The sequence below is a fragment of the Gracilinanus agilis genome, chromosome 5 (assembly GCF_016433145.1).
Source record: "Gracilinanus agilis isolate LMUSP501 chromosome 5, AgileGrace, whole genome shotgun sequence".
Classification (NCBI taxonomy): Eukaryota; Metazoa; Chordata; class Mammalia; order Didelphimorphia; family Didelphidae; genus Gracilinanus; species Gracilinanus agilis.
In genome coordinates this window covers 99,087,575-99,159,663 of record NC_058134.1, presented here as the reverse complement: position 1 = coordinate 99,159,663, position 72,089 = coordinate 99,087,575, and the positions used below count along the sequence as shown (strand labels likewise).

General features: G+C 42.6%; 1 protein-coding gene across 1 annotated transcript; it reads left to right on the top strand.

The window, feature by feature from the left end:
• The first annotated feature begins 27,910 nt into the window (after positions 1-27,910).
• On the top strand, positions 27,911-61,178 carry KRBA1 (KRAB-A domain containing 1). The gene is made up of 20 exons (XM_044678457.1): positions 27,911-27,959; positions 28,970-29,086; positions 29,451-29,549; positions 30,341-30,496; positions 30,690-30,869; positions 31,878-32,018; positions 36,114-36,296; positions 37,566-37,718; positions 43,342-43,533; positions 44,592-44,765; positions 46,140-46,313; positions 50,982-51,146; positions 52,182-52,361; positions 53,730-53,972; positions 54,066-54,209; positions 54,381-54,485; positions 55,380-55,502; positions 56,036-56,095; positions 56,866-57,042; positions 60,306-61,178. Exons 1-20 carry the CDS (start codon positions 27,926-27,928, stop codon positions 61,121-61,123), a joined length of 3,618 nt encoding a protein of 1,205 aa, XP_044534392.1. The 5' UTR covers positions 27,911-27,925; the 3' UTR covers positions 61,124-61,178.
• The last annotated feature ends 10,911 nt before the right edge of the window (positions 61,179-72,089 follow it).

Here is a 72,089-nt window from a genome sequence, read left to right as displayed (position 1 = left end):
CCCCAGAATGTGCCCCAGGGGACCCTTCAGCCCCTGCCCCATATTCGAGCGCCTTCCACCTCCATCCTCCTCCTTCCGCAGGCGTTTGTGGCTCTCACGGCCAAAAAGGTTGCCGACCATTGCAGTCTAAGACTAGAAGTTGCAAAGAAAGAGGTGATCTACATTGGCAGAGGAAGTTCCTTATTGGGATCACTGTAAACTAAAGAAATCATAGGTCCATCTAAAAGTCTCTACATTCTCTACAACCTACCTTGAGGGCAAGATCCCCAAGATCTCCCTTTATACTCTCAATCAGTTCTGCCCAAATGGTCATTTAAGGAGCACAGAGAAGGACAGTGAGGTGGCTCAGAGAATAGAGCACCAGACCTAGAATTCTGGAGGAGCCAGATTCAGAAATAACTCCAGATACTTCCTAGCTGTACGACCTTAGGCAAGTCACCTAACCCTGTTTGCCCTTGCCCACCCCTTTGCCCTTCCATCTTAGACAGAAAGTAAGGGTTTTTAGAATAAATAAATGAAGAGAAGAAAGAGACCCAGAACATCACAACACATCAAAGCTGTTTACTCTGGGCTTCAATGGAAACGTGACAGAACATAGGATCTGGAGTTGTGATTTTACAGAGAATAGTCTGATGAAAATTAAATGATATTTCCCAAGGGTGCTTATATTTTATAGCCCTCAGAATCTTAAGGTAAAAGCTGGAGCTGGGATCCAAAGAACTTCTGGGCTCAGACTTGATGCTTTTGGCTCTCTCAACAGTTTTCTAGACATCAGTCCAGAAGTCTTTGTCAACAAGCATTTAGTAAGCACCCACTAGGTACTAGCACTGTGCTAAGCTTGGGAGATACAAAGGAAGACAAAAACAAAACCTGCCTTCGAGGAGCTCACATCGATTTTCCCAAGGAGCTCCTTTGGCTTTGGAAGCGCATAGGGGAGAGCACTTTATGCCAGTCATCAGAACAACAGTAAAAGATCAGTAATACAGTGAGCCAAATTCTAAGCAAATCCACTAAAAATCTTGAAAATCCACATCTAATTCAAAAGATACATTAGGAGGTGATCACTTGCTTTGTAAATACAAACTCTTTACACTTTACTTTTCTTAAAACCTTTTAAGTATCAGTTCTAAGGCAGAAACGTGATAAGGGCTAGGCAATTGGGATTAAGTGACTTGCTCAGGGTCACACAGCTAGAAAGTGTCAGAGTACAGATTTGACCCCCAGGCCCTTTTGGTTCTAGGACTGGAGCTTTAGCCTTTGTGCCCCAAATAAACCTTTTAGATAGTCAGTGTCTCTTATTTATCTGAAACAGGCAGATCCAATTTACAGAAATTAGGTTAATACACAAAATGCACTCAGGAACATGCCCATTCCATGGAGGAAAATCCAACCATGATCATAATTAATAAAAGCAGCAAGCTTATGATTCAGTCTCTAATTCATATTTTCCAGAGGTTTGGAAGTTTTATTAGTCAGAGCCATCAATCCATTCTTTGAGGTAGTGACTAAATGCAGTACCATCTTCTGGTTTTCAGGATTGTTTTCAGTCACATCAAACAAAAACAAGAGGTAGAATCCTGTGATTCTGAGCCTTAAGCTGTTAAGGAAAATACCTGTCTGTAGCCACCACTCCCAGCTCCTTCATATGCCTCCATGAGAGCCCCACTCCTCCTAGGTTCCTTTTCCACTCTACTCAGTCCCTTCGTGTGCCCTCTGGCACCTCCAATCTAGTGTTTATATCAACAACAACTAACTTTATTTAGCATTTACAAATGAGAAAATTAAGGCTGAGGTTAAGTGTTAAGTCCAGGGTTATATGATTAGTAAAGGCTCTAAAGCAAGATTTGAATTCCTTAACTCCAAATGCAGTGCTCATTTTGTCTTAACCCCCAAAATTACTTTTTTTGTGGGAGCAGCTGGGTGGCTCAAGCTTCCTAGCTGTGTGACCCTGAGCATGTCTCTTAACCCCCAATGTGTAGCCCTTGTGTCTGAGGTCATATTTGAACCCAAGACTTCCCATCTCTTGGCCTGGCTCTCAATGCACAGAGCCACCTAGCTGCTCCCCCAGAAATTACTTTGTAAGTATTTTGTATTTAATTTTGTATGTACAGATTTTTTTCCCTCCTGCCTAGAGGACAAGGACTTTCATTTGTCTTTGTATTCCCAAGGTCTAGCATAGTGCCTGATACATAATAGCCTCTTACTATATATTTGCAGAATTGAATTAAAAATCCAGAAATAAATATTCCTGGGGAGCAAGTCTCACCAATCTTGGCTTGACCTAATCCACACAGTCAACAAATCCTTCCTGGGCACTCACCATGTGCCCAGGCTTAGCTAGGCACTGAGGGGCATACAAATGAAGGAGAAAACAAGCATCACATTTTAACTCAGGGAAACAGCTATAAAATTCAGAGAGCAAATGAGAACCAAATTGGATGGTATCACCAAACTATAAATCCAATAAGAGCTCAGGGGAAGGAGAGGTCAGTGTAGAATAGAGTAGAGGAAGAAGGCTTCATGGAGGAGGTGATATGAGCAAGATTTGGGTGGAGAAGACAATCTAAACTGGGGGAACAAAATGAGTAAAGCACAAATGGTGGGGGGAATCTGTGGTATAACACATGATGGGGAGAGTCTGGCTGGAACAGAGAGTGTGGGAGGGAACAGCCAAGCGTGTTTCTAACTTTGTAACATCTCTCCTATATGTCACCCCCTCTTCTGTGAGTGCTACCACCTTGGTACAAGCCCTCATCACCCCACACCTAGACTAAAATAGCCTTCTGGTTGGTTTTCCAATGCCAGTCCTTCCTCATCAGCTGTCAAATCAATCTTCCTAAAGGTAAGGTCTAACTATATCCATCTCTTATTTTATACTTTTCAGGGACTCCCTATTACCCCCAAGATCTAACATAAGACCCTGTTTGGCCTTTCCTAACTTATTCCTTTCTACCTTTCCAATCTCATATCTGACTGCCCTCCATATACTCCATGATCTAATAGCACTGGTCTGCTTGCTATTGCTTATATGTGATGGTCCATCTCACATATCCCTCTGTGTTCACTGCTTGTCTTCTATGCCTGGAACTCTATCCCCTCTCATTTCCATCTCTTGGCGTCCCAGCTAAAATCCTAGGTAGGTGGCTCAATGCTTTGAGAACCAAGCCTAGAAATAGAAGGTCCTGAGTTCAAATGTGATTTCAGACATTTCCTAGTTGTATGACCCTGGGAAAGTCACTTAGCCTGCATTGCCTACTCCTTACCACTCTTCTGCCTTGAAACCAATACACAGTATTAATTCTAAGGTGGAAGGTATGGGTTTAACAATAATTAATTTTAAAAATAAATCCTATCTTCTTCGAGAAGCCTTTCCAGATTTCCCTAACGCTAATGCTTTCTCTCTATTGATTAACTCAAGAATATGTGTGTGTGCATACATACTATATATATATATATAATCCTATTTGTATGTTGTATATTGTTTGCATGTTGTCTCCTCCAATTAGACTGTGAACTCCTTAAGTGCAGGGACCATTTTTTTGGTACCTCTAGCACTTGGCATATAGCTCATTACACTTGTCTCATTGCAGTCCAAGATGACATTGGTTCTGGTGCTGAGGCGTCTGATGGTATAGGGGAAAGAGTGCTGAGTCTGTAGTCAGGAAGACTTTGAGTTCAAATCTGGCCTCAAACTTTATAAGTTGTGTGATCCTGAGCAAGTGACTTAACCCTGTTTGCTTCTGTTTCCTCATCTGTAAAATGGGGATAATAATAGCATCTATTTCCCAGGGTTATTGTGAGAATCAAATGAAATAATATCTGTAAAAAGCCCTTAGCACTTGGCACACAATAGATACTATATAAATGCTTATTTTCCTCCTTTTTCTTCCCCCATTGGCTCTCTTGCCTGTGTGTAAATTTAATATAAATTGTACTCATTTATTCAGTTTGAAAACTGATTCTTGATACCAGCCCCTCCTTTGACTGGCAGCACACATGTGTCTAGCCTGGCATTCTGGCAAAAGTCTGAGAGTAACGATATGTCCAGATGTCGGGAATCCAAGCCTGAGGACTTGGACTGAAGTTTAGCAAGTCCAATCAGAGACTCCGAGTAGGAAGGGAAAAACTGGTGAGTAAGGAGAGGTGTGTAATTAGAATTTTGAACCCCAGGATTTAATTTCCCAGAATCCCACTTTCATCCTCATGTTACCTCCTTACATTTTGGAGATAAAGTTTCTGAAACCCCACCCTTGCTCTCTTCTCTGTTGGGCAAACTTCTCTTTACTCCAGCTTTTTTTCTTTTGTCTTTTTATTTCCTCTACTTCAAGTGATTATTAATAAATCGTATAAAATATAATACTTGGAGTTTTTGGATATTAATTTAAATGTTACAGAAGCTTCAAGGGCTTTTTCTTCTTCCAGGATGGGAGCTATTGCTCTCTCCTTGGCCTTTTCTCACTGGGTGATCTTGGACTATTGAAGCTGATAGCCAAGGAAGCTTGGTGTGGCTTAGAGGCTTTTTAGTTAGGAGGGTAAGGTGATCCTCCAACTTTTACTAATAAATACTTATAAATTAAGATACAGTCTCCAGGAATTTTAATCATAACACCTGCCACATTACACTTATCACAACATCACATGCTTGTCTCCTATTTTTTAAATCCTTACTTTCTGTCCTAGTAACAATTTTAAGACAGGACAAGGGTTAGGCAATCAGGGTTGAGTGACTTGCCCAGGGTCACATAGCTAGGAAGTGTCTGAGACTACATTCAATCCAGGACCTCCTGTCTCTAGGCTTAGCTCTACATGCATTGAGCCACCTAGCTACCCTCCCTCTCTTTCTTCTTAGCCTCTTATGATCTGGCTTCCTTTGAAACTGCCCTCTCCAAATTTACTAAGGATCTCTTGGTTGCCAAATCCAATGGCCTTTTCTCATTCCTCTCATTCTCCTTGACCTCTCTGCAGCCTTTGACATTGTGGTTCACTGTCTCCTTCTTGGTACTGTTTTCTCTCAAGGTTTTTGGGACACCACTCTTGTGGTTCTCTTACCAAGCCATCTCTTCTGTGGGATCCTCTAACCCTCAGTGTTCCTCAGAGTTCTGTCCTGGGTCACCTTCTCTTTTCCCTCTATATTGTTTCAATTGGTGATCTCTTGCCTCAATCTCTGCCAATCCATAGTCTCCAAACACCAATTACTTTCCAGATGTCTTGACCTGGATGTCCACTAGACTTAAGTTCAGTATGTCCAAAAGAGAACTCATTATCTTTTCCTCTAAATTCTCCCTTCCCCTCCTATCTTATCCTTTTACCTTACTCCCCAATACTTCTTTTTTGAGCCAACGGCACTGGTGTTCTGGCTATTCCATGAATAAGACCTTCCATCTCTCAACTCCCTGCATTTTCTCTGACTGTCCTATATCCCTGGAACAGTGATTGCTTCAGCAGCACATATACCATACCTCTGGAACACTCTCCCTTTTGTGCTTACTGACCTCCATAGCTTCCTTTAAGTTGCAACTAAAATCCACCACCCCCCATCAATCTACCGGAACGTTCTCTAACCCCTCTTTATTCTAGCACTTTCCCTTTGTTAGTTATTCCCTATTATCCTGTATACAGCTTGCTTTGTATAGATTTGTTTCCATGTTGTCTCCTCTATTCCTGACTGTAAACTCCTTGAGGGTAGGAACTGCTTTTTGCAGGTTTTTTATGTCTCCAGAGCTTAGGAGGGGCTCAATAAATTATGATTTAGGCCTTTGTTGAACATAGTTCTTCCTGTTTTATGCCTAGTTTGATAGGAGTAATCAGAGGATCACCGAACATTTATTTCTATAGTTACCTTTCTTAAAAAATTATGGAAAACATCTTGTTTCCCCCTATTTTAGTTCCTGGGCCCGGTTCATTATCCATCTGAACTACCTGTCTAAGATATATGTTCTGAGGAACTAACTCAGTGGATTACCACTGGATTATAATTGCATGACCTGGTGTAAATAATGGGTATTTTCCTCTGTGGATTGTTAAACTAATCTCTTTTGAGTGGTTACAAATTTTGTATTGTATTCTGGGGCATCAAACAGTTGGCACAATGCTATCCACAGGCAGGAGCATTTGGAGGATTTTACTATCTATAAAAAATCTACAAAGTACAGGCAAAACTCTTTGGGAGTAGGTTTGATTGGCCCTTTATATACCAGTTTTTACCATAGTTATCTTTTGCCTTCTTTTCCAGTTTTGCCCATGCTCTTTCCCCTGAGAGGAGAGGGAAGGTCAGGAGCTATAGGGAATGCTCCCTCATGATGTTCAGGCACATCCTTCCTAAACTCCATGGGTGCCTAAGAAGCTATTTTTCTTTCATTTGGGCTCTGCAGTGAACATCTTCTCTGATAGTATTAAACATCCTTAACCTCTGGTTTATGCCTTGATCAGGATTGACAACCACAAGATTATTGATCAGAACTGTTGTTAGTGGGGGGCAGCTGGATGGTTCAGTGGATTGAGAGCCAGGCCTAGAGATGAGAAGTCTTGGGTTCAAACATAGCCTCAGACTCTTCCTAGCTGTGTGACCCTGGGCAAGTCACTTAACTCCCATTGCCTAGTCTTTACCAGTCTTTTGCCTTAGAACTAATACATAGTTTTGATTCTAAGATGAGAGGTAAGAGTTTTTTAAAGAACCTTTTTGTTATTGATGTGTCTGTTAAGAAATCTTGTATTTGGTTTGTGTGGAAATATGTTTTTCATGACTTTACATATGTAGTGGATAACATATTGCTTGTCTTTTTAATGGGTGGGGGGAAGAACCAGAGGAGGGAGAGAATTTAGAACTCAAAATTTAAAAAAAAGAATTAAAAAAAATAAATTTACAAAAAGAGAAAAAAATATTTTGTATGGTCTTTATATTTGCTTAGAAGACACCTTTTTAGTGGAGAGCCTTAAAGTTTCTTTTTCCAGAGTCAGGTGCTTTTTAATTATTGTCAAAGATAAAATCAGTGGAGTATAGTATTCTCTATACCAGGGGTTGGCAACGTATGGCTCTCAAGCCATATTAGGCTCTTTTGAGGGCCAGATATGGCTCTTTCTGCAGGAGCCATAAAGTCAATTTTTTTTCAGGTACTGTTACAGGAGCCGCACTGTGAGCACTGTACGGCTCTCACGAAATTACATTTTAAAAAAATGTGGCGTTTATGGCTCTCTTGGTCAAAAAGGTTGCCGACCCCTGCTCTGTACCTTTATAGTCATTTGTCTGATATATGAAGATGTGGTCAGTTAACTTCTCTGGGTAAAGACTATTTAGGTCCTTTTCAGCTAAGTCTAGAATTCTATGAACCATCTGAAGAGAGATCTAGAAAGATGTTAGTATAGTCCTTTCCACTGGGACAGTTTTTTAAAATCTTCCCTTCAAATTCCTTCTCCAATCCCTTCATAATCAGTAGCCTGCAGGCATGGCTTTGAACCCTGTGCATACACCATCATTTCTTCAGTGGAAGGTTGTCTGGGAGATAACTGGAGTGAATCCCTTGCCCAAGGTTTGTGATTTGATTGAGGTGGTCTATATTCCATTCTCTTGACTGATATTTGTCATTTCTTTTTTTTTTTTAAACCTTACCTTTCATCTTAGAATCAATATTAAGTATTGATTCCAAACTATCTACTGAATCACTTTGCTGTCCCTGATACTTGTCATTTTTACAGTACTACAAGAACAGATGTATCCTGTTGACCCAAACATTCTGGCTATTTTTTCAGAAAAAAAATTTTTTTAACCCTTACCTTATGTTTTAGAATCTAAGGGCTAGATAATAGGGTTAAATGATTTGCCCGGGGTTACATGAATAGGAAGTATCTGAAGTCAGAAAGCATTTTTTTTTTATTTATAAGGATATTGTATTTTACCAATTACATGTAATAACAAATTACCACATAAATTTTCCAAAGCTATATGATCCAAACTGTCTCCCTTTCCTCTAGATGGCAAGCAATTTGATTTGGGTCATATACAGTATATTATCATGCAAAAACATATCTCCATATTGTTCATTTTTGTAAGAGAATAATCATATAAAACCAAAACCCCAAAATAAATTGAAATGAAGAATCATATGCTTTGATCTGCATTCCGACTCCAACAGTTTTTTCTCTGGAAGTGGATAGCATTCTTTGTCCCTCAGAATTGTCCTGGATCATTGTATTGTTGAGAGTAGCCAAGTGTATCAAAGTTCATTGTTCCACAATATTGCTGTTACTGTATACAATATTCTCCTGATTTTGCTTATTTCACTCTGCCCAAGTTCATGAAGATCTTTCCAGCTCTTTCTGAAATCATTTTGCTCATCATTCCTTACAGCTCAATAGTATTCCATCTCCACCATATACCACAATTTGTTCAGCCATTCCCCAACTGATGGATATCCCCTTAATTTCCGATTCTTTGCTACCACAAATAGAACTGCTATAAATATTTTTGTACAAGTAGGTCTTTTTCCCTTTTTAAAAAATCTCTTTGGGAGATAGACCTAGTAATGGTATCACTGGATCAAAGGGTATGCATTCTTTTATAGCCCTTTGGGCATACTTCCAAATTGCCTTCCTGAATGGTTGGATCAGTTTATAACTCCACCAGTGATTCATTAGTGTCCCAATTTTGCCACATTCCCTACAATAGTTATCACTTAACTTAACTGTCATATTGGCCAGTCTGATAGGTGTGAAGGGGTACCTCAGAGTTGTTTCAATTTGCATTTCCTTAATTGATTGATTTATAACATTTTTTCTTATGATTGTTGATAGCTTTGATTTCAGAAAGTGTATTTTTCTTTAGAGAACTATGTGTCAGAAACTGTACTAAGCATTTGGGATACAAAAACAAAAAAAGGAGACAGTCCTTACCCTTAAGGAGCTTAAATTCTATGGGGAATGATAACATCAATCCAAATAAGTAAAGACAAAATAAATACAAAGTAATTAGAGACTAGGAGGAACATTAATAGCCAAGGATATTGTGAAAAGATTTTTTTAAGAGATAGCACTTGAGCTGAGACTCCATAGTTATATTTATGGCCTCTGCCAAGGAAAATTCCTCATCTATAAAATGACGGGTTTAAACTGTATGGCAAGGCAACTAAGTGGTACAGGAGATAGAGAGTTGGGCCTAGAGTCATGGAGACTCATCTTCCTGAGTTTAGATCTGGCCTTGCACACTTACTGACTGTGTGATCACTGGCAAATCACTTAACCCTGTTTGCCTTAGTTTCCTCATCTGTAAAATGAGCTGGAGAAGGAAATGGCAAACCACTCCAGCATCTTTGCCAAGAAAATTCCAAATGGGTTAAGGAAGAGTCAGATACAACTGAAAAGTGATTGAACAGCAACAATACAATAAACTAGATAGATGACCTTTGTGGTTTATTTCTGTTCTGGATTTGTGATCCTGTGTGGAAGGATTGGTTGTCACCAACATTCAAAGATGAAGCATGCTTTGCAGAGCTGTAAGTAAAGGAAGCAAGTATCTGCCTACACACAATGTCTGAAATTCCATTAGATATCTATTCCTTTGATTTTTAAGGTTTTCAATTGTCAGGCAAATGTCTTTCAGTCTTGTCTAGGATAGACATGGGGTTGCTACGCTTCCCAGAAGTATCTCCATAGAGTTCTAATGGTAGAATTTTACTCATCAATGGGGAAAATAACTATGGGCCAAGAAGACTCTCCTTATTTATATAACATCTTCAGCTTGGAGCAAAGATTCTTAATCTTAAATTTAAAAAAATAAATTTACAAAAAGAGAAAATGTGCTGGGACAACAATGACCAATATGGAAGTGTGCTTTGCATGATGATTGAAAAAACAAACAAACAAACAACTCCTGCTTAGAGGATCATAGAATAATAGATTGCTGGTTTGATGGCGGAGAGGATGGACCAGGTGGTAAGTAAATAATAATAGTCCTCATTTACATAGTGCTGCTTAAAAATTTACCTGTAAGGTAAATACTATGGGTACCCTCATTTCATAGGGGTGGAAACTGAGGCACAGAAAGGTTATGCCATTTGCCCAAAGCCACACAATTAAGTCTTTGGGGTATCTGGGAGTCCAGAACTCTTTCTACTGTGACATGCCAGACAGAGGGGGAAAAGTACGAAAAGGAGGTGGGAGAACACCGAAGATGAACTCCCCCTCGCTTTTCATTCTTGTCTAGGATAGACCGGAGTACTACGCTTCCCAGAAGTATCTCCATGGAATTCTAATGGTAGAATTTTACTAATCAATGGGGAAAATAACTATGGGCCAAGAGGACTTAACAGTACCCTAGGAGGTGTGTGGAGGAAGGTAGGAGAAAGGGCATTGAGTACAAAGCTCACATCAGGGGAAGGGAGGGGATCAGGAGACGCCTTAGGCATTTGGGGGCTACTTCTGGATTTTGTGGCCGAGAGTCAGCTCCATCAGGCAGTATTAATTCACCAGAGGCCTCCAGGCGAGGGGAGAGTAGACTACAGAGCCTGGGGATGGGATTGTGAGAGAGGGAGGGGCGGAAGGACTGAGGGACTGGGAGGGGGGGTAAACGGGGGCGGGGCAGAGGGAGCGCGGGAGCGCGTGTCTGTGTGTGTCTGTGTGTGTGTGTGTGTGTGTGTGCCTTGTCTGTCTGTCTGTGTCTGTGTCTGTGTCTGTGTCTGTGTCTGTGTGCCACTAGCTAGGGAGCTACCGAGGTACTAGTAGCAGCCGTGAGGGATTAGCATTTGGTTCTTGGGGTCTCTCCTCGGCTCCCCTCCCCCATCACAATCTAGACCCAGTCCCAGTCCAGGGGAAGGAACAGCATCCCCACATTCCCTCCTCCCTTGACACTCTCAGCCACCGCGGGAACTTCGGGATTTGTAGTTCTTTTTCCTCGGGAGGCGGGCCGCTCAGACAGGCATCCTAGAAACTAGAGGGATGGAACTACAACTCCCAGGGATGTGAGATCTGGGTGGGGAGGCGGTTCCACTTCGGTGAGGCAATCAGCTGGAGGAGAGCTCCTGGCTCTCAGACACTCACTCCCCTCCTCCCTTTAGCACCTCCAGCTCCCATCACTCCCCCCAAGCTCTGGAGCTCCCGGTGCGGTCCAGATCCTCCTCCGCCCTTCCCGGGAAGCCCTTTACCCACCTGGGTCGAACTGCCCTTCCCCCAGCCCTCAGGTCTGCTGCTCTGCCCTTCTGTCATCATCCCCTGCACTGCATAGCCCCACTCCCTGGAAGGGAAGGAACGCACAGATAAGCAGACAGATAGACAGCCCTCTCCCTCCTAGTCTTGGGGGGGAGACAAAGGCCTGGTGACTGGGGTACGGGGGATTCCTGGACGCGGCCCCCGAGGGCAAGTCCGTGGGGAGGCTGCCCCCGGCTGTGATGGCTCTCCAGGTAAGGTGGTGTGTGAATGGGTGTTGGGGGTGGGGTTGGACGTGAGCCCTCTACCCTCTATCCTCCACTTCCCTCCTGGTCTCCCTCCCTCCCAGGTCATGTACCCATTGAGGAAACCCTAGGGGATGGAGTCACCCAGCCACTGGTGGGGCATCATCCGTAATCCCCTTAGGGGATGAGGCCAGGGCTGGGACGCACCACACCTTCTACCAAACTTTCCACCGGGTTGGGACAGCCCACAAGATCGGGCAGTTTGGGTGAGCCCTGCTATCCAGTTCCCAGCTGCCTGGACCTTGGAGTGCTTTGGCAGGCTTTGGCCCTGTTTGAAGACTGAATCCCGAGTGGATTCAGGAGGAACTCCAGAGGAGACTTCAGATTTATCCTCATTTCCCTAAAACCCCTCTTCTGTGCAATTGAAATCCTACTAGTAAAAATTCATTGGTTAGGTTTAAACACTCCGTCTTTTGCATTCACTCCCTTCCTCTACTCCTTTGCCCCCCCCCCAACACACACAAAGCAAAAAATCAGAGATGGGGGTGGTGGTTAGGGGTCTGGTTACCTGGATGCTAGACTGAAAATGAGTTTATAAAAATCAAAAGCCTGGAGGATAGCAAAAGGCCATTGGAAAGCTGCTTAAAGGGGTGGGGTGTATGTGAGGGGGGCAGTCTTGAAAGATAAAGTAGAGAGCCCTGAAGTTTGAAGGAGGGACTAAGGCTGAGATTTTGCAGCTTCCCTTTGGTGGGTTAAAGAGCAGAGTCTGAATAAGGATGCTTTTGGTGAGGAATAGAAGAGAGAGAAGTAGCTTTCTGGGATCACTGTGAGAAGAGGGGTGATGTGTGACCCCATTTTTTATTTTGGGGTGAGGGTGACCCTGATCAGCCTCAACCAAATGCTACAGCTTGAAAGAGAAGGCTACCTCTAGGAAGAAATGATTGGCAGAATGCTCCTTGATTCCTCTTTTGGAAGGATGGGCCCTTAGAGTTGCTTTTCCAGTTGTAGAAATGAGTTATACAAAGCTAGATATTCTTTCATCAACATGTGACTAAGGGCAAGCATTTGTAGGATGGATTGATAAGAATTAAAGACCTGACTTGGATGAAATGCATTATTGTTCCATCCACCATTAGACATCAGTCTGTAACCAGGGTTAAAGCTAACTTAGAAGTATGGTCTGTGACCTATGCCAGTGGTTCCCAAACTTTTTTGGCCTACCACCCCCTTTCCAGAAAAAATATTACTTACCACCCTCTGGAAATTAATTTTTAAAAATTTTAATAGCAATTAATAGGAAAGATATGTATTAATGTTTCTACCTTTTTCGTAAAATGCACCTGTGGCCATCACCTCCTCCCTAGATCACTGCAGCACTCACCAGGGGGCGGTGGCGCCCACTTTGGGAATCACTGACCTATGTAATAGTCTGTTGGTGTGGGTGTGTGTGGGGGGGAGACACCAAAGTTTGTAGCAGGCTCTCACCCTAAGAATGAGAGGTTCAAAACTCCATTCAATCCAGAAGTATGAAAAAATTTTATTTAAAGAAGAAGAAATTTTTAAGATGGCATAAAAGCCTAGGCTGGTGAAATGGCCTAAGGGCTAATAGAGTAGCCCCTGACCTGAAAGAATAGCTTTGGGGCTGATAGAATAGCCTCTGGGTGGTTGACACAGCCCTGGGGATTATAGAGTAACCCAAGATGTGGATCAGGATTTGCACATTTATTGAGGGTCTGGGGATTTGTCACCTCCCATTCCAGGGAGATCTCCACATTTTCCCAGAATAGCCCACCTCTGGGCATTACAGTCTGAAAACCTCAGAAAATGGGCATAGAGAAGGAGGGTACTATCCGGCTAGAAGTGTGTTTTATGGTCTGACACATCATAGGTGAACTTATGAACACCAAAAAGGAAATAAAGAGCATACACAGGTTTTGGGGATTCCCCTGAACTGTCAGAGCCCTTAGTGTGCATGCATATCCCATGTTTCCCCCCATTGTCCCACCTGCTAGCATTTGTTATTGTAGGAGATGTCTCACTACTTTAGGAATGCTCTAATCAAAGAAGGGGAATATAAGGGAGAATGTAGTACAGTAGACAACCACTATAGGTGATTAATAAAGCCTAACAGTTTAGAACTAAGGTAAATACAGAACAATATAAGCAATTAATAATATAGAACAGCACAAAGCTGGTGCACAGAAGAGAATAGCACAAAACCATTATGAGTGATTAATAGTACAGAATGGTTAACTGATTAATAGTACAGGTTTTGTAATTTATGCTTAACTAGTACTGGAAGAAATACAAAATTTTATTTTTTTAATATTTATTTTTAAATATTTCTCCATGTTTACATGATTTATTTTTTCCCCTCCCCTCCAAGAGCCAACAAGCAATTCCACTGGGTTGAAAAATACAGAATTTTAAGAACGTGAGGATCTCCAGTTCTATCACTACCCACCTCCGGCATTGGGAAAGAACCCTTGACTTTGGCTTCTTTAGTCTTAGGGAACTTGAAGTTCAGACAAAATGAACACTTGCTGGTGACTCTGTGGAAGAGTCAAAGCAGTAAACTCTCAGGGATTGGGGAAGGAATTAAAAACAAACAAACAAACAAAAAAAAACCTTACCTTCCATCTCAGAATCAATACTCTGTTCCTTGATTCTAAGGCAGAAGAATGTTAAGGACTAAGCAATAGGATTTAGGTGACTTGCCCAGGGCTAGGAAGTGACTGAGATCAGTTTCGAACCCAGGTCCTCCTAACTCTAGGCCTGGCATTCTATCCACTGAGCCACCTACCTGCTCTGAATAAATATTTCTTAAGCACTTCACAAATATCATCTCATTTAAGCTAGGCTAATAATATCTATATTGATTAATAGGCCCAAGAGAACAAGATCAGATGAATCTTCAAAAGCTGACTAGGCTGTTCTCAGTTTTCCAAGCAAGGGATTTCTCTTGGCCTCCCCTACCTAGCTGACTCCTCTGAAGCCCAGAAGCCTTCCCTCTGAAATTGCCTTCCATTTCTGGCATATATACCTTGTATGTACATAGTTATTCTCATGTTGTCTCCCATTAGAATGAGAGCTGCTTGAGGGCAGAGACATTGACCTCATCTTTCTTCTTATGCCAGGCACAGTGCCTGGCACATAGTAAGCACTTAGCAGATGCCTGTTGGCTGACAAAACAGTATAGTTTTGAGCCTCAGGACTCTACTGCTATTTTATTCTCTCTAGGGATAGAACATGAAGTGTCCATTCTCTGATACCCTCTCATACACCAGAGTAGAGGCTTCCCCCTTTGAGAGATTTAGGTCCACAGAGAAAGGGGAAAGGGAAGGGAAAGGAGGTTATATGGTTGCAAGAACCCTGGACTAGACCTTTTAATCTGTCAGAAAAAAATTTTTTTCCATGAAGAAGTGACCATAGGCAGAGTACTTACTAAATCAGAGGCTAGAATTAACTCTGGGTTAGAGTCTTAGCTTTGTCATTTACCTCTTTTGTGGCTTTGGATCTGTCACAACCTCTGAGCTTCACTTTCTCCTGTCACAATGCAAAGTCTCTGATTGGCCTCAGTAAGGGAAAGGTCTTCGCATCTGGAAAACAGCAGGCTGCAAGCCTACTCAGGAGAATATAGGAGCTTGTTCCTTCCATCTGGCCTCAGTGGTGACAGTGTCCTGGAGGTGAGGGCAGAAGAGCCAACCCAGCTCTGGATCCCTTCAGATCATTCTGGATGACTGGACTGGGGGAATAGCTTCAGTACCCAGTGCTGCTGGTCATAAGCAAAACATTCTTAAATTCTAGCTTTCTGCAACCCCCTCCGCTTCCCCATTTAGAATTTATAGACTGACAAAATGTAGAGCTAGAAAAGACCTTAGATCATCTAGTTAGTCAGCCAATAAACATTTTATGTTTATCGCCTACTATGTGCCAGGCAGGGCAGCTAGGTGACACAGTTGTTAGAGTGCTGGTTCTGGAGTCAAGAAGATCTAACTTCAAATCCAGTTTCAGATACTTAGCAGCTGTGTGACCCTGGGCAAGTCACTTAACTGTATTTGCCTCAGTTTCCTCACCTGTAAAATGAGCTGGAGAAGGACATGGCAAACTACTAGAGTATCTTTGCCAAAAAAAAAAAAAAATCACAAAGAATTAAAACAAGTGCCAAGCACCTGGGATACAAAAAGACAAAAAATTGGGGTAGCCAGGTGGCTTGGTAGATAGAGAGCCAGGCCTGGAAACAGAAGGTCTTGGGCTCAAATCTGGCTTCAGATACTTCCTAGTGGATAGAATTCTAAGACTGAAGGTAAAGGTTAAAAAAAAAAAAAAAAAAAAGAGGCAAAAAACTATCTACCCTCAAGGAGCAACCAGTCTTAATGTGGGGTCTATGCACCCTGGTTAGATTTCAAGGGATCTGTGAACTTAAATGGGAAAAAATTTCACTTCTTTATTTCAAGAGTTAGTTTATTTTGTAACCCTATATATTTAAGTTTATGAATTAAAGAGAAGGAGGCTATAGATTTCACCAGACTGCCAATTATGGTCCAGGACACAAACAAGATGAAAGTTTCAGTACCAGAGTGAGGGAGGCAGAATAATGTAAAGGCCGAGACCTTTGATTTTTTATTTCTAGAAGCTTTATTGCCAACCTAGGCCCAGTAAATCTGAGGGAAACCAGGTTGGCTCCAGAAGGAAAGAAGAAACCCTCTCATCTACTCCCCCGTTTTACAGATGAGGAAACTGAGATCCACAGAGGAAAAATAATTTTCCTGAGGTCATTCAGGTGAGTGACAGAGCTGGGATTTGAACTCCAGTCCTCTCGCTTCAAATCCAGCACTCAATGCCATCCCATTGGTTCCTCCACTGAACAGGGATCTGGAAAGAAATCTCTTATGCCTTCTAATACTCCCACTGTGAGGCAATTCTTCAGATTTCCTCTTTGAAACCCTTCTCCTACCCTCAATTAGCAGCTCATAATACTTGCTTTTTAACTTCCTTCTGTTCTTTTAACTACTCATGAAGACCATTCCTTAATAGCCTTGTAGATGGCGAGAATGTGTGCTGGCCACTGAGAATTCAGGACAGAATTGGACAGTATCTGTGTGGTTGAGGTCCTCCATCTCTCATCCTCCTCATGGACATCGGTCATTTTCACAAGAACTAATGCATCCTGTCCATTTAAGTATTTTTGTAACTTTTTTAAGGAGCATAAATTTTGCCCATCACTTAATGCAAAAAAGGGGCAGAAATGATTCTAATGTCCTTTTTATTGGCTTTAATATAGCCGTATTGCTTGTAAAGAAAATCATAGAACTGGCCGAGACTTTCCTTGTAATGTGGAATTTAGCTGAGACCTCCAAAAATGTAACTCAGATGATTAACTGACTAAGGGTAAAAGAATTTCTGGCTCAGCTTTATGATAAGCATTTCCCTGCTGGTGGTAAATTCCAGAGTAAATCCTCACTGGGTTTGTTGATCAATTTACAACTCGAGTTGATGTAAATTTCCCCCTTCTGCATCTTTGACATGTAAACCTCCTTCCTTTCCATTTGCCAGGCTATAAGTTTTACAAGTTCACCTTTGAAATGTAAATTCTTACCTTTCCTTTTTGGCAGCTGTAAATTCCAATTGGATCTTGCTTGCAGATATAAGTTGAGACCATGTAGGAAGGAGTTAAGAAAACTCTCCAGCCCTCAGTGGGCATTTTAAATACTATGAGCACCAGTTATGAAAACGCTTCTTTGTATTGGTTTGTAAGATTGAAAGCAGAACCCATTACCCAATCCTTGGCTAGACCATCAAGTCTTACCCTGACAATGACATAGAAGCAGGTGCATCCTCTGGATGCAAGTTTCTTTTTCCCATGACCTTATGTGCCATTATCTTGACACATAATGCCCCTGTCCCCTCTCGCCCCCACCCCCTTAGGTCTCAAAGCAAGTCCTTCCCAACAAAATACAACAGGTTCTCAAGCCTCAGAGTAAATGTGCTCCTCATGACAACCCTCACTGTGCAAGTGGTATTAACCCCATTTTTTTTAAAATGAGAAAACCGAGGCTTAGATGCAATGGGCTTATTGAAAAATATGGTTAGTCAATAAATATTTACTAAAGGCCTACTGAAGGCTGATTGTGAGTGAAGAGGATACATCTCCCACCTAACTAAGCTGGAGAAATGTTTAAATGGGTTAAAAGGAAGTCAGGGTTTTAGTGGGATTATCTGGATTTAGAATCAGGACCAGGGTTCAGATCCCAGCTTTGTCACACTCCCTGTTACCATGGACAAGTCATTTAACCCTTGGGACCTTGGTTGCTTCTTCTGTATAACCAGGAGGTGAGATTCTAAACTCTAAGATACCTTCTAGTCCTGAATGTGGGATCCTATGAGGCTGTTAGACTCCAGTCAAGAGGGCGTTGGGTAGAGTTGGGGGGCAGAGGGCAAATATCACTGACAAGTCAAGGCGACATACACTTGAGTAATAATGTGTGTACTTAATAGTGTGGCCTGTTCTGTACTGTGGGCATGCAAAGAAAGGCAAAAACAATCCTCTTGCTTTTAAGGATCTCGTTTTTTAATGCAAAAAATGATGTTCAAATGAGATCTATACTGGATAAATTGGAGATAATCTCAGAGGAAAGGCACAAACATTTAAGGTGATTGAGAAAAAGCTTCTTGTTGAAGGTGAGATTTTTACAAGTCCAAAGGAAGCCAGGGAAACTTCCCTAGAGATGGGGATGAGGAAGGAGAGAAATCCAGACAAAAAGGATTGCAAGTGAGTCATTCAGGGAATGAGGAGATGGAGTATCTTATTCAATAAAGAATTAGTAGGTGGCTCACCAGAAAGAGAGTCAGGCGGAAGATCCTGGGTTCAAATCTGGTCACGGATACTTCCTAACCCTGTGAACCTGGACAAGTCACTTAACCCTTACTGCTCTTTTGTCTTAAAGCCTACATTTAGTATTGATAAGATAGAAGGTAAGAGTTTTTTAAAAATAGGAAGAGTGTACAAATAGTAATAATACGGAAATAGGTTTTGAACAATGATATGTGTAAAACCCAGTGGAATTGCTTGTTGGCTACGGGAGAAGGGAGGGAATAGGGGAGGGAAAGAACATGGAATGTAACTATGGAAAAATATTCTAAATTAATTAAAAATTATAAAAAGGAATTATGGGAAGAGAAAAATGAATAAAAAAATAGGAAGAGTTGGGAAGCTAATGTCATTGGAACACAGAGTATGTGGAGGAGAATAAGTTGTAAGAAGATTGGATAGCTAAGAAGTGTCCAGGTTATGAAGGGCTTCAGAAGGCAAGACCATGATTTTACAAAATGTACATTTTTTAAAGTAACTGAGTTAAATAGTTGAATATATAACGCTTAATTAATAACTTTATTATTACTACATTAGTTTGTTCTATTAGTCTTGTTCCGTTCATTTAATAATGACTGAATTCTGTTCAAGAAAGGCAAGAATGGGGAAGAGGAAAGAGGCAGAGGTTTCTAGAGCCTTGACCCTTAGGGAGTCTCTAACTCTGTGGCTAATGGGCCGAACAGAGATAATAATAATACTTACACCAGCTGCCTCCACACAAGGCTGTTGGGAGAGAAGCAATATTTTGCAGGCCCTGAAGGGCAATTGGGGCATCCCAAAAGTCTTGGTGTTGTTCTAAGCTGTTAAAAACCAAGGCGTAAGACCACACTAAGACTTTTGGGACTCCCATGTCAAGGCAAGTGCAATCAAACAACAGACATTTCCTAAACCCCTACAATGGGCTAGCTCTGGGGATTCAAATATGAAACTGGACAGTTGCTCTGGAAAGTGCCTACATTTTACAGATGGGGGAGGATGCGAGGTTATAACATGTCCACAGATGATCTATAAAAATAAAATATATACATAAATAAAATAATAATAACAATAATAATAAAATAAAGGACACATACAAATAAAATATATACATAAATATAATAATAATAAAAGATAGATACAAATAACATATATACATAATATAATAATAAATAACAATAAAGGATACATGCAAATAAAATATTTACATAAATACAATAAATAACAAGATAGATACAAATAACATATGCATAGCTAATCATAATAAAGGATACATACACATAAAATATACATAAATATAATAATGAATAATAAAAGATACAAATAGCATATATGCATAAATATAATAATAAACAATAAAAGGTAGATACTATAACATGTACATAACTATAATACACAATTAAAGATAGATACAAATAACATGTAATAATAATAATAACAAAGGATACATACAAATAAAATATATGCATAAATATAATAATAAATAATAAAATGTAGATACAAATAACATATATACATAAATATAACAATAAATAGTAAAATAAATGATATATGTGATTTGGGGAATTGGATAGGGGGGTGACTCATAAAAGGCCTCGTCCAGAGGCCTGGGGAGAGAGAGCATTTCCCTGGGTAGGGGGACAACCTGCACATACCTCAGAGATGGAGTTTTTGGTAAAGGGAAACCACTAGCAGGCTAGTTTGGCTGGAGGTGCTGAACTTGGGGAGAGATGTGTAATCCCCCTGGAATTGACTTCCTCCAAACAGGGAGGGGTTTTCAACAAGATAAGATAATGCAAAGTGCTTTGCAAATCTTAGAGTGCTATTTAAATGCCAAACGGGATTTTGTAATTCATCATGGAGGTCTTGGGGGACCTGGTAAGCTTCCGGTGAAGAAGAGTGATTTGCTCTCTGGCCTGGGCTTAGGAATGTCTATTTTGCCTCTTAGAAGACCTGGAGGAGGGTGAGGCAGGGGCCATTGCCGTGGTCCGAGGGAGAAACCGTGGAGGGTCTGAAGCAGAGTGGATATAGTATGAGGAAAGCAATAATGATTAGTTAGCCCCTTTCCTTTCTAAATGGAATTTGATCTACATCACTGTGTCTTGTTTACATGAATACTGAAGTTGCTAGACCTCAGGACTACCAAATGCCCAATAGCTTCTGGGCTCTTCTGATACAGATGCCAGAGGGTTGAAGTGAAATTCTTAGAGGGTACTTTAAAAAAATTCTTTATTGATTTAGAATATTTTCCCTTGGTTCCATGATTCATATTCTCTCTACCCCCCTCCCAGAGCTGACAAGCACTTCCACTGGGTTATACATATATTATTGCTCATAACCTACTTCCACATTATTCATGTTTGTAATAGAGTGATCTTTTAAAACCAAAACTCCCACTCGTATATCCATAGAACCACATGATAAATCCTATGTTTTTGTTCAGCTTTCCTACTCTTAGGGGGGCACTTTAAAGACGAAGTTAAGAATCCAAGGGAAGTGGAGTGGTCTGGGCTTGTGATTTCATTGTTTTCAGGACCACTCAGTGAAGGAATACCATCTGCCAATGTAGATTTGGCATGTTTTTTCTTTAGGTCCATTGACTAGCCAGTGCCAATAAGTCAGGATGACACAGAGACAGTATCATCACAGTTTATTCACTCAGAGTGAGACACACTCTACCACGCAAGTAGATGGACAAATGTGTTCCTTACAATTGGACTACTAATATTTATATGTTACATGAGACGAAGAGAGAAAAAAATATCTTCTTGTTACAAGGATACTGGTTATCAAAAGAAAAAAAGGTCTGCTTGTTAAGGAGAACATATATCATGAACTCTAGGAGATAAAGAAGGAATGTAGCCTTGTTAGCATAGCCAGTTGTACTAAATCAAAGTGAACTATATTGAAACTTAAGTCCTTGGGCTGTAGAAGTCTTCTTTTGTAGCAATTAAGTCTATATTGCAATTGGGAGATTAAAAAAGGAAAGGAAGGAAAGTAACTACTGTAAGCTGGACCTGAAGAACACAGCAAAAATGGCAAAAACAGAACAAAATGAAGTTGGTTTTGTCCCAGGTAATTTTTAAATAATATCTTATTTTTTGTAATTACTTGTAAAAACAATTTTTAACACTCTTATTTTAAATTGAGTTCTAAATTCCATCCCTCTCCCTTAAGTGGTAAGCAATCTGATATAGATTTTATGTGTATAATCATGTAAAAGATGTTTTCATGTTAGTTATTTTGTAGAAGAGATCTTGAATAAAAAATGAAGAAAGTAAAATATAGAATGTTTTAGTCTACAGTTAGATTCTGGAAGTTCTTTCTCTGGAGGCAGATGGTATTTTAAAAAAATATTTTCCCCCTAATTACATGTAAAAGCAATTTTTAACGTTCATTTTTAAAATTTTGATTTCCACATTCTCTCCTTTTCTCCCACCCTCCCCCAAGCAACCTGTTATAGATTTACGTGTGCAATCATGTAAAACATTTTTCCATGTTAGTCATTTTGTAGAAGAGATCGCAAACAAAAAAAGAAGTAAGAAAGTGAAATATAATATGTTTTGATCTGCATTCAAACTCCATCAGTTCTTTCTTTGGAGGCAGATGGCATTTTTCTTGCTGAATCTTTGAAATTGTCTTGGATCACTATATTGCTGAGAATAGCTAGATCATTCAAGTTATGTCAGTTCTTAACAGACCACTCCTACCTCTTAAAAAACTACTTTTAACATTAGCACTGTTTTTCATTTGCAGTTCTAGGGTTCCCTTGGTAGCCTTGAGAGATTTTAGCATCACCCAACCAGTATAAGATGGGGGCCAAGTATGTGTCAGCAGAGATTTGAACCCAACCTTCTACTCTATCATCCAGTTTTTCAGGCAGTCAGTTCTTTCTTTCTTCTTTTTAAAAATTTTTTAATTAAAAATTATTTTATTATCATGCGAAACACACTTCTATATTTATCACTGTTGTAAGAGCACACTCATACATAACAGCCCCTCCCCCCAAATAAAATCACAAGTACACTGATGTAAAGGACGACTCCAACAATTTTTTCTCTGGAGGTGGATAGCATTCCCTGTCATAAGTCTTAAGGATTATCTCAGATCATTGCATGGCTGAGAATAGCCAAGTTTTCACAGATAATCATTGTACAATATTGCGTTTACTATGTAGTCAGTTCTTTAGTTATAATTATAGCATTATATAGTATCTTAATCTATGAAAATGATAAAATGGCAGGGAAGATCATTAGAGGTTCCCTTACCTGGGAAAGAAGATAGTGACAGTTTAAAGCAGAGAAACAAGATAGATATGACAAGATATGGTTATGGGCCAAAAATGTGTGGCACCCACTATAAATATCCCAGGAAACTGTAGGAAGGAAAGATCATTATGAACTAGGGTGGTCATGGATAAAGAAGGATTCAACCCTGACCTTTGAAGACTTGACTGACTTCAGAAAGATGGAGAGGAAGAGAAGGGCATTTGAAGGTTAGCGAATAGGACTGGTTTAGAAGGAGGGAAGGAGAGGAGGAGGATGGTCATTGAAGAGCAGTGGGAAAATTAGATTGAATAAGAAGGCTGGGGCTAGGTAAGCTACAGAGGATCTGAAAAGCAGAGACGAATATGTATTTGATTATTCTGCTGCTTGCCTTTTGAGGTATCTGTTCTGCTACCTGCTTTAGTGGTACTGTTTCTTTTCCTTTTATTTTTTTAGACCCTTACTTTCCATCTTAGAATCAATACTGTGTGTCGGTTCTGAGGCAGAAGAGTGGTAACTGGTAGGCAATGGGGGTTAAGTGACCTGCCCAGGATCACACAGCTAGGAAGTGTTTGAGGCCAAATTTGAATCTTGGATCTCCCATTTCTGAGGCTGGCTCTCTCCATCCACTGAGCCACCTAACTGCCTCCAGTGGTATTTGTTTCTGATTATAAAGAATTCCCAACCATTTTAGAGTTGAAGCTCCCTACTATAGATTCAATTCAGTAACTGTTCTCATCTTCTCCCCCCCCCCCCCCACAGCCTCTCGCCCCCAACAAATGGAAGTCTATCAAAGATGCTTATGGTCAGAAAAGGTAATGGGTTTGTTATATATTGAGAGTGAAGGATAAAAATAAAAGATGGACAGCCCAAGTGCTGCCTAAGTATCCATGAAAAATTAAAAGAACTCAAAGAATATATTTAGCATGTTGAGTAGATCATCCCTGGAGGATTTATTGAAAGACCTGGAAAGGAATCATACAGGATGAGAAGTCATATGCAGGCCTTTTCCAAGGCCATATCAGTCCTCTCTTCAGCACGTCTTTTTTGCCCATCCTCTTCTGCTCAGTCCTGCACTCTGGTTCAGGCTTTCAGAACCTCTCCCTTAGATTGTTGCAATATCCTTCTGAGAGATCACCCTACACAGCTGCATGATGGATGGAGAGATCCATCTTCCACACAGCTGTCAACTGGATAAGCCCAAGACACAAGTCTGACCATGCCATTCCCCTGCTCAGAAATCCTCAGAAGTTCTTTGTTACATGGAGCAGAGATTCCCAGATTTTCTTGGTTCTCACATGTCTCAGTAATTTTTTCAGAGCACCTCCAGGCCAAAAGAAATAACGAATAGCTCTATGTTTTAAATAGTTAGGTTTAAACAACTTAAGTATTTATGCTGGGGGCAGCTGGGTGGCTCAGTGGATTGAGAGCCAGGCCTGGAGACAGAAGGTCCTAGACTCAATTCTGGCCTCAGACACTTCCTAGCTGTGTGACCCTGGGCAAGTCACTTAACCCCCATTGCCTACCTCTTACCCCTTTTCTGCTTTGGAACCAATGCTTAGTATTGATTCTAAGACAGACAATAACAGTTTTTTAAAAGTATTTATGCCCTAACAATTTAATAATCATTTAAAAATATATAAATTGAAAGGAAAATATTTTAATTTCATTATTTTTAAATATATTTTTATTTCCCCCAATTACATGTAAAAACAACTTTTAATATGCATTGAAAAAATTTTTGAGTTCCAAATGCCCTCCTTCCCTCCTTCCTACTCCTCCCCTTTCCCCAAAACAATACATAATCTGATATAGATTTTACCTGTGCAATCATGTAAAACATTTTTTCCATTTTAATTTCATTCTTAAATAACCCCAGTTACTTACTAATGGCATTTGTACACCTGCTGGGCACAGCACAACTTCTCAAACGTTGGAATCAGGTTGCTTACCCTAGCTTTCGTTTTTCTGGTCCACAATGATTTTTCTTGGTACTTGTTTTTATCACAGCAGTTTTCCCCAAAACCCAGCTTCACAAAGACAAGGTGCTGCAAATGGCAAAGTTCAAGAAGTTACTGGCTAGCCCAAAGCACAAACAAACAAAAACATGTCAAACATTTGAGAATGCCATCTTCATTGAAATAGCTCAATCAAATGCTGAAGCCATGAACTACCTGGAACTTGTCATTAGCACCCAGGACAGTATCAGACTGGGTAGCGAGATGGCACAATGGATGGAGTGACAGGCATGGAGTCAGGAAAACTTCATGAATTCAAATCCAACCCAGACAGTTGCTAGCTGTATGACTCTGGGCAAGTCACTTAACTCTGAGTTGGCAAAGGAAAAAACAAACCATACCAATATCTGCCAAGAAAACCCCAAGTGGAGGCCCTGGGAGTTCAACAAGACTAAAAAAACAACTTAATAACAATAAACCAATTAGATGACAGATGTTGTATATTATAGTCTTTCCCACAAAAATTTAAAATATCTCAATGCCCCATGAATTTGCATGCCTGGGTGCACAACTTGGGAATTGGACACATAAAGTATAAAGTGAGGCTGCTGGGTCTGGAGTCAGAAGACCCGAGTTCCAACACTTACTAGCTGTATGACTCCAAACAATTCAATTAATCTCTGTCAGCCTCAGTTTCCTCAACTACAAAATGAGGTAATAAGAGCACCTACCAGAGCCAGTGGCTCAGTGGTTTGAGAGTCAGGCCCAGAGATGGGAGGCCCTGGGTTCAAATGTGGCCTCAGCTACTTCCCAGCTATGTGACCCTAGGCAAGTCACTTAACCCCCATTGCCTAGCCCTTAGCACTCTTCTGCCTTGGAACCAATATGTAGTATTGCTTCCAAGATGGAAGGTAAAGATTTGAAAAAAATAATAGCACCAACCTCACAGGATCATTGTGGGGATCAAATGAGATAATATCTGTAAAGCCCTTGTTAAGTGCCTGGCATGTAATAGACACTTAAATTCTTGTTCCCTCTCCTCATTTTCCCTGAAAAATCCTCTGCAATCTGACTCCTGCCTTGCCTAGCTACTTTTCCAGTGTTATTTCTTGTTTCTCTTTTTCATGAATTCTCCAGTTCCATTGGATTAGCCTCCTAGCTGTTGGCCAGACTTGATATTCTGCTCCTGCCTCTTGCCTTGTCCCAGTCTGATCTAGTTTTTGGAAATGCCTTGTCTTCCCCCTCTCCACCTATGGAGCATTCTTAGTTTCCTTTGAGGCTCTGAGTGGTCTTGTCCAATCTCAATCCTTCTACTCCACCTCAATTTCTTCCCAACTTGTCTCCTATTTACTTGTAGCTCATATTACTTGTACTTGGGTCTTGTGTTCTCTTGCATCTGTTCTATATGTTCTCCCTCAGAAGATTAAGCTCCTTTGAAGCCGGAGTTTCTCATTTCCCGTCAAAACACAGAACCTTAGGCAGGAGAGGAGCTTCTTTTTATAATGTAGAGCCTCTGGGATATAAAAAACCTTTACCTTCCCTCTTAGAATCAACACTGCGCATCAGGTATCAGTTCCAAGGCAGAAGAGCAATAAAGGCTAGGCAGTGGGGGGTTAAGTGACTTGCCCGGGGTCACACAGCTAGGAAGTATCTAAGGCCAGATTTGAACCCAGGACCTCCCATCTCCAGGCTTGGCTCTCTATCCATTGAGTCAGCTAGCTGCCACCATAGTAAACTGTCTCTAAGAACATATTAAATTGAACTGTTTTTTTTTTTTTGGAAATGTGCCCTAAAATTATTAAATTGTGCATGCTCTTTGACCCAGTGACTTTGCTACTAGATTTATGCACCAGAGACATCAAAGAAAGAGGGAAAAGATCCATATATACAAAAGTACTTATAGCAGTTCTTTTTTGTAGTGACAAAGAATCAGAAACTGAGGGGATGCTTGTCAGTTGAATGTGGTAAAATAATATTATTGTTGTGCAAGAAATGATGAACCAGATGATTTCAGAGAAACCTAGGAAGACTTGTATGAACTGATACAAAGTGAAATGAGGGGCACCAGGAGAATAATGTGAGCAATATTGTAAAGACAAACAACTTGGAAAGATTTAGAAACGCTGATCAGGAATTTTGTTTAAGGCAACTAACTACAATTCCAGAAGATTCATTTTTCATAAAACTTTTACTTTCTGTCTTAGTAATAACTATGAGGCACAAGGGAAAGGGCTAGGCAAAGGCTAGGCAAAAAAAAAAATGACTTACCAAGGGTCACCCAACTAGGAAGGCCACCCAGGTCCTCTTGACTCCAGGTGACTGTGCCACCTAGCTGACCTAATTCCAGATGAAATTCATGATGAAACATGCTGCCCACCTCCAGATAGAGAGCTGATGGATTCAAAGGGCAGATTGGGGCATATTTTTTTCAACATAGCCAATACATTAATTTGCTTTACTTGACTCTCCATTTTCGTAATGGATTTTGTTGAGCTTGTTTTCTCACTGGAAGTCAGAGGAAGTAGGAAAGAGGAGATGTGGATCTGAAAATAAAATAAAACTGAATTTAAAAAATAACAAATCAAATTGCTTGTTGAAGGTGTGGAGGAGTTGCCATCTGTACCATTGGAGGATGTACTCCCATGAGGAGTTCAAAGTGCTAAGAATCAAAGTAAAGTAAACCAAAAATGGGTTGTTTATAAAGTGTACATTTTTTAAAAATCACCAAAAGCAGAAAAAAAGCAAATTGAAGATCAATTTTATTTTGAGAATTTTAAAAGGTCTTGAGCAGAGTGAATACATAATGTGAATGTTTGTTGACTGGTCTTTTTTGTTTTTTTTTAGGACATTAATTCTATTTGACAGTGGCTTTTGTACTTAGGTTTAGATAGATTAAAGATAGGGGGATCTTGTCTTTGGATTTTCTTCAGGAATTCTCCATGACTCTGGGGAATATCTTTACTGAGCAAATGTCACAAAACCAGGTCAGGGAACCATTTCTTGGTTCCTCCGGGATACAGGTCTTTGCATTAAAAAAAAATTCTCCATATTCCAAATGAAGCTTTGATTAGAGGGGAACGGGAATTCCAAGTAGTGAAACACAGGAATGTGAAACATTCTTAAGTAGGGGATCCTGTTCTCACCATAGCCCCTTCAATCAAAATGACCCCTTGTGACATTTGTGGGTTAGGTCATCATTGGGTGGCCTTCTAGGAGAAGGCATCCTTTTGCTGCTACTTGATACTCCTGATTCCCTTTCAAGATATAATGGGAGACTGTTTTAAGGGAAATGGGGAGGTCATAGGTCAGGTCTCCCAGATAGAAGAACCAACAGTGCTTGGCCACAGAAGTGAAGCCTGACCCAGCGTCTCCCTACTACCACAGGTGCCTGTGACCTTTGAAGATCTGGCTGTCAAATTCTCTGCTGAGGAATGGCATCTTCTAGAGGAATGGCAGAGGGAGTTCCACCGAGATGTGATGAGGGAGAACTATGAGACACTGGTCTCCCTGGGTATGAGGCTGGCAGAAGATGGTGTGGTATGGTGTTTGGGAATTGTAGCTAGATGGAAGTCTCATCTCAGGAGGCAGCATGATTCTAGAAAGCCAAAAACACAAATTCTGTGCCTACCCGTACTATTAGCAGTGACCCTAGGGCAACTCACTTCTTCTCTCTTGGGCCTGAATTTTCTAATCTCTTAAATAAAATAAAGACTAGATCAGGAGTTCTTAACACAGGGCCCAGAAGCATCCAAGGGATCTATGGATAGATTTCAGGGGCTCTGCAAACTCGGATGGGAAAAAAACACATCTTTATTTTCATTAACCTTTAACTGAATTCTAAATTTCCCTTCAGTTATTTAAAAACATCTTGAGAAAGGATCCATAGGTTTCATTCAGATGACCAAAGGAGTCCATTGCACAAGAAAGATTAAGAATTTCTGACCAGATGATCTAAGGCCCCTTTTAGCAGTGACATTCTTTGATTTCTGGGGCAGAATGGCAGGGGATCATTGAGTGATATTTGTGCCAATAAAGAAGAAATGAAGATATCCTGTGAGTCTTGTCTTGGCCTTTTGCTAGGTCAATTTGAACCAAAGGTATCATTTAGTCCCTGTGAGACAGGAAGCTAAAGGGATTTGGTCTTTTTAAGAGCTGAGAGAGGACCTTTCTGTACTATTTGTTCAGGGAATAGCAACTTTCTTGCTATATCACCACTTATCTAAAAGGTTTGCTGATGGGGAAAGATTATAGTTTTCATAGCATTTGAGCAAGTGAGAGATTCTCTCTAGGCCTGGATGAGATGGGAAGACATCAAACTAGAACACATGAGAGTATACAGGCATGCGTGTACCCAAGGCTTTGTGCCAAGGTATATGGCCACAGTTGTAAATATGTGTATTGGGGGAGAAGAGGGGTTGGTTCATATGCCCATATTCATAAACTTGTCAGTACATGTTTACATGCAGAGGAATGGTGTCTGGTCCCCCCTCCCAGAGTGAAGCTCCCTATTTTTTTCCATAGGGACAGCTCAGTTGCTTCCACTCTCTGCATTCCTATCCCTGACAGAGCCCCAAGAGGATATGGGGGACAATGACTGTTCTGATGGGGAATGGGAAAGACCTGGTGGAGGATTCCAGGGTAAGTGAATGTGGGCTGCCCCCTAGGTCACTCCTCGTCTCTAGGCATCCTCAGGCTGGATGGGTTCCTGACTCCCTACCATCTGCCCGTCCTCCTAGATCTGCCTTCAGCACTCTATCCTTGTCCTCAGCTTCTCTCTATCTTTAATTCCCCAGCCCCAGAGTAAGAAACATTTGAAGACGTTTTGAGCTGATCCAGGCCCTAGTATTAGTCTCCTAACTCTATACATGGAAAGCTTCCCCCTTTCCCAAGCCTTGGGGTGCTAACTTCTTGACTCTTAACCTTCCACTGGTGTCATCCTGGCCATATCTTTGGCAGAGAAATCTGGCAATACGCACACACCTGCCCTTCCTCTTCATCCCAGGAAAAGAGCTGGAGATCTCTGATGCTGGTGCCTGTGCAGATACCACCCAGAGGGCTCAGGCCCTGGATGAGGCACAGAGCTCAGGTGGGGCAGGTGAAGGTAAGAGGGACCTGCCTGAAGGGGGTGGAGTGGAAAGGCTTAAACAAAGTACTCTTTCTGACTTTCCCCACAAGGTCATGGAGTATTCCGCAAGGGAAGGGATGGCTGCATCCCAGAGAGGAGCAGGAATCAAGAGATTAGAGGTTCTAGTTCTGGCTGTGTGGCACACACTCTGTCCTCACATCCACCTCTTAGAGGGCCTTGTGAGGCTCAAATGTGATCATATTTGTGAAGCACTTAGCACTGTGCCTGGCACACAGTAGGTGCTTTAGATATGTTAGCTATTATTATTATTAGCTGTTATCTCTCATTTCCTTCTGGACTCAGCTCCAGTGCTATCTCCTTTTGCAAAGTCTTTCCTGGTTCCTTCCTGCCCCTAATTGTTAGTGTTCATTCCCTCTTCAAGCTGTTTTGTATCTGGAATGATCAAACGCCTGTGGATGTGCTATATTCCCCCAGTGGAATGTAAGCTCCTTGAGGACAAGGATGGTTTCATTTATCTTTGTGCCACTGACCCCTAGCAGGGTCCCTTGTGTGGAGGAGGCATTCGATAAATACTGAATTGTTGAATGATGCTAAGATGTGGTCCCTTAACATTCCTGGGCGTCATATGTCATAAATCATCTTCATTTTTGCTTCCTTTGCCTCAAGGTTGTGAGGAGCAAATGAGATACTAGATGGGAATTTTATTTTATTATCATTATCATTATTATTATTTAATGTTGTTGCTGATAACAACCACCACAACTACCTTAACAATAATGAAAATTCTATTCTTTTATACTTCGCAGTGGGACAGCACCAGAGCAGTCTTCACCTTAATGCCCTAGTCCGTTTGGTAAAGGAGATCCCAGAGTTCCTATTTGGTGAAACTAAGGCCATGGACACCCCAGAGGCCCTTGAGAGCAAGGAAAGTGGTTCAGAGGGGTCGAGATTGAGCCTGGCAGGTGAGTATAATCAGAGTTTCCTTTTTCTGCCTTTACCAATTTTCTCTTCTTTCTAGAAGATTTCATTCTGGTCTTGAGCCAACACTCTGCTCTGAGCCCATACTATGAGCAAAGCTAAGTATGGGGCTATAGAAGACAAGTTCATTCCCCTGAGGGATGAATATCCAACCCTCTCTTCCCCTTTCCACGATAGCAGCCATGACTGTGGATACCAGCCCCCTCCAGGGATTGCTGAACTGTCTCCCAGAGATCCCTATCAGCAGACCTGCCCTGGCCTTCACACCTGCCGGCAGCTCAGCCAGCAGCAGTCAAGGAGATGGAGATCCAGAACTGAGGAGCCCAGAGCTGGCACCCCACCCTCTGTACCCCTATGGTGAGAGCCCCTTGTTCGTCCTTGCTAAGAGCCCTTGGGACAAGCCAAAGGATGGGAGAGATCCAGAGCTAAGATGGGAAACTCCCAGGGCTCCTGTGGTCTTGAACTCCCGATTGACAGCAGGAGCTTGAACAGGCACCCTCCCAACTCAATGGGCTTGGATTTCTTCTAAAAAAAAAATGAGGAGAAGACTTCCTTCCTAATCATCGGTGGGAGAGCGGTGAGAAGAAGGTTAGGAAATATTTACTGAGCTCACAAAGATCCTAGCGGAGGGTCCTCAGATCTCTGCTCTTTCTGAGATCACCTTTAGAAATTGAGTTGGTCACAAATGCATATGAATCCACATGGAGGGAGGCAATTAACACACATACATAGATAGCTACAACAATAAATTTATTTTTAAACTCTTATCTGCCCTCTTAGAATCATTATTATGTATTGATTCCCTGGCAGAAGAGTAGTAAGGGCTGGGCAATGGGAATTAAGTGACTTGCTCAGGGTCACACAGCTAGGAAGTGGCTGAGGTCCACTCTCAAAAATCCACTGAGCCACCTAACTGTCCCCAGCAATAAATATTTATTGAATGCCTGTTGTAGTGTGCCAACCACCAAGTGGGGGTTAGAGAAAGGAGATTAGATAAGACTTAGTCACTTCCCTGGAAGACCTTACAATTGAGTGTTCAAGCAGCAGTCTTTGACCTGCAGGTACCTTGCCCTTCCGTAAGGCTTATACACTTGGATGGTCAGACATATTTGTTGCTTTTTCTTTGGATAGACTGACCTCCAAGGAACTGTAGAAGGGGAAGATGCCCTCTAGCACTTTATTGTTCCTTAGAGTTAAATTAAAAAGGTGGTAGGAATAGAACCTCTCTTCCCCTCCCCAAAAGAGATAGTCCCCGCCAAGGTTCAGAGCCCAGAGTGTAGCTACCACCTAGCCACCTGCTGTCTTGACCAGAATCCTTGGGCATATCCAGAGCTAGAAATAATTTCCTGTCTTTTCCTTCATTAGAACCTGCTGCCAAAATTAGTCCCTTAGCCATCAATAGGAACCTTAATGGGAAAGAAGATCCAGAAACATCAGCTAGTCAACCCAATACTCCTGGTTCTGCTGGTTCTCAGGAACAGAAGCAACTGGGAACCACAGGACAAGGTGAGACATCCATCCACGCCCCCCCCCCCATTTGGAAGAGCCAGACACTGAGGCATGGCAAAGGCAGGCAATAGGATGTAGCCAATCAAGCCCTGGACTTGGGATTGGAGGACCCAGGTTTGAATTCTGCCTCTACAAAGGGCACTGAATGACTTCCCTTTTCTTTAACATTAGTTTCCCCATCTATAAAAACGAGGAGATTAGACTAGATGATATCTCAGGTCCCTTCTGTTTGTTAAGATTAAAATTCTCTGGAGGCTATGTAGTAATTTATAATTATTTATTAAATAGCAAAAGGGGGTTGGAGAGAGAAAAGGCACATAACCACATGACCTGTTGCCTAGCTAACCTAAACTCACTGCTCACGAATGTCCCCTTCATTTCCACTGCATCCTAGGAAAGAGGCTGCAAACTTCCTTGATCCGTAACTTATGCCCCAAGTGACATCACTTTTTCTGGGTCTCCCTAGTTGGACAGACTTGACCTCAGACTGGGTCACAGGCAGTCTTCTGGATGCCAGGACAAGAGGGACAAGAGGCAAGTGTCTTCCAGGACACCAGGAGTCATGTGGCATCCTTCTTATCCAGATAAGCCTCCAGACCTGAAATGAATTCTCAAAACTTTCCTTCTAAAAAGGAAAGAGGGATACAGATCTATTGTACATTGCACACACAGTTCTATAGTGCTATACTTCTCCAGTTAGAAATCAGGAGATCTCACGTTTAAAATGTTCTCAGCCACCATCCTGATGTTTCATCTCGTCTGATCTTCCTCAGGCCTTAATGTCATCATCTGTAAAATGAAGGGGATGTTGGTGACCCTTCTAGGTCTAAAATTCTTTGTGCTGAGAAGGGTAAACAGCTTTAGGAAATATGGAAAAAACTTACATGAAGTGAAAAAATCAGAACCTGATAACAGTGTACACACTGAGTATAAAAAAAGAAGGTATGGGCACAAATATAGGGATGAATGGACAGATAGAAGGGAGCATCCAGGGAAGAAGATAACTGATAAATTGTCATCTTTTTGTTGGAAATAGTTTTTCAAATTTGGTTTGGACCTGTGATTTCACTGGTGGAGTGAATTCAAGGTACAAAAATTCCATCCACTGGTACAGAAAGGCAAATGCCATTAATTTATAGTTTGAGAGAAGTGACTGGGAGTGTTTGTGAGGTGAAGTGACTTGCCTACAATCACATAGCCAATATGTGTGGGGAGCAGTACCTAAATCTTTCCACCCCAAACACCAGCCCTCTATCCACTATTCCAGGCTGCCTTTTATTTGTCAAAATTGTGAATATGTTTAATTGGTTCTGTTGTGCATAAAGCTAATTTCACAATATATTCTTCATCAAGCAGTTAATAATTTATCTACATATCCTTTGAATCTGCAGGAATATCTCCTGAATTTGATGATGCTCAAAATTTTTCATTGATTTAAAACTCGATATGTTGCTAAGTCCTTAAGTGATGTCTACTCTTAGGGGTATGGTAATATAGATTCAGAATTCTAGGCCTGTCTTACTTCTTTGTGCTTCTAGAGAGCTTGACATTACTGCAAAGGACTGTGGGTAGACTAGATGTTGCCACCTAGAAATCAGTCAATCAAATCAGTCAAAGGTTTAATAAACCTTTATTAAACATCTACTATGTGCCAGCACTGTGCTAAAACTATGGGCAATTGTTTTTCCCATGGAAAACTTTGCTGCTTCCAGGCCAAACATTGGAAAACCCCTGCTCAACCCCTTTTAACTATATCCTATATTACTTGCTCCTGGAAGAATATTTCCACCATGTCTGTACTAACCTTCATTAATCTTTTTGTCTACTCAATCCAGTAAGAGAGATTAAATAATCCTTAATGCATTTATTTATTTATTTATTCATTCATTCATTCGCTTATTTATTTGTTTATTTGTTTGTTTGTTTGTTTGTTTATTTATTTAAGCTCAGAGAGTAACTTATCCATGCATATGCTTGCATTTGTAGAGTGAGTTGCAGTTTACAAAGCAATTCCACCTATAATGTCTCATTTATCTTCTCAATAATTCTGAAAAGTAGATAAAAGTAGATATATTTCTACCTTCCAGGTAAGGAAACAAACCCCAGAAAGGGTAAATGTTTCTTATAAGGTCAACAAGCTGCTAAGATCTTCTGATACCTGTTCAGAAGTTTTGTCTTCTATCATGATTCTTTTCTTTAAAGGATGTGACATGAAATCAGGAGTCCAATGCATAAAGAAGGCTAATAGTGTGTGGTTGAACTACTCTCTACAGGAGAGAAAGAATCTTCTTGTAACCATATATCACGTGTAATCCCATATCACATTATATTATTTTTTGCCCCCAAATGGTCTTAGCCAATTTGTTCACTCACTTTACTCCTCTACTTGGTTCTAAGCGACACGGCTATTTTTAACATATTAAAGCCACCCTCAAAAGGTGAAGATTTGTCAGTGGAGAAGAATGTGGTGTTGAAGGTAATTCCAAAAGAGAAGGCTCGACTGTAAGATTTTTACAAGAGAACCAGAATGTTGTGAGGAATGATATCCTCATTAGAATAGGTTTAATGGTACTTGGAAGGGGATAGGAAATCCTTTGGGATGTTTGTTTTTCAAAAATCAATCTTATTTCTTTACCTTTTATGGCATTCTTGAAACTCTGAAGAGCTTCTTCAGCCTCTCCTTAACTCATTTTATTCTCTTCTTACCTTTTTTTTAGGTTTAGGGAGCTCTTTAGGTCTATTCTCAATCATCATGTTTCCTTTTGTTGCTATAAAATGCATATATTAAAAAATAGATCATTCTTAATCTATTGTAGTGGTAAATCCTGGCTTCATTTTAAGTTCTCAGAATCAATAAGATACATTAGCCACAACAAAAATGTGTATAGCACTTTGAGGTTTACAAAGTATTTTTCCTTTACAACCCTATGAGATAGATATGAGTATTGCTTTCCTGTGGAAGAAACAGAAAAACAGAGTTGTTAACTGACCTGTCCAAGATCACACAGGTAGTGTTAGTCAGGATTTTAATCAGGACTCCCATATTCAGATCTAATGTTTATTCTTCCTTACTTTCTTTTAAAGTTTTATTAGTGGCTCAGTGGTATAGAGAGCTAGGCCTGGAGATGGGAGGACTAAGTTCAAATCTGGCCTCAGACACTTTTTATCTGTGTGACCCTGGTCAAGTCACTTAACCCAGCTTCCTTACCCTTTACTGCTTTTCTGCCTTGGAACCAATACTTATAATATTGATTCTAAGATAAAAGGAAAGGGTTAAAAAAACCTTTTTTTTTTTTTAAATTAATGCCTTTAGAACAACCACAATCTTCTCCCAACATATCCCACTATTCCAATTGAACTCTTCCTTGTAATTGTGAGAATTTGTTTTTCATATACTGTATTAATTCTTATATTAGGACCCTGAAGTAGAAAAGCCCCAATTCTTGTATATTAGGGAGAATTACTGTGTATTCCTGTGTCTGGGATCTGGGTCAGAGATTCCATCTAGTCTGCTGCTTTTTGCATTTTCTTTGTCCTTAGAAATCCCAAAGAATGTCTCTCTTTTTAACAGATTTGGTTAAGAAATGAAAGAGACAAGAGTTCTTTTCCTACTTATGTGCAAACCTGTGGAATGGAGCTGGGCTGAAGGTTTGACACCTCCTAGTTAGGTATTCACCAATTAGAAGTGTCTTGAGATGTTCTAGGGAGAAGCTGAATGAGGAGCTTCTAAAACTATGTATTATGCTGCCTGACCAAGATCCAGAGTCTCTGGTCATTCAAGAAAGCCTCTGACCTCTATGTTACTTTTTCAGTTATGATGTTAGCCTAACCAGTAAACTGATACATTCAATAAACCGATAATCTTACCCAAAAATCAGTCTCTCAAGATAATTTTAATCATTACATACAAAAAAAAAACCACTTAAGTGAAGCTGACAAAATGACAGCATATATTCACTTCCACAGGCCTTCACCTCTTTTAGGACAACAAGGAAACATATCCCGTCATTTGTCCTCCGAGAACAAGATTGGTTATTGAAAAGTAATTGAACAACCCAAGTTTTTGCATAGACTTTGTGTTTGCTCTGACAGATGCTGTAGGAAGTCCTTCTAAAAACAGCCCTCTCCAAGGCCTCATCAACTGCCTGAAGGAAATTCTTGTACAAGGACCCCAGCATACACGGCCTCTTGCTAACGGACCACTTCCTCAAAGTAGTCCAGGGGATATAAGACTAATGAATCCAGACCAACAACCCCAGGGACCACCCTGGGCTGGTGAGTTGCACATATCCAATATCCCTTAGGGCCCTGCCTTTGACCCCAAATCTTCCAAGATTTGGGCCCCAAGAAGAAAGGTGTCAGAGATGTTGGTCCATACTTTCATCCTCTCTCTCTCTCTCTCTCTCTCTCTCTCTCTCTCTCTCCCTCCTTCTCTCTCTCTTTCTTTTTCTTTCTTTCATTTTTTAAAAAAACCCTTACTCTCTGCCTTAGAATCAATATTGTGTATTGGTTACAAGGCAAAAGAGTGGTAAGGGCTGGGGAACTAGAACAGAAGGAAATGGTTTACCCAGGAAAAAAAATAAAAAATAAAGAAATGTCACTTGCCCAGGGTTACAGCTAGGAAGTATTGGGGGCCAGATTTGAACCTAGGCTCTTCTGACTCTAAGCCTAGCTCTTAGTCCACTGAATCACCCAGCTGCCTGTCGGGCTTCCTTTTCTTTGTGATTTGAGGATTTTTATGGAAGAGAGATCTCAAACTGGACCAGATTCTAATCCCAGATTAGAGTGATTTCCCTCCCTTCCCAGCCTTTTAGTCTATGATTCATCTATGAACTGACTATGACCGCCAGATTTGAAGTTAAAGGAAATAACCAGAGCCATGCCTGCCCAGCTCTCCAAGGGTCCATCCAGTATGTCTGTCTATATTCAACCAGACCACAAATATTTGTTCATTTTTCCTATGTTCTTCATAGGCAGCAGTATATCACAGTGGACAGAGTACTGGATCTGGAGTCAGGAAGACTCATCCATGAGTTCAAATCTGGCCTCAGACACCTAGCTATGTGACTCTGGGCAAGTGATTTTTTTTTATTAGTTTTTACTTTTTTTCCTGGGCAAATCATTTACTTCTGTTTGCCTTAGCTCCCTCATCTGAAAATGAGCTAGAGAAGGAAATGTTCCAGTATCTTAGGCAGGAAAACCCCAAAGAGAGTCACGAAGAGTCAAACATGACTGAAACAACTGATCAGCAATGGCAAATTTTTTTTCATGGCAATGTACAATAATTTTTAGAAGATGAGGGTTAAACTTGTGATTTTATAGGAATTATTCTTACTATTTTCAAATGAAGAAACTGAGGCACATGGAAATTGACTGACTTGGATACTGACCTTCTTTCAGGACCAAGCGGAAACATACCAGAAGTGTCAGAATCAGAACCCAGGTCTCCAGATTCCAGACCTGAACTCTCCATATCCCCCCCATTCCCTAATGACTACCCATTTAGTGGAGTTTTGGCTAAAAGCCTGTTTTCTCTTCCCTTAGTGAAGGCAGAAACTGTTTCAGAGAATTCCCCACTCCAGGGCCTGCTGAACTGTCTTAAAGAAATCCCAGAAACCCAAGCCAGATGTGCCGCCCTCCCAGGAAGAGGGGTGCAGCAGAGAGATAGTCCAGGGACTTGGCAAAAGGATTCTGGAGGTAAGGGCTGGATTACTTACACATATAAACCTTGGCCTGGAAAGATAGAAGATGGAGAAGTCCGAGTCAGGAGTCAAGAATATCTGAACTCCAATTCAGACTCAGACACATACTAGCTATCACCCTGGGCAAATCACTTAAACTCTCCCTGCCTCAGTAGGCTCAGCTGTGTTGTGAGGATTATTTAGGTATTAGTTTATATATAGTTAATGCGGACCTAGCAGGCAGGGCCCAGAGAATAACAGGCCTGGAGTGGGAATCCTCACAGTAGAGCCCAGAGATGTTTTCAGGATTCCAGGAACCAACTCCTCCAGAACTGATGGTCCAAAGCAGCCCAGTAGGGAGAGGAGCCTGCAAGCTGTCCACCAGATCACAGATCACTCCCTACTCAGTGCTGTCGTGTAGGATAGACGTCCTCTGCTTCCAACCTTCACCACACTCCAGGATCCCAGGGAATCAGGGTGCAACTCCACAAGCTCTGAGGTCTCCCAGGGAATCAGTTACTGCCTGTCCCAACCACCGTGGAGCCCTTCTCAGAGAGTGCCAGCCACTTCCTGCTTCCCCATTCCATGTGGAATTCTCCAGCCCTTCCTGCTAGGTCCACATTAACTACATATAAACTAATACCTAAATAATCCTCACAACAGTTGTAAAATGGAGATAACAAGATCATCCACCTCCCAGAACTGTTGTGAGGATCAAAGGAGGTAATATTGGTAAAGTGTTTATCACAATGTCTGGCATATATATAACTGGCACTTAATGTTTGTTTTATTCTAATCCATCTCCCTCCTTCAAATAGGACTACTCAAACCTAGACAAATGGCCTTTAGTGCTCTGTGAGTGCTGCCTGGGGATTAGAGGGAACCTGATTTTGAGCCTGTATATCACCTATATTTAGCTAAACATATACAGAGCCCATTATAAGTCCATCCTGTGTGATTGCTTGTTCCATCCCTGAACTTGGAGTTGTAATGGGAATTAAGAAGGAGAAGACCCAGGAGTTCACGGGAAGATCAACTAGAATGACACACAAAACAGGGATATAAGATAATGCAGTATTTTTTTTTCAGTCAGTGCTCAGACACTGGCACTTATAGGAATAAAGGCATGGAAAATCCTAGAATTATTTATGTCTGACTTCAGATTGTAGGAATATATATAATTAACTTGCATTCATTTCTCTTCTCCAGCCCTATTTTTTTTTCACTTGCTGTTTTAGGTGGAAGAAGGATTCAGTTCGTTCTCCTTGGTATAGGATGGCAGTACTAGAAGCAAGGGTTGGAAGTTTCAGGGTGGCATACTTCAATTCAGTATTTTTTAGAAATCTCCCTAACAAGGAGCAGCATAGTTTAGTAGAAACCAATCCACAAGCACTTGGTTAAGTGTTTTCTGCATGCCAGAAGTGTCAGATATGTGGTTCAGGCCCCATGCAGCTTGTGGGCTGACCCAGGTTAAAATGCGCCTGGGGAATAGTTAACAAAAATAAATACATAAATAAATTATATATGTATATAACAAATAATGTTACTTTGTGGCTTTCTAAGTCAATGTGCTGCTGTTTGTATTTGTGTTTGACATCACTGCTGTATGCCAGCCATGGTACTAGGTGGAAGGTGGGAACACAAATGCAGAAATTCATTCTCCCTTGTCCTCAAGCTTATATTCTCCTAGGTAAGGGGTTCTTATCCTGGGGTATATTAACTTGTGGGGTTTTTTTCCCTTTTAAATGTTTGTTCCTAAATTGAGTAAATTCCCTACTCCCAGAATGTGTATGGTGGGGTAGGGTCTCTGAAGACCTGGGTCCAGAGGGTTGCTTTTCTTGCTCTAGAGAGGTGGGCAATGATAGGGAAGATGGCAAGATAGCCAAATGGGCAAGCCTCTCGTGATTGGGTGGAAAGAGTGCTGGATTTGGAGGAAGAAAACCTGGTTTCAAATTCTGATTGGGCTGATTCCTAGCTGTGTGATGCTGGATGATTCACTTTGCCTCAGTGAGCCTCTCTTTCCTCATGTGTATAATAAGGTCTCTACTAAATCTGCAGTTTATCATCCTATGAGTGAAAACCAAGTGGAAATGAAATTGGCTGCCTTATACAGTGGTGAGTTTCTCATAGGATAAGATCTAGAAAAGGCCTTAGAAGCTCAACTAACTCATTTTATAGAGGAGGGAATCTCCATTCCTCCAATCCCATTCCCCTCCACAGAAAAGTTAAACAACTTCTCTAATGGCATATATGTAGTAAGTGGCAGATCGAGGATTCAGACTCAGGTCCTCTGACTCTAGTTCATATATACAATACAGTTTCTACCATACAATACAATATAGTACAGTACTATATTATACTTCTTGTTGTTCAGTCTTTTTTAGTCGTGTCTGCCTCTTCTTGACCCATTTGGGGTTTCTTGGCAAAGATACTGAAGTGGTTTGCCCATTTCCTTCTCTAGTTCATTTTATAGATGAGGAAACTGAGGTAAACAGGGTTAAATGAACTTGCCCAGGGTCACACAGCTAGTAAGTGTCTGAGATTGGGTTTGAACTCAGGAAGATAAATCTTCCTGACTCCACCTAGCTGCCCTAGCCTATCCTATCCTATATTATTCTATTGCTATACTCTGCATATATATATATATAAACCCCTAGAAAAGTAGTGTATAGTATATGCTATACACTGCTGTCCTATACACTACTTTTCTAGGGGTTTCTGAGTAAAGGCTAGATTAGCACTTGTTGGGATATTTTTGGAGAGGGGTTGCACTAAATGTAATCTGAGGTCATAACTGTTTCCATGATTATTTTCATCTTACAGTGGAGTAAAAGGGAGAACGGTACATCACCAACCTCTTCCATTTACTAATGGACAGCAATTCATTTTAACTATATAGGAATAGAGATGTTTGGAATTTATTTCTCCTAATAAGTGAGATAATACAAGAGAAGTCTTTGTGTGAGGATGTTAGCAAGTGTGAACTAATGTGTTAATGAGGTGAGAATGAGAGTGCAAAGAGGATGAAAGGTGGTGATTATATTTAGGATTTTCTATGTCTTTTCCAGTTTCTAGTTTGAGCCCAGGAGAATTAATATCTGCTGCAGTCTCCTATCATTCTACTCTAGGGTTAATGGTTAATTGAAGTGTCAGATAAATACACTTGCTTCTTTTATGAGTCTGCTCAGAACAGTTTACCATGGTTTGTGGCCAAGTTTAAGACCAACAGAGATGGTGAGGGAGAGCTGGAGAAGGGACATCTGGGATGTTGGCAAGAATTAAGAAGTTAGCTCTGACCTGATGGATCTCTTTCTACAATTCACTTCAACAAACATTTACATACTGCATGGTCTACATAGATATGAGATAGTATGTTAGCTTTTGGAGATCTAAATATTAAATGTGATATGGTCTTTGTCTTCAAGGAGCTTTTATTCTAGATTGGGGAAGGCAGTGAAAATTATTATGTATATACACAGATAAGTGATCTGGTGGCACCAGCCTCTTAGCTGTTTCTCAAACAAAATACTCCATCTCTCAGTTTGAGGATTGTTTCTGCCTTCCCTCCATGCCTGGAATGTTCTCCCTCTTCCACTCCACTTACTGACCTCCCTGGATTCCTTTAAGTTCCATCTAAAATCCCACCTTCTACTGGAAGTCTTCCCCAATCCCTATCCATTCCAGTGCCTTCCCTCTGTTAATTTGTTTCTATTCACCCTGTATTTATCTTTCTTTGCATATATTTGCTTTGTGTGTTGTCTCCCTCATTAAATTGTAAGCTTCCTGAGAGTAGGGACTGTCTTTTGCCTCTCTAGCACATAGAGCACCTGACACAGAGTAGATGCTTAATAAATATTTCATGATTGATTGGGAGACCCAAGGAAATTTCCAGACATAGTCCTCTAGGATAACTTAGGATAGAGTTCACTTTCACCTGGAGTGAGGTATTAAGACAGAAGGAATAAGGGAAGGCTTCAGGTAGGAAGTGTTATCTGAATTGAATCTTGAGGGAAGGTAAAGTTTCCAAAAGGTAGAGATGGAAAAGGAAGATTTCTTTCAGTATTGTGGAATGGCGTTCACTGTGCAAGTTCAGAGAACTCTTAGTAGTGGCTTAGTTAGAATGTGAAGTAATGTGAAATTAGTCTAGGAAGTTACATTGGAATTAGACTGAGGAGAGACTTAAATGCCAGACTAAAGAGCTTGCATTTTATCCTAGGGAGCTGCTGAGAGTGATTGAGTAGGGGAGTGACCCAGATGTGTCCCTCATGAAGATTATTTCTCAAATGGTATGGAGATTGGATTGAACAGGGGATAGAGAGGCTGAGGTAGGGTGAGCATTTTGAGCTGAGCTGGGAAAGCTAAGAACAATAATAAGAATTTGGGCTTTTTTTTTTTTTTTTAGCATTTTGGAGAAAAGAAGTGAAATCATTGCTTCTGTCATAGATAGGATGGTAATCCGAAATACAGAGAGAAGACAAAGCTGTTTGATGTTCATTTTGCTTCTTTTTTCTCTGCCAAGGAGTGTGATATTCAGGCTGGAAAAGATGGAACAGAAATGGCTAATTGGGAGTTTTCTATCCAAGAGGAGTAGGGAAAAATCAAGGAAGCTGCCCTTGGGGAATTTGTATCACCAGACCTAGATGAACTCCATTCCCAGGCAGTGAAAGAACTGAGGGATAGGATCCCAAGTCACTGTCAGAAACCTTTGAAAAGTGATAGAGCAATAGAGCATGGGGAAATAGAAAAAGAAATTCACTGAAAGAATGGAATCCCCCAACAGTAGATCAGGACTTTCTGCCAAGGGGAAAAAGAACTGGCTTTAGATTCTGAGGATCTAGATTCAAATCCTTTTATCTCTGTGACCTTGAGAAATTCTCTAGTTTCTCTGGAGTGCAGTAGGGTGATAGGCAAATGCCTTTGTCCATTAATGCTGTTAAAAAACAAATGTCTGAGAACAGACCTTCTGAGCAAAGGGACTTGATTGTGAGAGGTGCATATCACAGCATTCAGAGTCTACAAACATACCCGGCATGATTCCACACACTAACCATTATAGCTGACAGATATTTGTAACATATACAAGGAATGCAAGTAGCAATGCAAAGAGTATAAGTAAAATCTTTTTCCCTTGGTGGGGCCTGGGGGGCAGGCCTTAGATATTAGTAGGGTCATTGACATGGTTAATAGCCCCACATAAGGTGTCATGAAGTCACATTAAAACCATAGAAAGAAAAAGTCCTGGTGCCACTTCTACCTTATGTTCTTTTTGCCTCATTACATGTCCCTGGATGCTGAAGAAATGTATTATGATGCTTTCATTCAAGGGTATGCTGTAAGAAACTTGAGGGGTTGTTTCCAAGAAGATTAATCTTATTCCTATTCTTATAAGTCACACCGTGATATTATTAATTATTCCCTCTTATGATTGGTGATTATTTCTTCTATTTAGTTATTCAACTAATAACTGGGACTACTTCTTACTATTAAGCAAGAGTTACAACTTAACTAGAATAATTAAGAATGATTCAAAGCCAGTTAATTGCAATTTTTGTTTTATAATGCAGACCATAAAATGAAGGAGTTATATTAGATGACCTCCAAGTTCTGTTCTAGCTCTAAATCGATGATTCTTTTTGCAGTTAAGATGGAAAGAACCACCGAGGATGCTTGGGCCCAGAGTCCTCAGAGCTACATTCCCGATACTCCTACTCCTGGGTCCTGTGAGCTCAGTGCACTTACCCACAGCTCTTCCACTAGTAGCAGTGTGGAGAGTGATGGGAATCTCGGACTCGGAGGGCCAGAGGCGCTAGGTTGGGCCCCATTGAACCAAGGTGAGAACTATGCAGGAATACAGCAGAAGAGAAGGTTGAAGAGAGTCTGGGTTGGGTCCTTCATTTCCCTTGTCTGTCAGCCTTGTGGACTCCCAGTTTCTATTTGTCCCATGCAGAATTCTGGTCCTTCTTCCTTAGGCCCATGCAAGAATTCTGTCTCTTCTTCCTTGTCCCATTCAAGAACTCTGGTCCTTTTCCCCTGGAAGTGACACGTGTCCCTTCATTTTCCAATAGTTTATTGGTTATTTAAAAATTCCAGAGACCTTAGGCTCTGAAAACTTTCCACAAATTTTCTGGTATCTCCCTTTATCTTGAGAAAGAGCAGACCTTAAACCACAAGGAAAGACATTTGCATAATCCAGTAGATGAGGAATCCCTAGTGGTGTGAAGTTCCCCCTACTCTCTAACCCAGATCCCTCATACTGAAGATTAAGCCTGCTTCTTGCTCAATCTTAAGTATAGAATCAATATAGAGTAAAGAGAATGAGTACTGGCCTGGAAGCCAGAAGATTGGGTTCTAGTTCTAGGTTTGCTACTTAATAACTTGGGTAAACCACCTACTATCTCTTGGACTCAGTTTTTTCATGTGTAAAACGAGATGCCTGGATTAGATGGTCTCTAAAGAGCTTTTGTTATTATTTGTTGAGCTGGAGAAAAACTAGGAAACCATTGGTCATATGACTCTATGGGCCAAAGAGAATTCTTGTTTCATTTTGGACCCCTTTTCATAATTAGCTAGTCCCTGCTCTTTTCTCTAGCACCTTGGCTGTTTCATAGCCTTCTTTTCTGCAGTGACATCATGACTAATAGAAACTAAAGTCCCCCATCTTCTTAGTCCTCATTTCAAAGCTGTGTTTAGTTTACTTCCATGATCCCACCTTCCATCATTACATAGGAAACCAATATTGCCAATTAGGGCATTTCCTTACAAACTGGCTTCCCCAGGGCCAAATTCTCCTTATGGTCCTTACATTGAGTTGCAGAGCCCCTGATGGTGTCATGCACCATGGTGATGATTGCTGGTGTTGATGATTGTACAGGGATGTCTCTTGTCCCAGCTGGCAGTGCCCAGACCTCACCCTTGGAGGCCCTGGAAACCTATCTGAAGGACATCCCCCTGAACAGATCCTTGCGACCCCAGCCGCCAAGCAACTACTGGTGCCTCAGCCCTGGGCAAGGGGAGACGGTTCAGCGAAAGTCTGATCCAAGGGCCCGGAAATGGCATATGGAAGGTAAGAATGGGACTTCTTCTTTGCATATTGCTTGTCACAGAGGCACTGATAGATGTTTAGTGATGAGGGAGAGGGACGCCTATCTAGTCTCTAACTGGGACACCACAGCAAACCTCAAATTAGTTTGTCTGTCTCCTTTCTCACCACCCTTCATGTTTCCCTCCAAAACCCCTAGACCTCACCAAATCCCCAGGTTCCCTACTGCACTGACCCTACAGAATTCTTCTTCTTTTTTTAAAATCTTTAACCTCCATCTAAGAATCAGTACCAAGTTCTAAGGCAGAAGGGTGGTAAGAGCTAGGCAATGAAGGTTAAGCATCTTGCCCAGAGTCACAAAGCCAAGGAAGCGTCTGAGGTCAGATCTGAACCCAGGACCTCCCAATTCCAGGCCTGCTACTCTGTCTGCTGAGCCATCTGGCTGCTCACCAGTTGCCTGTATTAACATGTGTGTGACCTTCAATGCCTTACCTGAAAGGAGTGACTAATGGGAATTTAGGCTGTTTCAGACTGTCAAAGAGATGTTTTTGAGCCCTGGACCAGAGAGTACCACTGAATTGCCTGGCTTCTCTGCCTGCTCTTTGTATTGTTCTTGATAGTGGAACAATGGAAAGCCTTCCAGATTTGAAGTCAGAGGATCTGGGTGCGAGCCCCAGCTTGGTATTTGTATGACCTTGTGCAGAGCTACTTCACTTCTTCAAAGTTCCTTGCCTATAAAATGCAGGGGTTGAGGGACAGCTTGGTGGCTCAGAGGACAGAGTGCCTGGCCAGGAGAAGGGAGGACTTGGGTTCAAATCAGGCCTTAGACACTTTCTAGCTTTGTGACTCTGGGCAATTAACCCCAATTGCATAAACCTGGCCACTCACCTATCTTAGCGTTAATACTAAGATGGAAGGTAAGAGTATCAGAAAAAAAATGAAGGGGGTGAACTAGATGTCCATTAACGTCCCTTTCTTTTTTAATTTCTTTTTATTTTATTTTATTGATTAACTAAGATAATTTTATTTTATTTTATTGATTAACTAAGATAATTTTTCCATGGTTATGTGATTTATATTCTTTCCCTCCCCTCCTCCTATCCCCCTCCCATAGCCTATGCGCAGTTCCACGGGGTTTTACATTGACGTCCCTTTCTAACTTAACTTATGATCCTATGAGGCTGGAAAGGCCCTGTAAATTAGATTATAAATGAATCCGGCAGCCTTTGCTTCCTCCTGGAACAGACACAGCAGGGCTGTTTCATCTCCATTCACTCCTTAGGGTCCTGCTGCTTCCCCGTGTGGGTCTAGTGCCTGATTTCCCCACCTTGGGAGGGAGGGAGATGGTTCCTGGATCAAATCCTTGATGATGGCGGTGGGGGGTGTTCTTCCACACAGCAGTGACCGCGGGTTCTCTCCCTTCGCTGGGGCCACATGGCTGCGTCAAGGATCTCTCAGCTCAACGCCTGGGTCACCTGAGCACGCCCAGTAGCTTCTCTTCAGCCAGCAGCACAGACGGGGACGTGGGGCTCCGAAGCCCAGAAGGGAGCTGGGGTCCATGGTGCAGAGAAGGTGAGCCGGGCCCTGCGAGGCCATCCGTGTGTTCTGATGCACTGAGGGCAGAGGATGGGGTTGGGGGAACAGGGCTGGCTTGGAGTTTTATTGATGTCTCACTTAAGTTTCACACTAACCTAGGGGGCCTTAGACCTCATCATCTCTTGGGGATTGCTTCCACCGTAAGGTCCAAAAATTTGAAATCCCAACTTTTAGATGCCGCCTCTTATTTGTCTACACCTGCCATTCCCTTGCTGTCACCAAACCTGCCCTTTGCCCTTCCTGCAATCCATCCTTTATCTCCCAGACTGTCTTTGCCTCTTTGGTTTCCCTCGCTTCATACCTATCCTTATCCCCAAATCTTTTCAGTATTGAGTCTGGAACCAGGAAGACCTGAGTTCAAATCTGGCCTCAGATATTTACTGGCTATGTGTCTCTGGGCAAGTCATTTAACTCTATGTGTCCTCAGTTTCCTTATCTATAAAATGAGCTGGAGAAGAAAATGTCTCCTTTGTCAAGAAAACCCTAAAAGAGGACATGAAGAGTCAAACATAACTGAAACCATACAATGACAATGGACTAAGGTTGTCCAGACAATGACTTAAAATTTTTTAAACTTATTTTTTATATTGAACTTAACAAATGTGAAATTAAACAGGCCTTCTTAATTTATGGTGAGCAAAAAAAAAGAGGGATTGTATATAAAATTGCAGATCTCTGTTATGAAGAACTTGCTTTTCTTTTTAAGTATATAATAATTTCAACTTGGGTATTTTTAAAGCTGTCCTGCTTATCCATGCTTCTTTCTGGTTTTTCTATTCTCTTCTCTGCATTTAAAAAAAGATGTCTCAATAATCTTCTTTCTTTTCTTTTTATCACTGACCTCTTTGAAATGTAATAGTGAAATTTCCAAGTCAGGGTCATTTTATTTACATAATTCCAAATTGCAAGCAATGGCTTAAAAACAAATAAATAAATCCTTACCTCCTGTCTTAGAATCAACATTGCCTGTTGCTTCCAAGGCAGAAGAGAATTAAGGTGTAGGCAATGGGAGTTAAGTGACCTGCCCAGGGTAACACATCTAGGAATAGTGAGAGGTCACATTTGAACCCAGGACCTCCTGTCTGTAGGCCTGACTCTCAATCCACTGAGCCACCTAGCTGCCTCCAATGACTTCAAAATAAATAAATAAATAAAGACCCTTACCTTCCATCTTAGAATCAATACTGTGTATGGGTTCCAAGGCAGAAGAGTGGTAAGGGCTAGGCAATGGGGGTTAAGTGACTTGCCCAGGGTCACACAGCTGGGAAGTGTCTGAGGCCAGATTTGAATGTAGGACCTCCTGCCTCTAGGCCTGACTAGGTCTGACTCTCAATTCACTGAACCACCCAGCTGCCCCTCCAGTGACTTTGTAATTGCCAAGTCCAGTAGTCTTTTTTTCAGTTCTCTGGTACTTTGGCTACTTCCTACTCCTAGATATTCTTTCCCCTCTTAGCTTCAGAAATGCATCAATCTCTTCTAATTTTTCTCCTGTCTCCTTCACTGGCTCATCCTCTTCCTCTCAATCCCTCAGTCTGTTTCCTGAGAAGTTCTGCTTGGCCTTCTTTGCTCTTTCTTGGTAGTCGTATTTATTCCCAAGCTGTTAAACCACTTGTATATAGATGGTTCTCAGATAATTTCTCAAGTCTTGATTCTTCATCTGTGCCCCAGACCCATATGTCTATATAAACCTAACTTTTTATAAGATATCTCCACCTGGTTGTCCTCTGGATGTTCAAGTTCAGCATGTCCCAATCTGAGGTCATTATCCTCCTAAAACTGTTCTTCCATTCAAAGTTACTCTTTCTATTTTTTTAAATCCTTGCCTTCTGTCTTAGACTCATTACTAAGTATTAATTCCAAGGCAGAAGAGCAGTGAGGGCTAGGCCATTGGGGTTAAGTGACTTGCATAGGTTCACATAGCTAGGAAGTGTCTGAGGCCAGATTTGAATCCAAGACCTGCCATCTCCAGGCCTAGCTCTATCCACTGAGCCATCTAGCTTTTCCCTTTGCTATTTCTATTCATGGCACCACTATTACTCATCTTGTCTTCCATATTTGAAGACTCAGAGTTATCTTTGACTCTTCTCTTTCCCCAATACTCATACAGAAAGAGTTATCTAGTCTTTTCAATTCCACTTTCTGCAATGTTTTTCCCAACCATCCCTCACTAGAGCCCTGGCCCTCATTACTCCTGGTCTGAGCTCTTTAAAAAAGAGTTATTTGGAAGGGATAATTTTGTCCAACCTTTTCCTTTAATGTATGAGGAAACTAAGGCCCAGGGAAGTCTCATCTTGACAAGATCACACAGCCAATAATAGAGGGTAGATTTAAACTATTCTCAATCAATTTCTACCTTATCGCACTGCCTCCTTACAAGTCTTCCAGCCACAATTCTCTCCTTCCTCCAACCTATCCTTCATACCACCACCAGAATAACCTCCTAAATTCAAGAAGTCCCCCAAATCTCAGTGTAGTTTTAAGCCTTAGTAATTAGGTCTTTGTGGTTGTTCAGTTGTTCAATCATGACCAGCTCTACATGTTGCCATGGAGCATAGCTTGCCAATACTGTCCATGGGATTTTCTTGGTAAAGTTACTGGATTAGTTTGCCATTTCCTTTTCCAGTGGATTAAGTTAAATAGAAACTAAATGATTTGTCCAGGGTCATATAGCTAGTAGGCGTCTGAAACTAGATTTGAACTTGGGTGTTCAAATGAACTCTATCCGCAGAGCCACCTAGCTGCCTCCTAGGTCTAATACAGGTCTAATCCTAATTTCTTGCTCAGAAAAACATGAACTCTTGGGTCATTTAAGCCTTCCCCAATCTGGTGCCACTTTACCTTCTATCTGCTCTACGTTCCAGCCAAATGGCATTGTTTTTCTCCACCCCTCATCCTACCCCAGCCATTGCCCAATATAGACCATTATGGTTCAGTACCTTTGCTCCCACCCATTGTTTCCTAAGCCAGGAATATTCTCCTTCCCTCTCTTTCATCTTTCAAAGCCCATCTTCTCTGGAAAGCCTTTGATTTCTGTCATTAACACCCTTTCTTCCCTCCTAACTTACATTCCACTTTGTAACACTCTAAGGCATTTATTAGATAATATCATGAATTATAGACTTTTGTGTTTGATGTCTTATTCCTCTAATAGCCTGTAAATTCCTCAAGGAGCAGAGACATGTCTTACCTAAACTCTGAATCTCTACCACTACAATCAATAAGAAATTAAATTTAGGTTTTAGATTAAATATGAGAATTTTATAGCAATATTGTGGTCACTGATTTAAAGATTATAACTTAAGCCAAAAATGACTTTTAGTCATTTTTTTACATTTATTTACAAAGAGGTAGAAAGAGTAAAAAGGGAAAAAAGTTATCTAAAGAGACAGGTTTTAACAAGCCTAATAGCCCTTCTCTGGTGAAGTGAGGCTCAGCCCTGCAGGGGCTTCCCCATGTCCAGTGGTGTCTTCAGCTAGAGTTCCACCAACTCAGCCTCCTCCAAAGCTACAGCAGGGATCTCTGGAACCAGTCTCTCCAGAAACCAGGAAAGGAAGTCCAGCTACTCACCCACCCAAGATGAACTCCAAAGGAGAAGATCTGAAGGTCAAGTCCCAAGGCGAAGTCCTCCAATGCCGAAGTCCAAAGGAGAAGATCCAGGAGCAGTCCTCCAAGAAGCAGTCTAAGAACCAAAGAGTCCAAGGATGGTCCAAAGGTTCCTCAACAGGAAGTTCAGGACTTTTTATAGAACTTTTTCCATGTCACTCCCTGTCCCTTTCTCCACTTTACAAGAACCAATTGCAGTCTTTCAATTTGCCTAACGCTGCCCAGGGGCAGGGCAGTGGCCTCTGGAGTTGTCCTCCACTTTAGTAAGCAACTTGCGAACTACTTAGTGTTAAGTAGGGGTATTTAAGTTTTTGACTGATTAATTTAAAAATTGCTGATTGATAGACAAAGGAAGTTTGATTCACTCTTCACAATCCCCCCTGTGATTCTTTGGGAGACTAGTCTCCCCAGAGAATCATTTAACATATCCAGATTATACTTCTAAAGATCTTCTAGCTCCAGGTGCATACAATATTGCACTTTCTAAGAGGAAACTACAGTAGTTGGAGATAAGAGGGAAATAAAAGAGAGAGAGCAAAACCAATGTTTGCTAGGTGCATTGACAAAAAGCCAATTAGGGGGCAGTCCCAAGAGTTTACATTCAGAATAAATGTGTTCAACTCCCTTAAGTTTAATCAATTATGTCCCAAAGTTCATTCTGGATCTTCTGATGCAGTGGAGGTTTCTTTATGGCACTTTCTCCAAACAATTCAATCTCTTGATTCAAGGAGTCAGCGAGCTTCTTTTCCTGAAATTTTTTTTCTCAAAAAATTTTAAGTCTTGGATTTTATGAAAATTACACACTACACAGTTCTCTGATCACAGTAGGTATTCAATAAGTGTTGGCTAAGTCATACTGTTGATACAACTAAGTCAAGTTTAACAAGGACATTTGGTACTACTCTACCCTGGGTGGACAGAAATGATTGATAATGTGCTCTTGGACCCTAGCCAGCCTGGGCAGAGATTTGGGGGTCAAAGCCCAAAGACTCACAGACTCCAAACTGTGTAGCCAAAGCAGAGTTTGTTTGGTTTCTGCAGCAAGCCCACTTGGGAGCTCTCCCCTCCAGGGCCTGGAGAACTGTCTCAAGGAGATCTCCACGAGCAGGCCCCACCTTAGCCAGACTGCCTCATCATTGCTGACCTCAGGAGGGGATGGAATATTAAGAAGAGCAGATCCCAGGAGCTGGGCTTCAGACAAAGAAGGTAAATCAGAGATTTCTCTGGGGTGTGTACTTATGTCCGTGGGAGCACGGGAAGTGATAGACTGATACTTGATTCAGTGAACTCTTCTCTCTCAGGGACCTGTGATCTGGTCCAGGATTTAAGAGGAAAATTTTCTATTTCAAAAGAACTAACATCCAAACCTAAATTGGACCAGCCCATTAGGAGTTGGTGACTTATCCCCCATGTTTCTCGAATTTTTCAGTCATCATTCTTATACTGGCTTCCTCCCACTATCTCCGTTAGTTAGGCCTGAGTTCTAAGCCTTCAACAGCATCAGTAGTCCCTATGCTTACCAACTAAGTTCCTTTCAATTCCGGGTGAATTAGCAGGACTGGCTGTGCTATTCCTTTGCTCCCTTCACTCCTGGCCCATTTCCCAGGGGGAAAAAAAAAGATCCATGTCTAGAAGCAAAGAGTATTCTGGAATAAAATCCTCTGAAAAGACTAGAGATGCTGAGAATATGTACTAACCTTTAAAAAATCATCATCATCATTATTATTTTATATTATTTATTTTTAACATTTATTATTATTTTTAAAAATTCTAATTACTAAGCATTGCTTTTCTTATTCTCCCATTCCTTCTGCCCCTTTCCATTGAATAATTTAAAAATAAAGAAAAATAAAACCCTCATAGCAAATACAAATAGGAGCATTTAGATGGCAAGACCTGGAGTTAGAAGGACCTGGGTTCAAATATGGCCTCAGATACTTCCTAGCTATGTCACCCTAGGCAAGTCACTTAACCCTGTTGGCCTAGCCCTTACCCTTCTATCTTAGAGATAATACAGAGACAGAAAGTAAGGGTTTAAAATAAATATGTATAGTAAAGCAAAACAAATTCTCCCATTGACCATATCCAAAGATAGATGTCTTTTCTTCATTTTAAGGGCTCATGTCTCCCACAAAAATCTTTAATTTAATCTTTAATCCTCTGGAATCAACACACCTATATCCTTTGAAACTTAGAGGCTGAGCATGGAGCCAACAGGTCTGACCTTCTTGTTGCAAACAGGACTGGGGGGTGAGCCCCATGACTCTCTGTGCCCCAGGCAAGGTGGAAAAGAAGCTTCCTCAGAGAGTCTGAACCTAGGCAGCCCCCAGAGCAGAGTCTGCAGCTCCTTTGCTTTCCACCGGACTGGTGACAGAGACAAGAAGACCACTGACGTGGGGCCCAGGAAGTGCCTTGGAGAAGGTGAACCTAAATCTCTTTGTCTGTATGTCCTGATTGTTCCATGAGAGCAGGAGCTTCTTGAAGCCGATGATTTTGTCTCTATTGCACCTCCTTGCCGATGGGGCTCTTTCATCAAAAAGAATTCAAAGACAAAAGAGGGCTTTTCCCTGCAGCCCCCCTTTATATATTTTAATATTTTTTATATTTTTCCTTCCTGGCAGCCAACTGCAGAAAGTTTAGCAAGAAGAGTTAGAGAGCTTTGAATGATGGTCATTGTGGAAAATGAAGGATGCTTAAGAACTGTGTGGTACAGTTGGGGGGCCCTGGATTTGTTAATAATGATAATGATAGCTAGCATGTAGTGCTTTAAGGTTTGTAAAGTACTTCATATTATACATGTTGAACCTCACAATGACCCTAAATGGTAGGTTCTTTGATTAACCCCAAACTGAGACAGACAGGTCAAGTGACTTGCTCCAGATCAAACAGCTAATAAATGTTTGGGGCAAGATTTAAATTTAGATCTTCCTGACTCCACGTTCAATGCTGTATCTACTGCACCACTTTGATGCCTTCTTGATACTTATAGGACCTTGGGCAAATCAACTGAATTCTCTGGGCCCCATTTTCCTCATCTATAAAATTAAAGGGTTCGACCAGATAATCTCTAAGGTCTGTTCTAGCTCTACATTTAAAACTGTACCAATCAAGTGTTTATTAAGTGTTTACTGTGTGTTGAACTGTACCATAAACTAGAGGTACAAAGACAAAAGGACCAATTCTAAATACTACAACCTTGGAGCTAGGTGGCTCAGTGGATAGAGATAGACCTAATGACAGAAAGTCCTGGGTTCAAATGTGGCCTCAGATATTTCCTAGCTGTATGACCCTGGGCAAGTCACTTACCTCCAGTTGACTAGTCCTTACTACTGTTCTTCTGCCTTGGAACTGGTATTTGAATCAATTCTAAGACAGAAGGTAGGATTTCAGAAAATAAAGACTTAATTAATATGGCCTTAAACGGGACTTCTGTAGCTGTTCCAACCTTCCTTCCTTTAACTCTTCCTACAATGTAACAGGCTCCTCTGTGGGAGAAGCTTTGGTCTTGGCTAGCTTCCCTTGGGTTCCCTCTGTGGGTTCCCCACAAGAGCCTGGTCTAATTTAGCAGAATAATTCTCTCCAGCCTCAGGCCCAGTAAAAGATCTATTAAAGAAAGGGAGATGGCGAGGGAGCATCAATATTCTCTGCATCCCCATCCCACCTTTCTTCCTCCTCCCCATCACTGGCCCTAGCAGAGTGCCGGGCTCAGCATGCCATCCTCTCTAAGGGGACAGGAGCATACCTGTTTCTAAGAGTGCCAATGGTTTGGGGCCATTCTTGTCTGCCCAGGGATAGCTCCCAAGCCCTCTCCACTTCGATGTCTGGAAAACTCCTTGAGGGGAATCTTGGCCATGAGGCCCCTGCGCTTCACCTGTTTGGCCAGCCCCAGCCTGAGTTCCGGCTCTAGCCCCAGGTCCATCCACGGTGGTGGCAGCGGCAGCAGCAGCAGCAGCAGCAGCAGCAGCAGCAGTGGGGGCTCCGAGGGGGAAGATCCGAGGTTGGAGCCTGAGCTGTGGAGGACTCATCCCAAGGGTAAGTTCTTTAGTGGGATGAGGGGGAGGAAGGATGAGGCCCAGAAGCTGTGAGATCCCTAACGTGGACACTGGGTTTTGCTTTGGTTGACAGAGTGTCCTCTCCTCTCCATCCCTCGGGGACCTGCCTCTCAGGCCAGCAGCCGTCCTGGCCCCCTCACTAGCAGTTCTGATAGCCCCACGAGAAACAGAGACCAGAGGAGGATGGAGCCTGGGGATTGGCGAGCTCTCAATGCAGGTGATCTTTGCAATTCCTTATTGGGGAAGAAATGGAGGGGACACCCTCTTCCCTTTAAGAGAAGTACCGTCCAGAAGAGCCACTAACCTCTAGGTCACCTTGCCGCGCACACATTATTGGGGTCACGGTGTAAATCGTTCTGGTTTTGCTGAGCCTCGTTTTTCCTCTCAGCTTTGAAGGCAGAAGAAACTTCAGGATGTAGCCCTAGGATCCACGGGGAGGATATGCCTGCAGAAACCTCCCATGGGCCCCCCACTCCCAGCAGCACTGAAATGGGTGAGTATCCCTAGGAGAGGGGCAGAGAGAAAGGAGGAGGGCGAGCAGAGGGCTCGGAGGGCAAAGGAGAGGAGAAAGGAGGGGGTCCCGCTCTGCCTTTTCATCTTAGAGCGCAAAGAGCTGGCCAGGGCGTCAGAAGGCCTGCCTGGGCTTCGGTTCCAACTCTGCCATTTTCTAGCCTTGTGACTTTGGACATGTTACCTCCTTCAGCCTCTCTTTGCTCATCTGTAGAATGGAGATCCTTCTGTTTGTAGTACCCATTTCACAGGGCTATCCAGAGGATCTAATGTGAAAATGTATGTAAAAATGCTTTCAAGGCCCTAAAGTAGGGGGTCACATTAGAATCTGCCTTCCCCAATTGGTAGTGTGTCGTCGTGGCTCCAGAGCAGTGGCCACAGGCTGAGCAGGTGGACAGGAGAGAATCTCCCAGAGCTCTGGGGGGTCTTTGGGGTTCTGCAGCACCGCTTATAGCGGGCCCAGAGAAGATTCTGTTTCTCTGGCAGAAGAGCCCCAAGATCAGGAACGTCACTAATCCGGTAGATAAGGGAGTCTAATGGATAGAGTCAGGAATAGCCTGAGTTCAAATCCCACCTCAGAGATTTCCTAGCTGGGCAAGTCATTTATCTTCTCTCAGCCTCAGTTTCCACATCTACAAAATGATGGTGAGGTATCTGCCAATGAAACAACCTCTATAAAGCACTTTGCCATCTTTAAAGCACTTATAAATGAGATTTTTCCTTCAGTTGTCATAGCAACATTAAGGAACGTGAGGCCCCTTGGGCGGATCCACGGCCATTCTTGGATGGAGACAGGGTGGATTCACGCCCGGGCGGTCCCCATCCCCGGCCCGCTCAGGGCTCCTGGAGGCTCAGAGTGCGGTTGGTTTTCCCACAGGGCCCTCTGCTGCTCCGGAAGAAGCTGCCGACGTCCCAGCGCCCTGCCCGTCCTCTGGGGGGCCCGAGGTCCAGGGAGGCGCTGAGCGCCCGAAGGCTGTGCCTGGACAACTGAGAGTCACAAGTGAGCCGCTCATCTCTGCTCAGGCCTGGGGATGGCCCTGGGGCCGGGGGAGGGCTCAGCCAGGACCCTCGGGGGCTGCCTAACTCCTGTCTGCTCCGCTGCCGTCCCCACGAGGCTGGGACACAGCGCCGGGCTCCGACCTCCATCCCCAGCTCGGCCTCTTGTAGATTCTCTGTCTCGTTCCTTGGCCCACCTCCGTGGCTGGGACGGCTGCTGAAAGGGCCCAAAGCGTGGGAGCTCGGCTCTTCCCCCATTGGGTTTGGAGGCAGAAATCTCGAGGCAGGCATTTCCATTCTCATCCTCCCTTGTCAGCTAGGCGCACACCGGCGCTCCCTCGTCCCCTCCTGACGAGGACACTCCACACGGGCAGCCCCCCGAGTCCTCCGGCCGGGGGCAGGGTGGAGAGGCTGATCCTGGCCAACAGAGCAGCAGATCCGACTGGACCTTCCAGGAGGAAAAGGCTGCCCAGCCCGGGTGCTCTGCGGAGCTTGGCTCCTCCCAGCATCTCAGCTTTCCGGGTTCTCTCCGTGCAGGTCCCGAGGACGCCACGCCAGCCACGCCGGACACGAAGGCCGGGCCCTCCACAGGACTGGGTGAGTAAGCTCAGAGGAGAGCGCCCCTCCTCTCCTAGCCCTCACCCTCGCTGCCCTCTCGGGAGGTCTCTCCTAGGCTTTGGGGATGACGACGGCTCTCTACATAATGAGGGGATTGGACTATTTCAGACGTTCTGAACCATTTGGGGATCCTGAGCCCCTTTGCCAATCTGTTGAAGCCTATGGATCCCTTCTCACAATAATGTTCTTAAATGCATACAATAAACAATAAAAAAATAAAAGATATAAACAATAAAAGAAATTTTAATAATAAAACAATAAATAGAAATAAAATAAAATAAAAATAAATGCATACAACAAAATATGTCAGATTACAAAGGGAACAATTATTTTGAAGTAAAGATGTAATTTTGTTTCCCACTCAGGTTCATAATTCCCCTAAAATCTATCCTCCTGAAGAAGCTGTGAACTAAGTGACTTAAGGCAGAGGGATTAAATACATGGCCTTTGGCTGCCTGCAACACTTTTGGGGTTGGGGGGAACTAGATTAAAATGTAATTGGGAAATACTTTGCAAAAGAAACAAAAATGCACTAGATTATAGATAATGTTAATATGTGGTTTTTGAATCAAAATGTAGCTCCTAGGAATCCTTCTGTATAACTTAAAGGCCTTTTTTCTATTTGATTTTGATATCACTGATCTAAGGTCTCTTCCAGCTATAATATTCTATTAGTCTGTGAATTCTAAATGGGAGAGGGAAGAGGGTTGAGGTAGGCTGGAAGCTAAACATGGTTTGCTTATTACCAGCAGCAGCAGGGACTGAAGCTATTCCCCAGTCCAGCCCACCAGAAATACCTAAAGACATCCAGAGCTGGGGTGGCTCTTCTGCCCTGACCTCCCAGGAAACTCTATCACCACCGAGGCCAGATCGAGGGAACAAACGCCTGTGTTCTCTGGGTGAGCCTGCTGCCAGCTGTTCTACAGGTGTGAAGAAATGACCTTTCCTTTATTGTTGTGGCGACTTGAAATATTTTTAAAATATTTTTTATTTACACATAAAAACAACTTTTTTTTTTTAACCCTTACCTTCCGTCTTAGAGTCAATACTATGTATTGACTCCAAGGCAGAAGAGTGGTAAGGGTAGGCAATGGGGGTCAAGTGACTTGCCCAGGGTCACACAGCTAGGAAGTGTCTGAGACCATATTTGAACCTAGGACCTCCTGTCTCTAGGCCTGGCTCTCAAGCTACTGAGCTACCCAGCTGCCCCCTAAAAACAACTTTAATATTTATTCTTTTATAATTTTGAGTTCCAAATTCTCTCCCACCCTTCCTTCCCTCATCCCCCATTGAGAAGTCAAGTAATTTGATAAAGGTTATGTGCAGTCAGGTAAAACATTTTCATATTAGTAATGCCTTGAAAGAAAACACAGACCAAAAAACAAAAACAAAAACAAGAAACACAAAGGTTTTTTTTTTTAAATTTTATTTATTTGTTTGTTTATTTATTTAAACTACTGCCTTCTATCTTGGAACCAGAAGAGTGTTAAGTGACTTGCCCAGGGTCACACAGCTGAGGTCAGATCTGAACCCAGGACCTCCCATTTCTAGGCCTGGCTCTCAATCCACTGAGCTACCCAGCTACCCACAAGAAACACAAAGTTAAAAAAAAAAGTATGTTTTAATCTGCATTTATATTCCACCAGTTCTTTCTCTGGAGGTAGATAGCAATTTTCATCATAGGTCCTTCAGAATTGTCTTAGATCCTCATATTGCTGAGAATAGCTAAGTCGTTCACAGTTGCTCATTGTACATTATTGCTGTTAGGATGTATAGTGTCCTCCTGGTTCTGCTCACCTCACTCTGTATCATTTCATGTAAATCTTTCCAGGTTTTTCTGAGATCATCCTGTTCATCATTTCTTATAGTACAATAGTATTCCTTAACAATAATATACCACAGCTTGTTCAGCTATTCCCAAATTGACAGGCATCTCCCAAATTTTCAGTTCTTTGCCATTGTGGTAACTTTTTATTATGATAGACTAAGACCCCAGAAATTGGAAGGAGGGACCAGAAGGGGCACTAGCTTTGCACTGGAAAAAGAGTTTGAGATCAGGTCAAGGAGAAGATGCTTAGGATCTTCTCCCAAAACCCAGGGTGGCCAGGCCAAGATGCCAATTAGATATCATCCTAGTTAGGACAGGAAACCTGGGTCAGTTACCTGCTATGATTACATCAGGCTTAGATCCCTGTCTTCCATAACTTCACCATTATGGACGCTGAGCTTTATTTTAGCTTATTTTCCTTTCACTGTCATTAAAGTTCTTTAATGTCTTATTGCAAGGTGGAAGTCACCGTAGGTCCTTGAAGGCTATGCCATCTTTGGCAGGTCCTGCCTAGCTGGAAAATCTTCTAGGACAGGACTGGTGGTAGATCGTATGTTTTGGATGCAACCTAACTCAAATTAGAAAGATATCAGAAAGTTTGCCATTGAGTGGTAACAGCTTCTATTAAGAGATGGAGGGAAAATCAAGGGTTCCTCAAGTATTGAAGTATTCTATTCCCTATGCCCAAAGGGCTTTAAAAGAATGCCTGCCCTTTGATCCAGCAATACCACTACTAGGTTTGTACCCCAAAGAGATAATAAAAAAGGGTTGTACAAAAATATTCATAGCTGCACTCTGTGGTGGCAAAAAATTGGAAAATGAGGGAAATGCCCTTTGATTGAGGAATGGCTGAACAAATTGTGGTATTTGATGGTGATGGAATACTATTGTGCTGTAAGGAATGATGAACTGGAGGAGTTCTACATGAACTCGGAGAACTTCCATGAACTGATGCAGGGCAAAATAAGCCGAACCAAGAGAACATTGTACACAGAGATGGATATACTGTGGTACAGTCGATTGTAATGGACTTTGCTACCAGCAGCAATGCAATGACCCAGGACAATTCTGAGGGACTTATGAGAAAGAACACTATCCACATCCAGAGAAAGAACTGTGGGAGCAGAAACACAGAAGAAAAACATATGATTTATCACTTGGTTCTATGGGTATATGATTGAGAGTTTTGGTTTTAAAAGATTGCTCTATTGCAAAAAAATGAATAATATGGAAATAGGTATCAAATGATAACATTTGTACAAGCCAGTGGAATTGCCTGTTGTCTCTGGGAGGGCAAGAAAGTGAATCGTGTAAACATGGGAAAAAATTTTTAATTAAAAAAATGAAGTTTTCTATTCCCTTTGAATCCCCTCTCCATCCCACCACATCCTTGTCTTAAAAAACCCCAACAAACTTGTGATACCTCCTAGTGAGGACACATCCCTACCAATGTAAGGCATCACTTGTTCTATAACCTATAGTCTTAGAGAAATACCTGGGACACTGAAGAATGAAATGACTTACCCAGGCCCACACAGGTAACATATTATTGGAGTCAGGATTTGAACCCAGATCTTCCTGACTGAGACTGGCGTGGTATACATTATGTCAGTGATGGGCAAACTACAGCCTTTGGGCCAGATGCAGCCCCCTGAGATGTTTTATCCCCCCACTCGACATTATTCCTAATCTGGAGAATACAAGTAGGATACAATACAATGAAACTTCAAAAGAGTTGCCTTAGAAACAGACTGACAGAGGAGCATTTCCTTTCCTTTGGCCCCCTCTTTAAATGTTTACCCAACACTGCATTATGTCATACTCACCTCTCTCAAGGTTCTAACTAGCAAAGTTCTTTGGAAAAACTCTGTTTTTTTAAGTCCGGACTTAAACAAGTTGAGGGAGAGAGAGCAGAGTGTTCATTTGTAGACATGCGAGTAGGCCAAGGCCAAGGGCCTTTGGGGTGCTGACGAGGAAAGAGAGTTGCAGATCCGGGGTGGTCCCGGATCTCGGGTGGGGCTTAGAGAACTGGCCCCCTTCTGCTGGGAGGCCTCATGGAGTCGTCCCCAAGGGCCCCCCAAATCAGTGTAGGGAGCGTGGCCCAAAGGAATGCCAGGAGAGCGATCCTGGCTAACAGATTGGTGATTTATCCTATTTATGGAGGGATCGGTGGAAGCCACGGGATGGTCTTGGGAAGGGTCCCAGCGATGGTCACCCCAGGACGGCCCGCATTCCCAAGAGCTCTTTGGCTCCCTCCTAGCAAGCCAGGGTGGTAGGAGCGAGACTCTGGGGGCGAGTGAGGGCCCAGGAGGAGATCGGCCACACACTTACACCTGAACCTGATGTCTTTTCCGATTTCAGCTCCGTCGGGCAGTCGGATCCCCGGCTCAGCCGAGACCCCCAACAAGGCCCCGCGCCTGGCTCTGCCCGCGGGGGCCGCGGCCGCTCCCCCGGCCTCCTGCCAGTGTGGGGACGCCTTCCGGGGGGAGCTGCGCAGCCTCGGGGCCGCCCTCACCGAGCAGCTGAGCCGCCTCTCCTCCACGCTGGCCACCCTGTCTCAGGACGTGTCGGCCATGAAGAAGCGCGTGAGGTTGCTGGGCCGGGACCTGCGCTCCCAGCAGAGGCTAGGAAGGGGGGCGCGGCCCTGGACCCCGTGCCGGAGATACCACCGGGGCTGCCTGCGTTCTGTCCGGAGACGGCGCCGGGCACAGCAGAAGCCCGCTCAGCGACAGCCCCCACACCTTGGGGAGCAGCCGAGAGATCTGGGCGTGGGGGACGCTCCCACCTTCCTCCAGCGGGAGACGCACATGGTGCCCCAGCTGCCTCCGGATGCTCCCCCGGGGGCGACTTCTCCCTTTGGTCCCCATCGAGGCGCATCGCCCTGCTCGCTCCTCCTGCCGTCTCCTTGTGCTGCGCTGCCGACCGTGCGCTCCCCTCAGAGACGGCGGGAAGACGACCAGAGCCCCCCGACCCCTCCCACTGCCGGATCGGCTTCCCAAATTGCCCCCCCTCCGAGTCCGGAGGAAGGCTTCAGACCTTGGCAGGAAACGGAGCCGTGCCCGTGGAGACCCACCGCGAACCCGGGCACGAAGGGAGCCTGGTCCCAGCAAGCCAGAGAGCCCTGCGGCCGGATATCCGAGGAAGTGACCACACAAGCCCAGCACGGAGGGCCCGGCTAACGGACAGGCCAGCCACTGGCCAGGTCCCTCGGAGAGGCGGCCTCCCTTTTCCAGGGGTCCCCCGCGGGAAGCCGAAGCTTCCTTCTGAGTCGCCTTCGGCCCAGCTCTCCCCTCTCCCCCCTTCCTGCCTATTCTCACTGGGGCTCGGCTTTCCCAGGCATTTTGGAGACATTTTCTTCAGAGAAGAAGCTACTATTTGGGGATATTGTCTTTCCCTCTTCCTTGGCTTAGGCTTTGATCAAACCTGGATGACCTGTTCCTTACCACCATTATCCCTTTGCCCAAGAACTGCCAAAGTTAACATGAGAGAGAGAGAGAGAGAAAGAGAGAGAGAGAGAGAGAGAGAGAGAGAGAGAGAGAGAGAGAGAGANATGAGAGAGAGAGAGAGAGAGAGAGAGAGAGAGAGAGAGAGAGAGAGAGAGAGAGAGTATAGCCGATGTTCACTTAACCTAAACGGACCTTTCCTCAGACCTTCCCTTCCCCTCGCAGGAACCTGCCCCATCTAGGGCTTTGTCCCCCCCACAGCTGGAGCAGAAGAGCCCCGATATGGGCCTGAACCTGCTCCCCCAACCCCAGTCAAATTAGCATAAGGCAAAGTTTTGTAGAGCCAGAAGGATATCAGTTTGTCACCCAAGGGGCTGCACAACCTTGGCTTCTGGTCTCCCTTCCCTCCCTCCCCTGCTACCTCAATTTTCACAGGGTGAATCGAGTAACTCTCTCCCCTCTTCGGTGAGCCAAAGGGCCAGTTACAGACAACTCTCACACCAGGAGACTCTCGCTACCTCGTGCTCTAATTTGTTGGCTTTGCCTTTGGTTTCAGGGGACGGGACTAGGTTTGAACATTGAAGTTTCCAATTGCTAAGAATAAACGTAGGGGACAAAGCCTCCTGAGGCCTACACAGTCTTCTTTAAAAGTGGGGCAGGGGAGGCAGACCCCCCACTTCCCATTATGGTAGGTAAACCAGTCCCTCTGGTGATGTAGTGTTGGGAACGGCTTGACTTCCCTTGTGGAGGAAGTAGCTGGCTGGTGGACGGAAGGGGCAGAGTAGCCAATTAGGGGACAGACCAGTGTGGGAGAAGATATGATGGGAGGGCCAAGCAGGCTCTCGGGCTCCAGTAAGAAAAGTACAGCTTCTGGGAAGAAGCAGGTGATAGTCCGGCTCCTCTGTACTTCACTCCTGGTCAGACCACAGCTAGGGATTATTGTGTTCACTTTGGGAAAGGCAGTATTAAACTAAAGAACAGGGTACCAAGAATGGTGAAGGACCTTGAATCATTGTCACTGTAAAGATCTGCTGAAGGAACTGGACGTGCTTGGTCTGGAGAAGGAGACGGTTGGGGCTGGGGTGGACAGAAGAGCTGTCTTCAAGGACCTGAAAGATGGCCATGTGGAGAAGGATGGGATGTGTTCTGCACTGCTCCAGGAGGCAGAGCTAGGAGCAGTGGGTGGAGATTTTCGAAGAAGTAAATATAGCCTCGATGTCAGGAAAAAGGGAGCGATCCAAAAGTGGCGTCCGCTGCCTTGCGATGTGGTGGATCCCCACAGCTGGCTATCCTCAGACAAAGGCTGGAATGGCCACTGGTTGGAAGTGTTAGATTCTTTTGGGAGTTGCGGGCTGGACTAGATGGCTTCTGACCTCCCTTCCAACTCCTAGAACATGATTCTGGACAGAGACAAGTGGAGGTGTAGGGATGAAAGAGCAAGAAATGTTTGGGGTTGGAGGTGGGATCAGATAGAGGGGAACATGACCCTGGAAAGGGCTTGTGGCCTTTGCTCGTGCTTGAGACTGCTATCCCTACCACCTCCAGGTGATAAAACAACAAATACCACATGAATTAGCAGTAGAAGGTTTGCTCTAATGACTATAGGCTAGAGCATGAAATCTGGGAATGAGATGAACATGCAGAGAATGGTGTGGCAGACGCTGTGCATCCAGAAGGGAAAACTGGTGGAAGCCATAAACATGCTGTGTTCCTATCAGTCCTCAGTCCTCCACCCTGTGGGAATTGAGAGATATTTTGGGGACAGAACTATCCCCATGGAGAGGGGTCCTCTTGGATTCTCTGTGGGAGAAATGGGGGGAAGACATTGATGCTGTTCCTTGTTACAGCTGGCACATTGCTTTCCTTTTGATTTTGCCAAAGGAGCCATGGCCCCTTGGCCCCTTCCTTGGGTTTTGTGGGTATTCCTATATACTATATTCTATAGTGAGTATTCCTACAACAATCTCCTTATTCCACAAATCTTCCCCCAGTCTTGGTCCTATACATAGGCAAAATAGTCCCCTCAATTAAAAATTTCTTCCCTTGAGCTAAACCCAGTATTAAATTCTTAAATACTGCACCCTTTTAGGTTGACATTGTCTCCAAAAACTCTTTATTAAAATTCACCTGGTCATTGAGAAACTTATTTTAGTACTAGCACCCTTTGACCCATCAATAATAATATGTAACATTTATATAGTACTTTAAGGTTTACAAAGCACTTTATAAGCATCTCATTTTAACCCTATTACAATTCTGGGAGGTAGATGCTATTTATCCCTATTTTCCAGGTGAGGAAACTGAGTTTGAGAGGTTACCAGTCACAACTAATAAATGAGGCCAGATTTGAATGAAGAATCTTCTTGACTTTGTCCAGTGCTTTATTCTCTGTACCATCTAGCTTCTTGCTAACTAGGATTACAACATATGCTTGATGATTTCCTTCGCTAAAACTCCATGAAACAGGTAGGTCAAGCACCCTTGTTCTACAGACTCAAGAAATCAAGTTCAGGTTATCATGTTACTAGGCCTGGTGTCAAAGTCAGGGCTCACAATTCTAACTCAGAACTCTTGGCATTGCCCAGCCTTAGCTGCTGCCTCACAGAGATCAAGCCCCTGAGATAATGAGGATGTTTGGATGGAAGAGTCAAGGAATAGGGTAGAACCGGAGTGTAGACTGCTCCCTGAAGAGCAGGTCTGGCGGGGCACTACAGTGGGAGAGACTGGCCAGTTAGGCTGTCCAACATGAAATCACTTTAGTTGAGGGGAAAGATGAAGAGTTAGGTTCAGAGGAATGGCAGGGAGAGCAAACCATCTATAGTGAAATTCCACTAAGGATTCAATCAGTCAAACAATTAACATGGCATCTCTGAACCCTCTAGGGCTATGCCTTTTTAATGTATGATGTGAATATAAAATAAGGAGCCAATGTTCTTCCCATGGTTGCCAAACTAGCTCTGAGTGAGGACAACTGAAAAAGCAATTCCCATATTCTAAAAAAAGGCCAACCTAGAGGAGTCAGGGTGGCTTCCCAGGGAGAAAACTTTGAAAAAATGACATTCATCAGGATGCCCATGTCCTGGCTTATTTGGCTTCAAGAAAAAGGAGTCTTGTGGTTTTGTGGTCATATTTTATACAGAAGAGGGAACACAGTACCTCTCTGAATGCCAGCATAAAATGTCCAGAGAGGTGGGGATATCTTGTTTTTAAGATCGGAATGTATCATTGGGCAAAATCACTTAACCACCAAGCTTCAATATCCACATGGGCAAAATGAGGAAGTTAGATTAGATCATCTTTGAAGTCCCTTCCAGCACTATTTCTGGGGTTCTAGGATGCTCTATGATCTGTGATCTCCATATTAAACTAGGGGAAGGAGAGTTCCATCATGGCAGCTGCAGAGAGGAAGGCAGGATGAAAAAAAGGAACAGGAGGCAGCCTGGATTACTAAGGGTTGAGCTGCAAAGTTGGGTAGAGGTGGAGCAGAATGGGATGCATTTTCTCTTCAAATTCTTCAAGGATCTCTTCCTACAGAGATGCTAAGAATGAGTTTCCTTCTAGTTTCTTGCATATAGTAGGTATTTAAAAATGTGAACTGAACTACTAAAAGATGCCATGGCTAATCATACCTTGGAGCTATAGCAGGATCTCCCATCTTGAGGAGTTCCATGATATTTCCCTAAATTTCCCTATCCTACCCTGAGCAGGAACCCCTGACTGATTCTACTCTGAAGCTCTACTCTATTCCCCTCTGAAGTTCTGAAGATAAGGAGATCTGGGTTCTAGCCTTTATCTTGCCTCTCTCTCTCTTGCTATATGACCTTACACAGTGGCTGCTCAATGATATCAAAGCAAACTCAGACAACTCAAGATAGGTCAATGGATGCTTTTTCAAGGAGACACAAGGAGAAACAACCTAACCTTCCATATCTGCATGACACATCAAGTTTTGATGGGGGGGGGGAGCAGAATCTACATGGTCTGGTTCATGGGATGTTGTCAGAGATGGCAAGTCAGGGGCCACGTTGTAATGAGTAACCTTGGACACCCAAGAAGGAAATCGGATTCCAGTTGGGGACAGGTAGAAGATGAAAAAGAAACTCCCTGCCATACAGTTCTGCCTGTGACTGAGTTAGCTCTGTTGTGTTTAGGAGCAAAAGTCTTCCTATACATATTCAATTTCCTTTTCTATAAAATAAGGAATTTGGGCCAGATGATTTCTAAGTTACCTTCTGACTCTAAATCCTCTGAAACACACATGGCTCCCCGAGTATTTGCCTTCACCGTGTCCCACTCTATCCTTTCCTCATTGTTTCTAAAACATTCTGAGATTTATTTTCCCAGCTTTTCATCTCCTAACCCAGGCTCTCTGGGTCTTCCAAAGTCTTTGGACAAAGAAACATCATGATACAGTAGAAAAAATATGGATTGAAAGTGAAAACAGGATTTATTCTAAACTTTGCTCCAAACTAGCTGTTCAGTCATGGACAAGTTAGTTCCTTTCTTAGCGTCTTAGTTCCTTCATATTTAACTGAGTAGACTTGTTGATAATATTAAATCATGAAACATAAGTCCTACCTTCCCTGTAAAGTCATCATTGTCCATCCAGAGTCATTCATTTTTGCAAAGCTCCTTATAGCTCTGAAATAACAGATCTCTCAACCTTGTATCTGTAGTCCGATACATTAATCCATATCTGTGAATTGTTAGGAGAGGGCTCCAAGTAAAAGTGAAGAACTGAGCACCGCTCTCTCAGGAAAGCAATGTGCTTCATAACCATAATCTATGGAGCAATTCTGTTTTTAGAAAAGAGGCAGGATGGTGTAGTGGTTGGGTGCTAGACAGAGTCAAAAGGACTCTCTTACTAGTTGTGTGACCCTAGGCAAGTCACATAACAAGTTGGTAAGTCAAAAAATGTCTTACTATGTGCTAAGAATTCAGGGTACAAAGAAAGGCAAAAACAAACAAAACAGCTACAACAATGCAGTCCTTGCCCTCAAGGAGTTGGTTTGGATAGGAAGGACAACATGCCATCTAAGAGAAATATGTGTAAATGGAAGGAAATCCCAGGCAGACTGCAGCAGGCTAGTGTAGGAGATGGAAATGGTTCCAGGAAGAGGCAAGATTTGAACTGAATCTTGAAGGAAGCCATGAGATGAAGAAGAAAAAGGAGAGCATTTTAGGCATGAGGGACACCTAGTGAAAAGGTCTGGCATCTGGAGGGGTTCAGGGAATGGCAAGAAGCCTAGCATTGCTAGATTGTAGAGTACCTGGAAGGAAGTAAAGTATAGCGAGGCTAAATGGGTAATAATAAAAATACACACTGTTTAGATGTTGCTTTAAGGTATACAAAGTTTTTAAATATATATATATAAGACACTTCTTAGCTTTGTGGTCCTGGATAAGTCACTTAGCTCCCATTGCCTATCCCTTACAACTCTTCTGCCTTAGAACCAATACACAGTATTGATTTTAAGACAGAAGATAAGGGTTTAAAATAAATAAACAAATATATATATATATATATACATATATATATATAAACTCTGGACTTTTTCTTTCCTGAGGCATTAGTGACTTTTCTCTAATGCTCTCAGCATTAGCCCACATCAGTGCATTCTCCTACTTTCAGTCCTCACCCCCAATTCCATTTAACCAATTAGCATTTGCCTCCCACCTGGGGCCATATTCTTCCCTATACTAACTTAGTCCTAGGAAGAATGGGTTCAAACAACACAATTTCTACATGGCATTAGCCCCACCAAGTTCACTTCCCAAAGTGGTACATAGTCTATGGGTAGACGAGTCCACAACTTGGCTGCTGTTGGATTGGGTAAAACAAGTCATGTAAAGACTTTGCTTCTCTCCATCTGATNATATACATATATATATATATAAACTCTGGACTTTTTCTTTCCTGAGGCATTAGTGACTTTTCTCTAATGCTCTCAGCATTAGCCCACATCAGTGCATTCTCCTACTTTCAGTCCTCACCCCCAATTCCATTTAACCAATTAGCATTTGCCTCCCACCTGGGGCCATATTCTTCCCTATACTAACTTAGTCCTAGGAAGAATGGGTTCAAACAACACAATTTCTACATGGCATTAGCCCCACCAAGTTCACTTCCCAAAGTGGTACATAGTCTATGGGTAGACGAGTCCACAACTTGGCTGCTGTTGGATTGGGTAAAACAAGTCATGTAAAGACTTTGCTTCTCTCCATCTGATTTCTGGCAAATCCCAGCCTGGACCCAGTACCAGGACTCCAGAGCTCGTTCTCTCCTTTGTCAACAGCTCACAAAGGCAGAGCCATCTCAGTCTCCTTCACCTAAAACAGGAAAGAGCAAATGCGAAGAGGCAAAGGCGACATGTTGGCCTCAGATGTTTCTATTCTTGGCTCTCTTACCAAAAGAGCAGCCAAAAGAGTAGGAAAGATACAGAGCAAAGTAAGGGCCAGGCTCTGAGTAATGAATGCTTTTTGAATACAGCCCAGTTTGGGTGTGTGCAATCAATCAACCATTTGCCTCTCCACCTGCAGGTTAGCAGAGCAGAACCAGCTAAAGAACAGCTAGACATACCAAGTCTAGGAGCAGGGCACTTCCATCACCATCATATGTCATGATGCCTTTTGAGGAGCAGGTTCCCCAGCTTCCACCTGGCTTCCTCTCCCCACAACATCACACTCAAAGAAAAACAGGAATACTCTACTCTGCAACCTGTCTGCCACAAAGAACTTTAGTTTTAGATTTCTCTCGTTCCAAGTGTTAAAATCATTATCTGGGAAAAGTTGGATGCCACCTTGACTGACAGGGATGGCAGTTGAGAAATTCGGAATGTTCCCAGGTGTTGTGAGCCAGGGGCAAACGTAGGTTGACCTCACCCTATAAATACCCCCGAGGAATTACATTTGAGAGGTCTCAGAACTCAAAACTGAGACTTGAGCAAACATCTCTTGGAGCAAGAACTGGGCAGAGGGAGGTGAAGGGTGAAGGGTGGTAGAAGAAAAAGAAGGGTAGGCCAGATCTAAACCTGCATCCTGTGCTTGACTGAGAGAGAGCTAGTGAACCATCAATACTATTGGTAGTAGAGCTGAGAGAATACACAGGTCATCATCCACATCTACATCAATAACCTTACCTATTCTCTGACTTGGCTGTGGCCGGGTCAGGTCGGGGATAGTGAGAGGGTGAAGACCTCAAGCCTCTATTAGCGTAGCAGTCTCCAGTCCTGATCAACTATTAGCTTAGTAGCCAAAGTATAGCAATAGGGTTCCAAATCCCCAAACCTATTACCTTGTTATCCTTTCCCCATCAATAGATAATACAATGATTCAACAACAAGTACCTTCCTGAGTGGTTATTCTATCACAGCCCTTGGGAAGGGAGAACTAATACGCAGTCAGATCTCAATTGTTTCCAAAGCCAATCAATAGCCTATTAACAATTAATCCAACCTCAGGTTGGGCCTAGAGAGGTTAACCATCTACCTAACCTCTCAAGGGGTCCCCACCTGGGCAACTGTTAGAAAGAAGTCACTGACAGATTTAACCAACCAAACCTGTTAGGGAGAAGAGGGATAGATTGCAGCAGCAGCTAGTGTGAGAGGAGTAGGTGTTCCTCCTTCACCAACAACATCTGGCTTAGGCCTGGGGCTCTGATCCCTCCTTCATCCATACTATCCCTAAGATCTACATACCAGCCATCCTCTAATATTTAGAAAGAAGATCTATAGGGAGATTGTAATAATAGTAAGAGGAGATATACACAAAGATAGTTCTTTTTTTAGTTCTTTTTAACACAAGTCATTTCTGACTTAGATGTTGTGCAGGTGGAAAATTTGCCCAGCATGCTTTTAAGTTACATCCTCATTTGATGTACAGAGGCTTGGGAGATAAATTTTGCTGAGACCCAGGCTGCGGGGCTCTTTGGGCTTTGTTTTTGGTAAAGTGCTGCAGGTGTGAGTCTCTGGCTCTCTTTGCTTTGCTCACTTGACTGAAAGAGTCCTTTTCTTTTCCCTCTCTTTTGATTATTATTAAAATCCTATATGTTTTTAAACACTAGGAGTATTTATTCATTTTTACTCCTACAATGTCCAAAAGAAGGCAGAGATTTCCCTTGCCTTCTGACACATGTCTGTTTCAAGGTAATTTTAGGTAACATTTATAGGAATCCAGAAGTAAGAACAATAGATGGAACAATATAGTTATAAGTTAACATCCTGAATAGTTGAACTGATTCCTCCTAGAGTCTCTATGCCATTCTCCTGGAGGTTCCTCACAAAGATCTATGTCAGAATCCAATTGAGGGGGCTGCTAAATGGCACTATTGAATAGAGCACCTAGTCTGGAGTCAGAAGGACCTGGGTTCAAATATGACTTCAGATACTTCCTAGCTGTTTGATCCTGCATAAGTCACTTAATCCCATTTGCCAAGCCCTTGCCCTTTTGTCTTAGAGTTGTTATTGTGACAGAAGGTAAAAGTTTAAAAGAAGAAGAAAAAAAGAAAGCAAATTGAATAGGATGAGTGCCTGACTTAGAAGGCAAGAGGTGAATCCCAGCCTAATCCCTTCGGTTGATAAGAGAGTACTTTATTATATCATAGTGTGGGAAAAGGCAATATTCAGGTCTAAAGAAGAGGTAAGTTGTTAAATTTCTTGTTGGCACCACTAATCCACTTAGGGAGGGGAATAAGCATTTATATAGTACTTACTCTGTGCTTGGCACTTGCTAAACTCTTTACAAATATTACATTAGTATTTATTGTTCGCCTGTTTAATGCCCCATTAGATTGTAAGCTTCTTGAGGGAAGGGACTATCTTCTGTCTACTTTTGAATCCTCAGCACTTAAGGTGGTACCTGGTACATAACTGGGCAGGAGTTAGGGAGACCAGAATTTGACCTCAAACACTAGCTGTGTGATCCTGGGCAAATCTATTTGTCTCAGTTTCCTCATCTGTCAAAAGAGCTGAAGAGAGAAATGGGAAGCTACTCCAGTGTCATTGCCAAGACAACCCCAAATAGGGTCACAGAGTCAGACATGACTGAAATGACTCAATAACAAACAATAATGATTATCTCTTTTGGTCCTTACAAACCAATGAGGTAGGTAAGTGCTTTATTATCTCTATTTTACAGTTGAGGAAACTGAGACCCCAAGGTCACATAACTAGATAAGTTTTGAGGCTGAATTCAAACCCAGGTCATCATCATCATCATCATCTTCATTGTTGTCTTCTTTTCCTCCTCCTCCTCCTCCCCCTCCTCCTCCTCCTCCTCCTCCTTCTTTATAAACTCTTGTTATATTCATAATCTGGGAAGTGATGGATACCACCTTAAATGACAAGGAAGGCAGTTGGAAGACATGGAATGTTCCCAGGTGCCATGAGCCAGGGGGCAAACGTCAGTTGGCCCCACAGTATAAATAGCCCTGACGGCCACTTTGAGGTTTCTCTGGGCTTTGGAGGTCTCTGGACTGGGAAATCTCTGAGTGGGTGGTGAAGGGAAGCAGGGAGGTCTATGAAGAAGAGGGTAGGAAGAACCTGAATATTTCCTGAAAGACTGTGAGAAATAGTGTATCACCAACACTGGTAGTGACAGAGCTGAGAGAATAAGATCACCAACACAGCTGCATCAATAGCTTCCCTATTCTCTGGCTTGGCTGTGGCCAGGCTGGGCCAGAGGTAGTGGAGAGAGTAAATCTCCAGCTTCCACTTGAGCAATAGCCTCCAGTCCTGATTGTCAACTAGTTATAGATAATAGATTGACAGGGTCTCCAATCCCCAATCCTTGTCCTGTTTATCCTTTCCCCGATTTTAGATAGAGTTCAACAAGTACCTTCCTGAGTGGTCTTTATATCACGACCCCTGGGGAGAGAGTCAAACGCAGTCAGATACCAAACGTTATCCAAGGCAAATCAAAAGCCCGATACTAATCTATCCAACCCCAGGTTGGACCTGGAAAGGTTATCCATCTTTCTAACCTCTTGAGGGTCCTTCCTGGGCAAATGTTATAGAGAAAGGGAAAATTATAACATCTGTCAAGGGCGATAGGAGTTGGTGTTCCTCCATCATCTGCAGCTGAGGAGGATACAGATAGAGACATTCACATCATTATATCTCTATATCTCCCCAGGACCCTTTTTGTTTATAACACTCTTACCTTCTCTCTTAGAATCTACATAGGTTCCAAGGCAGAAGAGCAATAAAGGCTAGGCAATTTGAGTTAAGTGACTTACCCAGGATCACAGAGCTAGGAAGTGTCTAAGATCCTATTCGAACCCAGGACCTCCCATTTCCAGTCCTGGCTCTCTATCCACTGAGCCACCAAGCTGCCCCAGAACCTAGGTCTTCTTGACTCTAGAAAGAGCACTCTATCCATTGTGCCACCAAATGCCTCATTCATTCACCCATGAAAGACCTCTCTTCATTTTGTCTTGATTTATCCCACCTTCAAACCAGAGAAAATATTTTTTTTTCACTTTTGCAAATAAGGATTAAAAAATATATCCCCACATAACTGGAAAGGGAACTTTTGTACTATTAACACAACTTATTCCCAAGACTATTCTCTTCATCAATTCATTTCTTTCTATGTCTGTTCCCATTGCTCTTCAAAATACATTCCTCTAGTTGGTTCATCATAAGTATGGAATTTCTAGAGGCAGTTGGGTAACTCGGTGGATTGAGAGCCAGGCCTAGAGACG

Coding starts and splice junctions, on each gene's coding strand:
- KRBA1 (XM_044678457.1), top strand. CDS start 27,926: ATGAGGGAGAACTATGAGACACTGGTCTCCCTGG. Junction 43,534..44,591: donor TTGGGCCCCATTGAACCAAG/GTGAGAACTATG, acceptor CTCTTGTCCCAG/CTGGCAGTGCCCAGACCTCA. Junction 46,314..50,981: donor GGGTCCATGGTGCAGAGAAG/GTGAGCCGGGCC, acceptor TGGTTTCTGCAG/CAAGCCCACTTGGGAGCTCT.